General features: G+C 46.8%; 15 protein-coding genes across 15 annotated transcripts; 9 read left to right on the forward strand and 6 right to left on the reverse strand.

Moving 5' to 3' along the window:
* Positions 1–66: 66 nt before the first annotated feature.
* On the forward strand, positions 67–1506 carry F5J12DRAFT_786964 (uncharacterized protein; the record flags this gene model as incomplete). Its single annotated transcript, XM_051743564.1, has 11 exons — positions 67–118; positions 211–276; positions 323–346; positions 373–591; positions 614–661; positions 821–906; positions 967–984; positions 1124–1208; positions 1231–1278; positions 1316–1358; positions 1410–1506. Coding segments are annotated over 11 exons (786 nt in total), but the record flags the coding sequence as incomplete, so codon positions are not given.
* A 5362-nt stretch (positions 1507–6868) lies between these two features.
* F5J12DRAFT_866348 (apolipo protein O-domain-containing protein) lies at positions 6869–8269 on the forward strand. The gene is made up of 4 exons (XM_051747041.1): positions 6869–6970; positions 7034–7224; positions 7250–7422; positions 7508–8269. Exons 1-4 carry the CDS (start codon positions 6953–6955, stop codon positions 7933–7935), a joined length of 810 nt encoding a protein of 269 aa, XP_051594707.1. The 5' UTR covers positions 6869–6952; the 3' UTR covers positions 7936–8269.
* Positions 8270–9613: 1344 nt separating this feature from the next.
* F5J12DRAFT_532638 (uncharacterized protein) lies at positions 9614–10801 on the forward strand. Its single transcript, XM_051739913.1, has 3 exons — positions 9614–9729; positions 9791–9817; positions 9870–10801. Exons 1-3 carry the CDS (start codon positions 9669–9671, stop codon positions 10505–10507), a joined length of 726 nt encoding a protein of 241 aa, XP_051594708.1. The 5' UTR covers positions 9614–9668; the 3' UTR covers positions 10508–10801.
* On the reverse strand, positions 10709–11675 carry F5J12DRAFT_532635 (uncharacterized protein). Its single transcript, XM_051739912.1, has 3 exons — positions 11203–11675; positions 10926–11140; positions 10709–10868 (listed from the first exon to the last, which is right to left on the reverse strand). Exons 1-2 carry the CDS (start codon positions 11512–11514, stop codon positions 10967–10969), a joined length of 486 nt encoding a protein of 161 aa, XP_051594709.1. The 5' UTR covers positions 11515–11675; the 3' UTR covers positions 10709–10868; positions 10926–10966.
* F5J12DRAFT_532634 (uncharacterized protein) lies at positions 11676–14601 on the reverse strand. Its single transcript, XM_051739911.1, has 8 exons — positions 14293–14601; positions 14217–14234; positions 14062–14162; positions 13815–13966; positions 13589–13748; positions 13424–13537; positions 13208–13366; positions 11676–13149 (listed from the first exon to the last, which is right to left on the reverse strand). Exons 1-8 carry the CDS (start codon positions 14305–14307, stop codon positions 11838–11840), a joined length of 2031 nt encoding a protein of 676 aa, XP_051594710.1. The 5' UTR covers positions 14308–14601; the 3' UTR covers positions 11676–11837.
* A 359-nt stretch (positions 14602–14960) lies between these two features.
* F5J12DRAFT_907724 (riboflavin synthase domain-like protein) lies at positions 14961–17197 on the reverse strand (the record flags this gene model as incomplete). The annotated part of the gene is made up of 11 exons (XM_051748978.1): positions 14961–15105; positions 15155–15377; positions 15439–15582; positions 15632–15740; positions 15796–15945; positions 15998–16177; positions 16254–16350; positions 16398–16527; positions 16562–16674; positions 16721–16995; positions 17051–17197. The coding sequence occupies 11 exons, from the start codon at positions 17195–17197 to the stop codon at positions 14961–14963; spliced, it is 1713 nt and encodes a 570-aa protein (XP_051594711.1).
* A 57-nt stretch (positions 17198–17254) lies between these two features.
* Positions 17255–19909, forward strand: F5J12DRAFT_728308 (adaptin N terminal region-domain-containing protein; the record flags this gene model as incomplete). The annotated part of the gene is made up of 9 exons (XM_051741872.1): positions 17255–17378; positions 17428–17816; positions 17870–18154; positions 18208–18500; positions 18552–18717; positions 18769–18960; positions 19017–19204; positions 19266–19424; positions 19489–19909. 9 exons carry the CDS (start codon positions 17255–17257, stop codon positions 19907–19909), a joined length of 2217 nt encoding a protein of 738 aa, XP_051594712.1.
* Positions 19910–20198: 289 nt separating this feature from the next.
* F5J12DRAFT_728317 (uncharacterized protein) lies at positions 20199–20420 on the reverse strand (the record flags this gene model as incomplete). The annotated part of the gene is made up of 1 exon (XM_051741875.1): positions 20199–20420. A coding segment is annotated over one exon (222 nt), but the record flags the coding sequence as incomplete, so codon positions are not given.
* Positions 20421–21760: 1340 nt separating this feature from the next.
* F5J12DRAFT_970772 (uncharacterized protein) lies at positions 21761–23587 on the forward strand (the record flags this gene model as incomplete). Its single annotated transcript, XM_051750085.1, has 7 exons — positions 21761–22140; positions 22182–22230; positions 22308–22816; positions 22958–23018; positions 23046–23336; positions 23376–23491; positions 23564–23587. Exons 1-7 carry the CDS (start codon positions 21940–21942, stop codon positions 23585–23587), a joined length of 1251 nt encoding a protein of 416 aa, XP_051594714.1. The 5' UTR covers positions 21761–21939.
* Positions 23588–23996: 409 nt separating this feature from the next.
* On the reverse strand, positions 23997–24434 carry F5J12DRAFT_728309 (uncharacterized protein; the record flags this gene model as incomplete). The annotated part of the gene is made up of 2 exons (XM_051741873.1): positions 23997–24158; positions 24222–24434. 2 exons carry the CDS (start codon positions 24432–24434, stop codon positions 23997–23999), a joined length of 375 nt encoding a protein of 124 aa, XP_051594715.1.
* A 1166-nt stretch (positions 24435–25600) lies between these two features.
* Positions 25601–27608, reverse strand: F5J12DRAFT_786971 (uncharacterized protein; the record flags this gene model as incomplete). Its single annotated transcript, XM_051743565.1, has 7 exons — positions 25601–25759; positions 25882–26006; positions 26154–26429; positions 26490–26879; positions 26964–26993; positions 27243–27261; positions 27375–27608. 7 exons carry the CDS (start codon positions 27606–27608, stop codon positions 25601–25603), a joined length of 1233 nt encoding a protein of 410 aa, XP_051594716.1.
* Positions 27609–37539: 9931 nt separating this feature from the next.
* F5J12DRAFT_898393 (uncharacterized protein) lies at positions 37540–40690 on the forward strand (the record flags this gene model as incomplete). The annotated part of the gene is made up of 4 exons (XM_051748107.1): positions 37540–37820; positions 37980–38144; positions 38178–38755; positions 40527–40690. The coding sequence occupies 4 exons, from the start codon at positions 37540–37542 to the stop codon at positions 40688–40690; spliced, it is 1188 nt and encodes a 395-aa protein (XP_051594717.1).
* Positions 40691–49980: 9290 nt separating this feature from the next.
* On the forward strand, positions 49981–50998 carry F5J12DRAFT_532735 (uncharacterized protein). Its single transcript, XM_051739914.1, has one exon. The coding sequence runs from the start codon at positions 50141–50143 to the stop codon at positions 50870–50872; it is 732 nt and encodes a 243-aa protein (XP_051594718.1). The 5' UTR covers positions 49981–50140; the 3' UTR covers positions 50873–50998.
* A 111-nt stretch (positions 50999–51109) lies between these two features.
* Positions 51110–51355, forward strand: F5J12DRAFT_728310 (uncharacterized protein; the record flags this gene model as incomplete). Its single annotated transcript, XM_051741874.1, has 1 exon — positions 51110–51355. A coding segment is annotated over one exon (246 nt), but the record flags the coding sequence as incomplete, so codon positions are not given.
* An 84-nt stretch (positions 51356–51439) lies between these two features.
* F5J12DRAFT_703568 (uncharacterized protein) lies at positions 51440–51748 on the forward strand (the record flags this gene model as incomplete). Its single annotated transcript, XM_051740539.1, has 1 exon — positions 51440–51748. A coding segment is annotated over one exon (309 nt), but the record flags the coding sequence as incomplete, so codon positions are not given.
* Between the last annotated feature and the right edge of the window lie 16295 nt (positions 51749–68043).

The following is a 68043-nucleotide window of genomic DNA, read 5'->3' on the forward strand; positions in this document are numbered from 1 at the left end:
ACCAGACATGCAATAGACATAGGAGAGTCAGGGAAAGATAGTTAGTGCACTCTAAACAATTTGCAGGGTGTCCCAATCAATGTGGACAGGGGCTTCGGTTCTGGATCAATGTTCATTGGTGTGGGTTGCTGTTCTTTGGTGTTCGATGGGGTTCGTCCTGCTGTATGGACATGTGGATGACCCAATTAGGTCGATTGAGGTGGTCCTGAGGGGGGACGAACACCACTTCAAGTGATCCGGCATGCTCTGAGGAGGAGTGGTCAGATGGGAACATTGGTATGTTTTAAGATGTATTTTAGTTGTATTACCAGACATGCAATAGACATAGCAGAGTTGGGGAAAGATAGTTAGTGCACTCTACACAAGTTGCAGGGTGTCCAAGTCAATGTGGACAGGGGCTTCAGTTCTGGATCAATGTTCATTGGTATTTGTTTGTGTTTGTTGCTGTTCGTTGGTGTTCGATGGGGTTCGTGCTGCTGTATGGACCTGTGGATGTCCAAATTAGGTCGATTGCAGTGGTCCTAGGGGGGACGAACACCACTTCAAGGGGTCCAGTGCGCCATGATGGGGAGTGGTCAGACAGGATCATTGGTATGTTATATCATGTATGTAGGTTGTATTACCAGATATGCAATTGACATAGGAGAGTCAGGGAATAATGGTTAGTGCACTCTAAACAAGTCACAGGGTGTCCCAGTCAATGTGGACAGGGGCTTTGGTGCTTGATCAATGTTCATTGGTGTTTGTTGCTGTTTGTTGGTGTTCATTGGTGTTCGATGGGGTTCGTCCTGCTGTATGGACCTGTGGATGTCCAAATTAGGTCGATTGAGGTGGTCCGAGGGGGGACGAACACCACTTCAAGTGATCCGGCATGCTCTGAGGAGGAGTGGTCAGATGGGAACATTGGTATGTCTTAAGATGTATTTTAGTTGTATTACCAGACATGCAGACATGCAATAGACATAGGTGAGTCAGGCAAAGATGGTTAGTACACTCAGAACAGGTCTCCAGGTGTCCCTGTCAATGTGGACAGGAGCTTCGGTTCTGGATCAATGTTCATTGGTGTTCGTCAGTGTTCGTCAGTGTTCGTCCTGCTGTATGGACCTGTGGATGTCCAAATTAGGTCGACTTTGGTGGTCCTAGGGGGGACAAACACCACTTCAAGGGTCCAGCATGCCATGATGGGGAGTGGTCAGACAGGATCATTGGTATGTTATATCATGTATGTAGGTTGTATTACAAGACATGCAATTGACATAGGAGAGTCAGGCAAAGATGGTTAGCACACTCTAAACAAGTCACAGGGTGTCCCTAGTCAATGTGGACAGGGGCTTTGGTTCTGGAACAGTGTTCTTCAGGTGTGTGTTGGTGTTCGCCCTGCTGTACAGACCTAGACATGTTCAGAACAGGTCAATTGCAATTGAGCTAGGGGGGATGAACACCACGTCAAGCAGCCCAGCATGCTCCAAGGGGGAGTGGTCAGATGGGAACATCAGAATGTTATAAGATGTATTTTGGTTGTATTACCAGACATGCAATAGACCTAGGAGAGTCTGGGAAAAGTGATTAATGCATTCCACACAAGTCGCAGGGTGTCCCAGTCAATGTGGACAGGGGCATTGCTTCTGGAGTGATGTTCATTGGTGTTCATTGGTGTTCGTCTGGCTGTATGGACCTGTAAATGTCCTAGCAAGGTCAATTGCAATTGATCTAGGAGGGACAAACACCACTTCAAATGGTCCAGCATGCCATGAGGGAGAGTGGTCAGACAGGAACATTGATATGTTATCTGATGTATTTTATTTGTATTACCAGACATGCAATCGACCTAGGGGAGTCTGGAAAAGCTGATTAATGCATTCCAAACAAGTAAACAAGTGCTCCAGTATGTTTACTCAGGGCCATCCATGCTGGACTGATATTCACAAATGTTTGCACATGTTCATCAGTGTTTGTCATGGTGGACGGACCAGGACATGGTACTACAAGACCCATGCAAGTGGGCCTGTATGGATGAACACCATTCCAAGTGGGCCAGCATGCTCCAAGGCAGGGTGATCCAGTGGGCATACTGGTATACTATCTGATGTAGATTCTCTATTTCATTGTAATACATGCAGTAATATAGACATACAGGAATCTGGGAATGATGATCAATGTGCTTGAACCAGGTCCCAGGGTCTCCCAGCATTTGGACATGGTCTGGATAGGGGCTTTGGTAAGGGGTTGATGTTTGCTGGTGTTCATCTGTGTTGTCTGTCATTCCCCATATTGTATGGACCTGTACCTATCAACCTGAGAGCAGGGGAAGAGGTTTCCATGGTATGAACACCATTTCAAGTGGTGCAGCATGGTCTCAGCAGGGGTGGTCGGGTGGGCACACTGATAGAATATCCAATGTAATTTATTTGGATTACATGAAAGTCGATTGACCTACCAGAGGCTGCAAATGATGTTCCATCTGCTCCAAAATGAGTGACAGGCTGTCACAGTCAATTTGGACAGAGGCCATGGTGCTGGCTCGATGTTTGCTGGTGTTTGCAAACAATTTCCCATTAGCAGCAGACTGACATGGGCCAAATTGTCAAGGACCATCCAACTGCAGCCTTGGTTGATCATGCAGGACTGGAAGTGGTCAGCCCAACTGTCCAGTCTGGGGCCAGTGGTTGGGAAACTTTTCATTCTGTTTACCTGTCAGCTTTGGATCCAGTTGGATGCAACTTGGCTGAGAGGTTCAGAGGGAAAGCCAGAGCCAACATCTTTGGAAGATGCCATTCAGAGTTGGACTCTGAACCAGACCTTTGTTGATATAGATTGTGGTTCCCATTCCTGTGGAACTGAATCCCAGTGTTGCCTAGTGTAGTCTGATCAGGTAGCAACATGTTTGGCATCTTGGGATGATACCTGGCCCAAATGTGAACCCCCCTCTTCAGCTTTGCTCCATCAAAACAATTCCAGATCAATCCAGCTGTCCATACCATGTCTGTGCCACTCGAATGACATGGCAGGACAATTTGGATCACACCAGAAAGGACCCTATGTCTCATTCCCCTCCTCTTATCCTGGGGGTGCTAATCCTGTAAAGTTTAGCAAGCATGAAAGCTTGTCAGGAATGGTTGTCCTGGAGGGCCTGAAAGTCACAATGGATGATGACAATGGTTGCAGCATTTCTAGGTGTCAGAATATCCATGTAAGATATGTTACCCTGCCCTCCCCATGTTCACTCCATCAAAACAATTTCAGAGATTGATCTAGCTATCTGAATCATGTCTACCCCATGGGTATGACATTACAAGACCATCAGAATTGTGTTACAAAGGTCCCCATATTTGTTTCATCAACATACCTGATCCCCTCCTCATACCCCAGGGATGGCGATCCAGTAACATCAGGAGGGGGTGCCAGCTTGCTAGGGATGGATGTCCTGGGTGTTATCAATGCCACTGAAGACAATGGAAATGATTTCCAGCCTCCCAGAAGTATTTCCAAAGAGATACCACTTTGTGGTCTGACCATCCTTCTACCCCCTGTAGATTTTTTTTCCGACCGCCAATTTCATTCAAATTTCACCTGAGACATCCCAATGGACATATCTATCGACTCCCAGCATTATTTCCCCCAAATTATGGTCGGGAGTTTGTAATTATAATTCCCCCAGGGGCTGTTATAATGGAGGAGATGCTTCATCTACATTCTTTTGACCTATCAGTCTTTTCATCAATGGAAAGGGTTCCCATTCTCCAGTTGACGATGGGGTTGTTCTCCTGGAGCCAAGGGAGACCCAGGATGACATTTTCCATTCCACAGTTGATGACATGGAAGAAGGTTTGGTGGACTACCTCTTCAATCTTGAAATAAAGGGTAGTGGAGAACAGGATCCTTCCCTTAGAGTTCTGGGTTCCATCTGCATTCTTTGCAAGGATGGGTTCAGTGAGGCATTGAGTAGGGATTTGATACTTTTGTACAAATCCCCAATCAATACAAGAGATTTCTGCTCCGGAGTTGACCAGAGTGGTGGTTTTGACAACTTTTTCAGCTGTTTCTGATGCATATAGGGAAATCGAAATTTGCATAGTACATTCTGGAGTGGAAGATACTAGTACAGGTGCAACAGAAACAGAACTGTCCTTAGTTTTGGGAACTTCTGGCATCAACACAGAGTTCCCTTTTAAAAACCCTTTCCAAGTGCTCTGGCAATGTTTACCAGGGTGACAGATGGGCCAGCAACTTTTTCTTCATTGACACTTTCTTCAACTTCCACAATTTTGCAGATCTTCTTTATTTTCTTCTGAGGGGTTTTTCCTCTTTCAGGACATTCTTGAGAGACATGTCCTTTGTTTCCACAACCAAAACATCTTCCTTCTTTGATGTGACAGTCTCTTTCTTCTCTGGAGAGTCTCACTCCATCCATATCCATAGTGTTTGGATCTTTTTCTTCAATGAGGTTGTTCTTGGGGTAGAACATCCTCTTTTCTTTCTTTCCAGAAAGTTCATTCACTTTCCTCCACTTGGCATCAAACTTCTGTGCTTGGGCATACCACTCAGTGATCTTGGTGGGAGTGGTTTCCATCATATGGATCCAGTTCACAATGAAGGGTTTGAGTCCTTGTGAGAAGAACTTGATCAATGTGATGTCTTCCATGATGGTTGAGTCAGCAGCAGCAGTTCTGAAATCAGTGATGTATTGTTCCACTGATTCTTTCTGTTTCATGGTGCACAACTTGGTGATAGCCGCACCAGCAGTGTCGGAGGAGGTGAAAGAGCTTTTAAAGTCTTTTGTGAAGTTGGCAAAAGAGCCAAAACTCAGGGGGTTCTTTTCCAGAGAGGTTTTCTGGAAGGTAGCTGCCCATGAATGAGCAACTCCTTTCTTCATATATGACAAGGTGTAGACAACCTTTTTGGTGTCATTGTCATAAATTTCTTCATTTACCAGGAGATAGGTCTGTACAGAGTACAGCCAACTCATGGTGTTTTTCTGGTCACCATCAAAATTAGATGGAGCACCAATCTTCAATTCAGTGGCTTTGGTGGCAACAGTGCCAACCATTGCCTTCAACAATGAACTGGACATTGTATTCAGTGGTAAAGGTGGAGGTGTAGGAGAAGTGGTGGTGGGTACTGGTGGGATGGGAGTACCAAGTGTAGTGAGAGACTGGGTGAAGAGATTCAAGAGGATACCTGAGGTAAATCCTCTATCTGGTTGTTCAGGTTCATTGGAGGAGGTGTTGGTGACAGTGCTCTCCTGTTCTTCATCAGACAATGATTCTTCATGAGTGGGTCACAACAGCACCCAACATTGATTGTTTTGGGGGTTCATGGTGGTACACTAAACAGTGACCAATTCTGCCAAAGGCTAGCAGACTTGAGCTTTTGTTATGCTCGACCAAAGTCAAGATGTAGGGAGAGCTCAAATGCAGACAATGGGTTTCTACTGAGCAAACAGCTGCAGTAACCTCTGTAAACAACAGAGGATTTGAGGCAATGCCAGTAAGAGTGGTCCAGGTTAGGGACACTGAGGGTGAAGTTCTGAGAATGCTGCATATGATTGAGCAGCTCAAGTCTGGGTTTCCAGGACTTGAGCTGACAGGCTAAATACTGTACAAGAAATGGACCATGAGGCATCCACATGTAATGAGATAACTACACCATTGGTTGAACAATGGCGACACATGTTCTACACATGTAATGAGGGGACAACGCTAGTGGTGGAAGTAAGGAGCCATTGGATCAATGAGAAGATGGCTTGAAAAAGGAAAAGTAGTCCAATGGATCAAACACAAGGCAAATGTGAGGGAAAAGAGTAAACAAGGGTGAAACATAACATTTCTCCTCTGCAGAGATAGGTATCCAGCTCTCACTCTGGTTTGGTAGTGTCTTGGGGTTGACTGGCATTGTCTCAGTACCATCTATGTACCTGAGCAGCCCACAAGTGTCCAAAGACCACATTAACCTGTCCTTGTATGTCACCCAGTTCTCTCCATCTGCCAAGAGCTTTGGGACCTTAAGGAAATTGTCTCCAAGCTTGGATGTGAATGACATGTTGCTACAAGTTCCCAGTTAGTGAGCACCAGGGCTCATAACCTGTAGAATATATACTACAGGACTATTAGCAGAGTGTAACAACAGGATGTGGAAAGTGCTCACCTCAGTTGGGTCAAGTAGCCAACTGAGGCATGAGTATGCTACTCAAGTATGAAAATGAATGTGATTATGTAATATGGCTAAATGCATACCATAATACTAAGTGAGACACAGATGAAAGTATAATGTGAAAGACAGAATATACAACATCATCTCCCACATGTGTGTCAGATTCCTTATCTATCCATTCATGCAATTCATCTCCTTGCATGATTTGCATATCATGTATATCTCCTTAGGTTCCCATTCACACATCAGTTTTCCTCATATGAATCCCCATCTCCTCCACTACATGTTGTTATTTGATTGTGTATCAACCATCATCACCACTATTATTACTGTAATACACAGTATTTTTGTTCTTGTCCATCCATTTGCACAATTCATACCACCATATGATTTGCATGTTTGTGCTATTTTCATGACACAATGCTACTCAAGCCTACTTTGACCCTAACTCATATTAGCAAAATCCCTTAGAATTGCTCATGTGTCCTGCTGAGACCAAACTTAGCACAACTGACCAAACCACAGATACATTATCTACCATCCTAATTTGCTGCGTGCTTTTTCCAAATGCGCCCAGGAGCGTCCGGAGGGCTTTGATATAAACATTTGGGCCATCATTGGCAATACAATCTAGTTATAAGGGTTGCTAGCAAGATTCAAGTACACGTGATGGGCGTCAAGGAAATATCTAAAGGCCGTGGGAAGGCCCAAAACTGCTGCCAAGGGTGCGTTGAGCGTTCCAATTGTACACCCAATCTAAGACCATCTCTGAGCCTGCCCGCCCTTAGCTCTCGCGGTTCTCATGGTACGAATACTACCCGTAAGTTCACGCAGATTGAGTTCTGCAATGCGCCTGTCTCTTATACACCCCATCCCCGACCAGTTGCGTGCTTCCCGTGCAGCGTATCTCGCAGCATCCGGCGTAGCTGGAGCACTCACATTTGAGACGAAAACTGACTCCGAGCCTGTAGAGAGTTCTCCCGGTGGCAACGATGTACGTTCGACAGAGCACTCGACCAGGAACGTCCTCGACATAAACTTGCCGGACAAAGTAGGTCCAACCATTCACACCGCGTGATCCCTCCCCATTTTTTGATAGCTTCCCCATATACCCAAAACCAAACAGAGGACTCATTCTCCTGGACACACCTTCCCCACTCGAACTACAGATCGGACAATTAAGGAGGGAAGTATGTGGGTACTACACTGACGTGCGTGCGAACGTACAAGGCGTCGTAGATCAATGGATTCACGTGGAGAACATGGTCGAATGTGGGTCTTTGTCCCTCTCCATGGTCATTTTGTTTTTAAAAAGAATTCGTACCCTTGTCTACTCCTTGATTGTCCCGCCTGGCAGCTCGCCTCAAATCATTCCGTGACCCAACGGAACCACTCAACCCTGGGCTTCTTTACACTGGTATAGCTGCACTCACAACTTCCATATTCACGCGTTCCCGCACCCTACCAACACGGCTCCTCCTGCCGCCCCTCTCCCTCCTTGGTGCGTTCTCCTATTTCCTTCCGCGCACTGCCCACCGTGTCGGCTCCTACGCAGAGGAACTCGAGGGCCGGTACGCCCCGAGAGTAGGTGAAATGAGGCAGACGGGTGTCGCACACACACAGATCACGGTAGAACGGATACGGGAGAGTGCTAGGGAAGGGAAGGAAGCGGTTGGGAAGAGCGCGAGGAGCCTTGTGGAAGCGATTGAGAGCGCTACGGGATTGAAGCTTGGAGAGGTACTCGGGAAGGACGGGGGGAAGGAAAGTAGAGAGAAAAAGGCTTAGTTGTTACGAGCACCTTTGCATGTGAGTGGGTGGATCGTTTTAGAGGGGCTGCGTCGTAAGCACATGCAAAGCACAGTTTGACTTGCGGTTCAAACTTGAAACGGCACTAGTCCAAACTGACTGCTTACAATGAGCAACAACACACCAGTTACAGGCACACAAAGGTTATGTGCCACGAACTTGGAGCTTCCAGCTTCATATGTAGCTTGGCTAGATCACATAGAGCAGTGTGTATACTCAAAATGTGTGAATAGTAAAGGGATCACAGCGGGAAAGTCCCCTTGCTCAACCAACCCCCGACATGTCACGTGACATTACCGGCGGCATTATTTTGGTTAGTACGTGCACTCGGAATGACAAGAAGCCGGGGGACATAGCAGAAGGGAACGTGGCGAACAGGGCAGAAAAGGAATGGTGTGAATGTGCAAACTCAGTCTCGAGATATTTGCAAAATAATCCATAGGTATCACCAATTGCAACGTGGGGAATAGCTCTGGATCTGCCACAGCAAGCACAATGTATTATATACTGTTCGGACGCCCCAGAAGAGTAATACAAGACTCCAAAAAAAAATGAGATCCTCGAATGAAACAGGTGAGATGTAGCGAATGCCAGACAACGACGGGTGCTCGAAACAGTGTGAAACTAGAGGAGACAATGAAGGGGAACTTGAGGAGCACGGGGCAAAAAGAACTGGGCAAATGCATGCACCCAGCCCCAAGATATTCACAAAACTGTCCGAAGGTGCCTCTGACTACAAAACAGAGCATATCTCCAGATCCACTACAGCAAGCACACCGTCCAATATACCATTCAAAAGCCCGCAATGAGTAGTACCACACCCAACCAAAAGCGAGAGGGCTGGCGACAAAACGGACGAAATACGACACTTGCAATTTCACAAGGTACACTTGGGGGCAGAGGGGAGTCCCCTGAGCATCAATGACTTGGGCAACCAGCATGAAACATCCAGAGGGCTGTAGGGAACACCTAGATGCACACAGAAAAAAGAAATTACAATGATCAGATCACCCAATCACGAATTATGCGCCAAAACACCTCATAGCCCTTCTGAACACAAAAATGGGCATATCTCGACAACCGCTGTGCGGGATTGGACGAATGAGATGTCCCCAGAGAGGGGCCGGTGGGGGGAATGTGTGACGGCACACACAAGAGACCTGGCGCAGAGATGCACGAGATACGATGACATAGCCTCAAGGGTGGCCCTCCTTACAAAACATGGAATATCTCTTGAATCGCTGGGCACATTTAGACGAAACAGGTATTAACAGGGAGCTATTGTCAAGGAGTATCAACGTGCCGAAAAGAGAGAGACGCAGTGTGAAAACAAGCGAGACACAGTGCATGACCCGAGAGGGGGGAAGAAACACATACTGTAACTAGATCTAAAAGCACCTGGGAAAGACTAGAACGAAAGGGAAATATATCTAAAAAGCGAGACAATAAATTAGAAAACAAAAGACGAGATGAAAATCTGAGTCCTCGCACCTCACACTGCAACAGCTGTACATAGTAGTTTTTTTTTCATCCACTTCCTCGCTCAAGTCGCTCACCTTCCCATGTAGGGAAGCCGCCAGCATGTCACACTGAGTCACGTGATGTGTCGGGGGTTGGTTGAGTTGGGTTTGCTACAGCGGGAGGACTGACTGCTGGACTGCTTTCTCTGCCAAATCATTTTTGGAAGGCATCGTCTCCCGGTCCATCATAACATGAGAAGCCAAACAACTGTCCAACTTTGCGATGCGAACGAAGATGTCTATAAAGCGCTCAGTATGGAACTGCTCGTGCTCTGTCTCACACGAAATACTGATCCACTATGGTTGTGCTGCAGTTTCAGCAGCGCTGTCCCTGCGCTACAGTGTGGAATTCCCCTTGTTTTATATCGCACCACCCTGATTCTAATGGTACAGGGTACTTTCTGAGTACAACCCTTCCAATGCGCGTAGTCACCAGCTCTGAACGCCACCTAACTCGCCTACGCATCTGGCTCGGAAAACGTGTATTCGAAAACCTCGGTTCCGCTGGAGTATGTCTGGTTTGGACTTCGAACGGTCGTAAAATTCAATCCCGCCACCCGTTTCGCCGAGGCCGCAAGCATGGAATTTGTCTCACACCATACGTATATCCCCGTTCCTCGTGTGCACGATGTTTTCGTCATCGACGGTCGAACCTACATTGTGATGGACTACATGCTCCCGAATTGACATACGTCTGGCACAAGCTAACCGAAGTGCAGAAGAAAGCAATTTTCGCACAGTTGAGAGACTTCATCGGTCAGCTCCGGTCTCTCGAACCCCGCATCCTGGTCGTGTTCAAGCAGTGGACTCGACTGGTCTCTTTTATCCTCGAATATGCTTGGATGATCGTCCATTTGGGCCATTTTCCTCTGTTGCAGAATTTCATACTTACTTTGGCCACAACTGCCTGCTCAATCTCGAAGCGGTGCCGGCAATACTTCCCATCAATCGAAGCTATGGCTCAAAGACACTATCGGATCGCCTTTGCTCACTTGGATTTGCCCAAGAAATATGCTCGCCCAGAATGGTAATGTTGTGGCAATTGTTGATTGGGAATGTGCAGGATGGTATCCTGAATATTGGGAATATACACGGTGGGCAGTGAGCAGCTATCGATCACCACAGACATGGCTTGATGCACGGGACAATATTATGGATGTATATTCTGAGGAGCTGCAGGTTGAAGACCTCATTGGCGGTGTATATACCCGACTATGATAGTCTGACACATGTACGTGGTGATATGTATGTTTGTCAACAGACTACAACCTGGGATATCTCCCGGGTCCAGCCAAAGTTTACTCTCCATTTCAAGTTCTGGACACGTTATTGGGTCTCCAATTCATTTCGGTGACAGGGTCTAGAAAATTCAGCTTTGGGGTTTCCTGTCAACTTCACACCGTAAGTCGTTTCTCCTGACTAACAGTTGTCCACTGGATCAAGTCTCACCGTGTTAGGAGACAGACAAGGTTCGCAAGTCCGTGTACGATTCATATAACCTCAGAAGTGATCAGGGTGCCAGTGTTATCGCAAGTTGGTACTGGGAAATAGGCTTGTCGTTCTACGGGGCGTTCCTTGAACGAGTCAGCAAGTTTCGATGCAAACCCGTAAAGGTTGCCAAGCTCGATTGGAGGTCGGGCAATTATTCCGCGGGTTACAAGAAGCTAGGTTTCCTTTATTGAACCAGTGTGCATGCGTCAGTGCATGGGATTTGAACACTCCTTACCTCGATGGCCCCAAAGACCCATTCCTTACAAGTCCAAGATGGGTCATCTTGAACCAGTTCCACGGCAGTCAAAATATTGCTAATATCCTCTCCACTCCCCTGTGTCTTTCCGAGCAGGACTAGGGCTAGTAACCGAGTAGTGCGACCAGGAACGATGGCAGGTTTGTATTGCCACTCCTGCTGCGTGGCATAAGCTGGGTTTGGCCTGTTCATCGCATGCAGCCGCCAAGTACTGAGGTTATTTCCGGTTGGGTTCTTGGGTGACACCAAAAGTGCGAAGTGATGGATGTGTTCCTGACCCAGTATGAGCATACAATGACATGGAGATACGCTTCTTGTTTCGTGCCATGGTGGTTAAGGAAAGCGTCTTGTAACTTCAGTGGCGCACATAGTACATACCTACGTGCAAAATCCTTCAAGGCACAAGTCAAGGTTTAAACACAGAACCACCTAGTTTGGTCCGTATACACAATAGGTTAGAGAGTAAACGATTTTCCGTCTAGAAAAGGCCTCAAAAGACGATATCCCAGCGTATACTCGGTCCACAAAACTCGGTGGAACAAGAACCGATGTCAGGACATCGTTCGGTGCGTCTTAAGGCAAGTCTCGTGCATCCCCTTTGGTTCATACGACACCTAGCGAACAGTCGTGCACTCTACGGATAAATCCGTCATGCTGTCGAATGGAGATACTGTGGGACCTGTCCCTCCCTTAGTTATGGAGGATGTGGGGGTGAGATGCACTGGACCGTGCAATGGGGGTAGAGGGGGATAGGCACTCGACGCCTCGGACGATGCCAGATGCCGCCCTTTCGACAAGAAAGGACGATCAGGAATGAGAGGAGGTGGTAGGGAAGCGGTGGACCTGCGAGGGGGCGGCGGTGGCGGAATCTTCTTCGCGGTCGACGAGAAAAGAACCACCGGACTAGTTTGCCTCCGCACGAATGGCGCCGAAGACTCGGGTAGACGGGGAAGAATGTCGAAGGACATGTCCTCTTTAGATGGGCGAGGAGGCACCAGGCGTTGGGCTTCGTCGTCCTCTGTTGCACTAGTCATGCTATGCACGTCGAAGCCAAAACTGGTTGCTGAGTTGGGGGTCACCATAGAATTGTCCAGAGCGAAGTGGTTGATACTTTCATCATCTTCAATGTCGTCCGAATGTGCGAGAGAGCTGCCACTGCCAGAGTGAAAGCCATTCCCAGCTCGGTTGGTGTCTCGTGAGGAGATGGTGATGGGCGTGGTATAGTTCATAGGGAAAAGACCCTTACGTCCGTCCTTAAGTAAACCGAACCACCAGTCTTCCAGAACCTCATTAATAACAACAATCTCATCCCCCGCTCTGAATGTCAACTCATCGGAGGAGCCTGTAAAATCATGCAACGCCCTCACAAGCCTCCGATCTTGTTGCGACGGCGGCTTCAATATACGGGAAGCTACCCTAGGTGAGGACTCCTTGTTGAGGTCCACACCTTTCGCCTTGGGAGATTTTCGCGAGAGCGATTTCGAGCTCGGCTGACGAGATAGGCCGCCGTGACTGTCTTTGTCTGCGTCGTCAGACTCGTCCTTGTTAGTCAATGCGGCAAAGTTATCTCTGTCTTTTTTGCCTCGGCCGGCGAAAGAATTAACCGCGTTGGATGCCCACCCAGTTACGCTCATCCGTTTGTTGCTCTTAGGAGTCGTAATCTCTGAAGGACTTGTCGCGGTGACGCCACTGTCAGACCGCTTCCGCGAAGATCGGGATCCAGGACGAGAAATGGGTTTCCCGTCTGGAGTTGGCTTGCAACGTATAGGACTGTCGTTGAGACTTTCGCAGTCAGAATCATCCGAATGGGTCGAGGAGAAGGCGTGCGATGATGGCGTGGAGCGGGTAGTAGAGAATTTATCCTCGAATGGGTGAGATAGACGAAAGCCCGCCCTCATATACTCGAATTTTGAGTGTGTCGACGTGCTATGATCAACATGTAATTAGAGGAACGAGCGCAAAGGAATGAGAGACGATAACCTACTTATCGGACCAGTTTGCTTTGACGTCTTGTAGGACTTCAACACATTGTTTCGCAAAATTGAATTGGACGTCGAGGAACGTAGTCAACTCATGAAGCTGCTGTGTCTCATTCTCCTGAATGCCGTGCATGCGAGATCGAACGTCCTCAGACGTTTCTTCGCTGAGAGAATCATGATGAGTCCTAGTGCAAGGATGGTAGGAAGACACTGGAACGTACAATTGGAGTCTGCAACGTTGCAGCTCATCTTCTGCCTCGCGACGTTCCCTTTCTTTCTCTTTCTTGCTGTTCTTGATTTTCTCAAGCTTGCTGATAGCTGCGTCGTAGCTTGACCTTGGGACAAGTTACATAACGGGGACCCGATATCCGAGGGAATGGTAATACCTGCGGCTTTCCAATTTCTTCCGTTGATGCTCATAATCTTTGATGTCTTGCAAGAAGCGCTCGCAAGATGATAGAAATGTGTCGTTGAGCGTCAAAGCAAAGGCTTCTTGGAGCATGGCCATCTTGCACTGGGCCCTGCCCAGCTTCACGAGTGACGATCCTAGCAGCCAGGATTGATGAGTCGATGAACGTGTCGCAAGTTGAAGACCTTGGAACGACCACGCACCAAAGGTAGAATCCTCTCCAAATTCCTCGCCGTGACCAACCATCACAATTCCGAGTGCATCCACGGGCATGAGTTTATCGCTCTCTCCTGACACCGGCAAAGCCTTCTTCTTGGACAGGACATGACGGTACATTTGAGCAGCTGCCTGCAGCCTACAGGTGCCACGCACAAGTCAGTGAGATGAAATGACAAGAGCGGAGACGGACACGCAGACATGGATCGAAGCATGAATGACAAACGAACACACCTCGATATGCCTTGTTTCCGCAGTTCGATGTCATGTTCGAGTTCCTTGAATTCATCTGCGACGACGGACTTGTCACGAGACGATATCTTCTCTCCCGCCCACTAATTACCGACAATGGGTGAACTGCATCATAATACAATGACGCAGACGCTAACCTGTCTGAGTTTACCAAGCTGACAGCACAACGATAACGTCTCAGAACTTCAAGCAACAGACAAAAGGTGATCTTACCTGTTTACTAGCCATGACAATAGGAAGGAAGGAGTTGTGCAGCGCCGTCGATTCCCTCTTATATTACTCTACGCCGTCGTTTTTGTAATACATATGAATGGTCCGACTTTTGGGTACCCTACATGGCAAATTCAAATCACCACTGAAAAACAAATCGTCTCTGTGGCCACAGTCGCTATGCTCGTTCTAAGACAACCACTGGACACATCCTACCACGGTATCATTATCAAGGTTGCGAGAGGTGCCTGTAGTACTTGGTCTGCCAGGAACTCTTTACCGAAGCAAGGTGCCGTGCGCTGGATGAGCGCTACATATTATTAGGTAAAGGCTTGCAGTACCGCATTCCAGGGACGTACACTGTGGATGCGCTGGACCGCCCCGGATCATATTTACTGGTCACCACCCACTTCCTGCGAGGAAATCAGACAAAAATTCGAGTATATTTGGTTGTAGGTCATGACACGCTGTCTGTGGAAACCGCATACCAAACATCCTACCCGGCGTAGGTACTTATGTAACAGGAACATTCGAAGTTCACCGCTGTTCAAGCTGTGGCATGGATCGCGCACTCACCATTGACGATTACAAGCAATGACTTGCGATCCATGCGACATAAACGGGATTTTGTGTGGCACAAACGATGCAAACGAGCGTCGCGAAGTACTCCATTAACTCCAACATTCTTCGATCAGTCTTCCCTCCCGCTCCATCTCATTAACGAACTTGAGCGCGTCGTCTTTCGGCATCTTTCCACAATCTTCTGCGATGTTGGCGACGGCTCCGCGAACAGCAGCAGGCATCTTGTTGGATGATCTACAGTTCCCGTCAGACAAGACATGGAACGAAAACGCATGCGCCGTACCCAGAAATGATGAGAGTCCCTCTTTGGTGATTGAGGAGATTCCAAACCGTATCTTTGTCCTCAAGCATGAGGTCTTGGACATATATTCTTTTCGCTCCTTCGGGACCGTCCCGGGAGAATGCGACGCGGTACTTGATCTGTTTGTTTTTCGCGTATGTTTCCCATTCAGTGCCGTAGTGGTGGTCCTTGAACGTTGAACGGCAGCCAAAGTAAAGTGTCGTGGCTGGGTGTGTGGTGTAAGTGCTGATACGTCAAGGTGAAAACTTAGGTGGTATCTTTCCTACCGTTAGATTCTGCATCTGCGCGGTCCTCTATTACCGCCCGCATGGGGGCGACGCCAGTTCCGGGGCCAACGCAAATCACAGGTGTATGAGGATCGTCAGGTAACTTGATGAGCCCTTTCTCTACTGTTATCCGCAATTTGTCACCTGTGGAGATCGGAAACCTTGCCATCGACATGTATGGTTCCACACGTACCAGGTCTCAAGCCAGCGAGGTAAGATGAACAGACGCCTCTCCTGGGTATCTTGAGCTTCGTACGGTATTTCACGATTGCGACGCAGAGGTGGATTTCACGGGGGTGACGCTGCCAATCACGCCCTGAATTCATTCAAGAATTAATTGAGATGGAGATAACCCACTTTGACAGAACTTGCGATCGAGAATTGACGAGGACGGAGAGGAGGGAAGACATCAAAGATGTAGTCTCGTGGTATGCGCGTTGATCGGAATTCAGAGAGGATTTCGCGGATGGTGCGTTTGACGAGTTGGCAGTACTCGTACAGTTCATCCTGTAATTTCTGTCTTGAGCGTGCGTTTTCCAGTGCACACGACTAGACGTACCGCACCCTCAGTGGAAAGGAATTCGTCCAGTCTCTCGCGCTCAGTGTCGTCTGTTGTGAAATGGCGAAGTATCTGGAAAAATGATCGACGCGGAACGGCATTGAAGTCGAGGTGGTAAGTGAAAAGAATGCGAAGCGTTGCAATGCGCGGTACGCCGTCGGGTAGTGTTTGGTCTTGAAACTGGCATTTACATAATGACAGTCATATAGAAAAAAGGATACGCACCAAGCATACTGTGCGATATGGAGAAAGGCACATCAGCGACGTTCGCCCAACCCATCATTACCATAAAACTGTCGACTTCCGCGTCCATCGCAGTGGGATGGATCACGGCCACATCTCCAGGGTCATACCTTCCGCGTGTCACTTGAGAGAATGCGTTGAGTGTGACAAGGCTCACATGATATCTCGATCCGCAACCAGTTCGAAATGGCGTACATCCTGGAACCAACCTTCGGCCGTGATTCGACGGTTGCACCGCACTGCCACATCGAAGTAGCTCCGATTAGCCTCGAAAGGTTCGAGAGTGTCTGGCGCAGAAGCCACATTCGCCTGTGGTGATACGGGGCGGAGGTTTACCGAGAGTGCGATTTTTTTCGACGACTCGAGCTTCGGGGTACAAAAGAAGTAACGTTTCCAATAGCTGTTCTATCCATGGCTCTAGTGCGCCGTCCAATCTAATGCAACCTTGGTATTCGAGAAATGGATAGACGAAGGACTTACCCCAATCGGTGTTGGTCGTCGCCCTCACCTCTTGGACAGACTTCGCGGGCTCCAAGAGCCAACAGTCTTCTAGAGAGCTTCTTTGCAGGCCAACAAAATCTCTCGTATGCCGAGTCGCCCAGCCCAAAGACACAAAAATCTAAGTCCTCGAACAGGTCGCGAGGTAGATCCGACCTGAGAAGCAGGTTCCACAGAGGTGTCATTGCGCGAGGTTCAGCACCTGACCCCGTCGTAGCAACAACGAACAAAACGAAAGTCTCTGAGATCAAATCTTCCTGCACATTTCGTCCTGTAGTGAGACGTTTCATTCCTGTGAGTTGAGATGCGTACGGGCGAGTATGTCCCCACACTGCAGACACGGCATTGGAAGTACGCTCTTCGACATTCCCTTGCAATGCGATCTGCTGTTTCCTGGGCTGTCCCTGTCTCTGTAGCATACAGAATCAACAGCTGTCTGTCCCCTCCGTCGTCGGTCATGGCGGCGACCATCGAAGTCGGTCTGCGGATGTTACATAAGCCGCCTTCACTCTGATCATGAGTATCCGAGCACCAAGGAAGGGCGAGAATTATGAGCTCAGTGTCGATCTCAACAGCGAATACCGCGATAAACGAAAAGATGCCATTAAACGGGTCATAGCGTCCATGACAGTCGGGAAGGGTACGGTCCTCGTCTCAGAAGTCGCCCTGGCTAACATCGTGTCCCGTAGATGTCAGCGGTCTCTTTCCCGACGTGCTCAAGAACATGCAGACCGAAGACCTGGAACAGAAGAAACTCGTGTATTTGTACCTCATGAATTATGCAAAGACGCAACCTGAGCTCGTCATTCTGGCCGTGAACACCTTCGTCAAGGACTCGGAAGACCCTAATCCGCTCGTCCGAGCACTCGCGATACGTACAATGGGGTGTTTGCGCGCCGAGAGGATCATTGATTATCTATGTGACCCATTGAATCGCGCACTGAGGGACGAGAATCCCTATGTCCGGAAGACTGCTGCTCTATGCGTCGCCAAGCTATATGATCTGAAATCCTCGCTTGTCATCGACAACGGGTTCTTGTCTCGTCTGCACGAGATGATTGCAGACAGCAATCCCATGGTGAACATTTGTCCCTCCTTCCTGGTGGGGATTGCTGATGCAATAGCGGACAGGTCGTCGCGAATACCGTCGCAGCGCTTACAGACATCCACAAAATCGCGTCCACAGCCCACCCGCCTGTACCCTCATCCGACCCCGCCATCTTCAACATCACTCCACACATCCTGAACAAAATTCTGATTGCGCTGAACGAATGCACGGAGTGGGGTCGTGTTGCTGTCTTGAATGCTCTTTCGCGATACACAACCCAAGATGAGAAAGAGAGTGAGCACATATGTGAGCGTGTCGTTCCCCAGTTCCAGCATGCCAATGGGAGTGTGGTCTTGGCCGCCGTCAAGGTTTCGTACTTCTGATTTGTTTCCAACGGAACATGCTGGACACAACTTCACAGGTTATTATGATTCACATGCGAGGTATCCGTCGGGAAGATTTCACCAAACAGCTCGTTCGAAAGATGGCACCCCCACTCGTCACTTTACTTTCTTCTCCTCCGGAAGTGCAATGGGTCGCATTGAGGAACGTCAACCTTCTCCTTCAGAAGCGGCCCGACTTACTTTCCAACGAGATGCGTGTGTTCTTTTGTAAATATAACGATCCATTATACGTCAAGGTGGAGAAGTTGGATATTATGGTCCGCCTTGCAAATGATAACAATGTCGACGCGTTGTTGAGTGAATTGAAAGAGTGTGTGTTCTCTCTGTCTCGTGACGCCTGTATCTGACGACGGCTCAATAGGTATGCTTCAGAAGTCGATGTTGATTTCGTGCGAAAAAGTATCAAAGCAATAGGACAAACCGCGATAAGTATCGAAAGTTCCGCAGAGCGCTGTGTTAATGTACTTCTGGACCTGATCGGAACGCGGGTTAGTTACGTGGTTCAAGAAGCAGTCGTCGTGATGAAGGTCCGCAAAAGTTGTACTAACTTGGCCAATGGTTTTTGATGATGGCGACAGGATATCTTCCGGAAATATCCTTCTACATACGAAGGCGTAATACCTACTCTATGCGCCAATCTAGAAGAACTCGACGAGCCAGAAGCAAAAGCTTCGCTTATCTGGATTATAGGTGAATATGCAGAAAAGATCGACAACGCCGACGAGCTTCTAGGTACATTCGTCGACACCTTCACAGAAGAATCATACCAAGTATATCCAGTCTCCATCCGTCCTCTTGACCATCCCGTCTCATTTCTATGACAAAGGTGCAACTACAGACTTTGACGGCGGTGGTCAAACTGTTCCTCAAAAAGCCTGACTCGTCACAAGGAATTGTACAGCGCGTGCTGGACACTGCCACGAAGGACTGCGACTCGCCGGATGTACGTGATCGGGCTTACATTTACTGGAGGTTGCTCTCTACAGATCCTGGAGCCGCAAAGGCATGCAACCAGTGAATTCAATGCTCGCTCAGTACTGACCGACCCTTCGTAGGCCGTCGTTTTAGCTCATAGACCACCAATTTCTATTCCACGCACCACGGTATCCCCAGCTCTCCTTGAGGAGCTTCTTGGCGAGATATCCTCGTTGGCAAGTGTATATCACAAACCGGCGGAAACATTCATAGGTCATGGGCGAATCGGCGCAGACGCTGTTCAGCGCAAAGGGACAGAGTATGTGTTCCCTTTTCCCCCGTAGTTTATGTGAGCTCACTTTCTTTCACCGTCCTTTGCATAGATTGTCAGATGATCACGCTTTCGCTCAGAAAGCTTTCAGAACCGTCGTGGCTGGCCAACAAGCGGAGAACCTTCTCGATTTTGACGAGGCACCAGCTCAAGAAGAACCTTCTGGGCTTGCTGCGACAAGGATTCTGCCTTCTACACCTGCCACGGCGAGTTTCCTCTCAGGGACGTCTGCGAATCCGTTGGATGATCTCGTATCGATATTTGGAGGAATGAGCGCCAGCAGTGCCCATGCAGGTGCGGGTGCAAATAGACCTGGTTTTGATGGTGTTAGTATTGGGGAGGGAGTGCTGGGTGGGTTGGGTGGCACAACGTCACCTCCACCCGGCGGTGCCAGTTTTGGTCCAGGTGTTGATGCCCTCGGATCACCTAATGCAGGTCACGGGCCTCAAGAGGACTTACTAGGCCTGTTCTGAACGTGCAATCGTAGTCGAATATATCGTGTGATGTACATTCTCTAGGATACTTCATAGATTATGGATCAGATCGATGGTCAGCTTTTGGGAGACAGTTGGGGACGTGGACAGTCCCCTAGGTGGGGCAATTCGTTTTGGTGATAAGACACCGTGTCCCAAATGACAGCTTTTGACACCAACTTTCAAACCCAGTGAAAACTCGACATGTCCGGAGGTGGCCAGACGTGACCAAATATGACTCGGAGCGGACGTCGGGATTATACCACGAGAGAGCATATGCTGAAATCTTCTAGGCGAGGATCGGGCCAAGGTGGGCGTGCTGGAAGCGCTTGCTGGCGTGGAGGGTCTTCGTGATGAAGGAGATGGGGGTGACATAGGTGATGTCGGAGGTTTCGGTGACGCCACTACCGCCAATGATAATGCCTCCGAAGCGGCCAAAGGCATCGGTGACGCAGGAACCGGAGTCCCCTTTGGCGGAGAATGCACCCGAGGTCTTGTCTGTGAGGACCACGGGTCACTCCCTCGACTCCTTGTACACGCCATTGAAGTAGTTGCGGGTGAAGGAGCAAACGTTGTTCGCCTTGCTGAGGGTCATGCCCGCCTTCGCACCGTTCTTTCAGACGATCAAGCACGGGTCGCCGTTGGAGTCGAGCGTAGGCGGCTTGACGAGGTCGGTCTCGGGGACCTGGTTGTGAAGTGTCACGAAACGGCTGGTGGGGAATTTGAAGGAGGGGGCGTTGATGGCATGTAGATAGACCTTGTCCATGAATTCTTGGCGCATGTACTTGGTGCCTATGTATAGGAACGTAGTTTGTAGAAACGGTCGCTTACCTAGTATTATTCAGTCACGCCTGGAAACAAAACAGTTGTGGATGCTTTGCATCATGGCGCAGTCTGAAAAAGCAACGGCCGGAATCGACGCACCACCATTCGCAGAGTTGGGGATAACGTTCATGCTAGTGACGAAGTAGTGCACGAAGAGCAGAATCTATAGATGTAACTGAGACGGTAAATATAGGCTGACTTGGGCTAGCGCGAGATCACTCCCGGAGGTGTGAGGGCGCCGAGAGAGTTGGGGGGCCTTTTATCAATGTATTGCGTATAATGCTACTAGTGTAGGGGCCAATATTGTGCACTAGCACGAACAAGGGGCCTACGACGTACCTTAGTAGTAGTGTAACTGGTCTTCTGGCTCAGCTGCTTTCCTTTCTTCATACAACGTAGGTGGTTCGGTTTTACGGACTCAGACTCCGTAAGCACTCTGACCTTCTTCATCTTTACAGAAGACAAACCGCACGCATGGGAGTGAGATTACCGGGCATGTCGACAACGATCTTCCCGAGCCTCGGCGTTAGGATGACAACGAGAACGGTACCTTCAGGATCACCCATGGACCTAGCATTGGAAGGTGTCCACGTATTCAGATGGCAGTGTTGTTGTCGGCGACTGTCTCTAGACACGTCACGAGACAGATATCATGTCATATATTTACAGCGACCTTCATATCAATAGACCAGAATTGACCAAAACTTACAATAGCGCTTTTATTTAGTTTTAGAATGCAGCCAAACAAATACCGTTGGATCATGTGCCCGATGTGTTACTATAATGGTAGGAGGAGTGGATGCTGTGCTGGGGCCTTGCTGCAGTGCTGCGAGCCTGGTTTCAAGCGCCCAACTGCTCACTGTTCGACAGCAGTGTTCGCCATCAATCAGTGCAGGGCAGGAGTACGACGACCACTCTCGAATCCTTTGCATCATAGTGCACCAACCTTCGAGTCAATATGGCCCTTCTCCTGATGCCGGAATGCATGTGTCTCTCCATTCTGCTGTTTGATCTGCTGACAACTAAGCAGGATCAGGGAACACTTCAGACTGCCGGACACTGACCACAAGAGTCTGTGATCCATCCAGAGGGTGGTGGAATGGTATAAAGCAACATCATAGAATGAGCATTCCCTACCATCTTTGACATGTCTGACTCAAACCCCAGCTCTCAGGATACCCAGATTTCTTCTGGTGAGTGTGCTGATGTGCTATGCCATTGCTTTCCATGTGTGGGCTACTGGCTCAACCTATTACCAACACATCCATTCATCCATGGGACACAGCCTGATGCTGGTGGTGTGGGTGGAGTGCACCCTCTCCCCTGCTTGCCTCTGGACTCACCTGGCCAAATGGGCTATTCTGTACAGCCATATTGATTCCCTGCACAGATGGTGGGTTCATCGGGTAATTGTGATGAGCCAAGGGTGCATTATTCATCTCTGCAGCCAATGTCTTCAGTGGTGGCAAGTCCTTGTCAGCTAGACAATGCAGAAGGTAAGTAACTACTCCAATAATTATTGGTGTGTTGTGAATTCATTTTTTTTGCATGGCAGGAAACCTTTGAATCACAGTGTCCATCCCACTCAATACTAGTTTTGTTGGTGGAACTGTTAGCCATGTCCAGTTGCAATTTGCAGTAAACACCAGCTTTGAGGATTTTTTCTCTTGTATTTGTGCAAAGATGGATCTTGATCCCAAGGAAGCTCAACTGGGCTACAAATATCATGCTGACCATGTTCATGACCCTCCATGCCAGCTCTCCAATGCCCAACAGCTTGCAGAAGCATTTGAACATAGTTGTCACCTTTTGAAATGCACTTGGGTGTGGGAGGTTGTTCTTGAGATACATAATCTTGTAAATATATCTGTCTGGGGCTGTCACTTGCCTGGAACTGACACATTCATTTGCCAGTGCAAACCAAGTAAAGCAGGATTAGCTACTTGCCATCATCAAGATGAAGGAGCCCAGGCATCTGCAGTGGTGGGCTCTGAGAATGACAACAACCAGGAGCTGGCAACATCAATGAGCTTTGCTGCTGAGTTCCACAAGCTGAAGGAGCACCTCAAGTGTGCAAAACATGTGGGCAAGTACTGCCACATCTGACCCACTGATGGTGATCACATGAAACAAGATGTCTACAAATTGACATCTTGGGCAAAGGGCATTGTATGTAACCCTATTCCAAATGGTAATGATGTGCTGATGTTTCTTGTCTTCAAGTTTACTGGAAATGCAACTTATGACCACCCACCTGAATCTAACTTGTTCAACCATACCCCTAGTAAGTGATGCCAGTTGTCATCTACAGCTGCACAAAGTGCTCCTGTCATCCATGTCCACCTCCCAAACACAGGTCAACTTAGTGGCAGCTGTTCAGGGCAAGAACCAAGCCTCACAATGCAATACTTAACTGGGCCAGCTCCTGATGAAGATGATGTCTTTGCTGTCTATCCATCAATCTCTGATGCCCTTCATCAGATGCACAAGTCAATGCCTCTTTTGAACATGCCTCAGTATGAGGAGAACCTCATCTCCCATGGCATTGCCTATGTGAACACAGTTAGTGGAATTTTGGAGGATTTTTTTGTTGATGTTGTTGGTATGCCTCTTGGTGCAGTTAGATCTTTCATTGCTGTAGCTTGCCAACTTGCTTGGAGGGCAAGGAAAGGTAAAGAAAGGGCAGCTGATCCTAGTGACAGTGACAAAGAGAATGAGGACTCAAATGCTTCAGTGTGGTGTGGACACACACCTGAAGTGTGTTAATTTTGACATGACATCCCCAAGATGTGGACACCTGTAACACTACATCATTGACTTGTTATGCAGGCTTTGGAATGCAACATAGAATAGATACTAGTAGTAGTACATCAGTACATTCATTGTATGGGGAGGCAGACTTCAGTGACTTTCAAGAACAAGTATGATAGCTATGATTAGTAGTACATATGGAATCAAAGGTAGTATATTTGTAATTCAGATGTGAAGACCATCAGTATCCACAGTCAGCATACCACCCATGAAGTTTGTCTGGTGTGATTGCACTGAATGCAGCATCTATCAGTAGTTGATGGGGGTTGCAGATTGATGTTTTGTTGTTATTCAGTTACATGCAGACTCATCAACAAAGACAAGCTGTGATGGATGGTAGTTTTCAGCAACATAGACTTGGTATTCATCTCATGCACACTCATTTCTTTCCAATGCAACCTGTGAGACCTAGAATAGCCCCATGAACATCAGGACTCCCACCAGCATGCAGTCACTGCTTGCTCATACACACACACTTGTGAGAAAACCCATGCCTATGTAGAGTGCATTCAATTGTAGACTCAGATAATTTGATACCTCTGGATTCCTGGAGGAGATGTTGCAGCTCACAAGTATAGATATTAGGTGTGCACTCAACACATGCAACAAGGTACTATATGAATGCAATGCATTATCAATCAGTTGCATCTAGTAGGTAATGGTTGGAATGACCTACATGAGCATCATGTGCTGTCAGCAAACAAGGACATCCACATTTGAGGGGTTTCTTTGTCACAGAACCTGTGAGATGTGACAGATGAAGAACTTGGTTGACTGTGTGCTGGCTGGCACCAGTGACCTGAGCAATCTCTCCTGAGCCTATGCAAGTAGACATCCTCACCCACTCCTCCTTCACTGCATCAGGAATATGGTGTTGGTTTCCAGGCATGCTAGGTACCACCAATCAGTGAGGGGGATTGAATCATGCATGCTACTACCATAGTCTGTCAATATAGTATGTGAACCACAGCAGAACACCCCAGTATACAAAGAAGGGATAGCATGCACCCAGTAATGCAAATAAGGGATGGCATACACCATTATTTGGTTACATTCCAACACTAAATAAAAGTGCTATTGTAAGTTTTGGTCAATTCTGGTCTATCAATATGAAGGTTGCTGTAAGGGAGAACATGAAAAAATCACTGATTCTTGACAACTATTTTGTGTATTTTGTGTATTTTGAGTATTTCATGTATTTCACTAATTTTGCTAAGTAATATAAAACTTCTGCTTTTGTATGATGAAAACCATGTGTGACTTTTCCCATGGTTGTCCAATACTGAGTTCTGGGGATGTGGCAATGATTTCAAACTCCTGCAGAGCCATTCAAACTCCGCTAAAAATTGCGAATTGGCCTTTTCTGAACCACAGGCTGTCAGTACTATAGAATGCTGGTAATAAGTGTAGTATTATGTCCGCTTTTTTGACTACTAGACTATCAAGTGACTGCCCTAAGTGTAGCAATTGTGTTGTGTGGTTGACTGCCTAATAGGTGTAATGTAGTGTCTGCTTTTTTGACTATCAAGTGACTACCAAAAGTGTAGCATTCTGTTGTGTGGTTGACTGCCTAATAGGTGTAGTGTAGTGTCCACTTTTTTGACTATCAAGTGACTACCAAAAGTGTAGCATTGTGTTGTGTGGTTACCTGCCTAATAGGTGTAGTGTAGTGTTCACGTTTTTGACTATCAAGTCCCTACCAAAAGTGTAGTGGGGCACAGCCACTAAGGCTTGAAAATTTTTACAAGTCCACAAAATGCCCAAAAATGCACAATTGTGGACAGTAAAACCTTATACTGGAGTGAGTGATACATGAGAGAGAGCTGCAATTTATGTTGGGCTGATTGGGATGCATGTGCACATTGTCCAAAGGTTGCATCATACAATTGCTATTCCTATCATATTTTTTATAAAAAGCTGCCCAAATGGACAATATGGCAAGAGAGTGAGTGTGTACAATACACTCTCAGCTATGTAGCTAATTAAAGGCTTTGGTTAGGAATGATCCCCATACTCCAGAAAGGGAGCATGCTGCAGAGTGTGAGCAAGACTGACTCAATTGGCTTCAGATGACATCCCCAAGTAGATGCAATTGTTGCTGTCCTCTGCATGTTGTACCAGATCCACCCATACCTCAACCAAATTTTGCAGAAACAGATCTGCCTGCTGGATTTTTGGTGTGTACATGTGTACATCTCTAGTTTCATACCAAAGCTAACCAATGAAAAATTAAATATGAAATCAGAATCATGCACCTGTCCCAGTTGCCCAATATTATCCTGGTATACCATGACACCTTATTGGGTACCATGAAGCTCAATGCATGTGACACCTACACCATACATCCCCCCCTCCCCCACAACCAAGGATGGATGTACAATACTTTGGACATCATCCACAACCCCATCCCCAGCAATTTCCTGTTGCTGATGCACTGCCCTGCATTGACTATGCAGCTGCACTACAGGCAAACTTTGAGCATGATCATGAGAATTGCCATCAGCAGCATAGGAGAGGACAACAGAGAGGGACCCTGCATAACCCTCCTATACTTGACAATGCTCAAGCTGGTCCTGCACCTATTCAGTTCCACCAGCATGTCTTTGACCTTCAGCAAGATGACTTTCAAGCAGAGGAACAGAGGAGGTTTCAGTTGCAACAACAATGAGAGCAGCAAAGGAGATTGGAGGAGCAAAGAAGGTTGGAGGAACAAAGGAGGTTGGAGGAGCAAAGGAGGTTGGAGGAGCAAAGGAGGTTGGAGGAGCAAAGGAGGTTAGAGCAGCAACAATTGAAGCAGCAACAACTGGAGCAACAGAGATTCGTGTGGCATCTAGAGCACCACAGATGGTTAGAGGAGCAATGGCAAGCTCATCATAGACATCAACTCTTTATACAACAACAACAACAACAACAACAAGAAAGGCAGAGACTACAGCAGTTACACCTGCAGGAGGAGGAGCAACAAGCTCAGCAACAGAGAGAACTGGAGCAGCAGTGACATCTATCCCAAGCACTGGTTGAGTTTGGGAGACTGTCAGGTGAACATTATGCTGAAGATCAGGCAAGACATCATCAAAGAGTTGCTGAGCAGAATCCTGGTGCCCATGATCTGGACTTCCCCAGTCAACCTGGTGTACCAAACCCTCCTCCTCCTGGATCCCCTGGTGGAGACCCCAATGCCAACCCTCTTCCTCCTCCCTCACCTCCTGGACCTCCCAACCCTCCCATTCAACTTCCACCACACTGCTTTCCACCTGGTGGAAGGCCATACACTGAGCCTCCTGAACCCCATTATCTTGGGCCAATGAATGTTCAATGTCCAAACTGCCATGCTCTGCATTTCATGACTGAAAGGCTCAGCAATTCCAGTAATGCAAGACCAGACTTTGGCATGTGCTGCCTTCAGGGTCAGGTTAACCTCCCTCAAATACAGAGATGGCCCTCAGGTCTGCAGGCACACTTCAAGAATTGACAGTTCAGGGAGAAGATTCAACAATACAATGCTGCCCTGGCATTTACTTCCTTGGGTGTCAATGCTGACCCCCAGACTGTTCAGGGATCTGGACCATCCTCTTTCCACATCCATGGTGCCCTTCATCACCTCAGTGGTGCTCTCCTACTACATGATGGGGCAGAACCCTCATACACTCAGCTCTATATCTATGGCCCTCAAGAAGCTACAGACACATGTACTCACCACAATTCACAACTAAATCCTGCCATCATGCTAAGTCTGCATGACATCCTCAGTGAAAACCATCCATATACTGCTTTGTACAGGCAGGCACATGATGTCATGAGGGCAAAACCACCAGAGGAACACACTGACTTGAGAGTGTGTTTGCAACTCCAGCCAGGGACTGATGGCCAAAGGTACAACCTTCCCACTGCTGAGGAGATTGCTGCCATTGTGCCTGGGGATGGATCTGGGGAAATTAGAGCCCAGAGGGATATCATCCTCCAACTTCAAGGTGGGGGTCTGGAATGTATCAGCCAACTTCATCTTGCCTATCTTTGCCTGCACTATGTCCTTCTGTTTCCTCTTGGTGAGGATGGCTGGCATCTTGACATTCCACTACAAAATCCAGGGGGTAGAAATTTGCATGCCAAGAAAGTCACTCAGATTCTTTGGTATGCATATTGCTTTCATGTCTGCTGAAGGGAACAAGTTTGAATTCCCTACAAGAAGTCATCTTGGTTGGAAGAAAATAGGGCTTGGGGGGACTTGTGTTTTGTTTCTTGCTTTTGTTTTCATGTTTGTACCACTGGACTTAGTGGTGAGCAGCTGCATTGCTGACTAAGCATGTGTGCTGTGTTCACACTGTAGGGAATGCAAACCTTTTCCCTATGAGAAGTCACACCTCTGTTGTGTTGAAGGGAAGGTTTGAGGGTGGAGAGTGTGGGTGAGGGTCAAAGAGGATTTGGACTTTGGGGTTGTGGCCAAAAGAAATTTGGTGTTGAAAGATGGAGAGCTGACATCACTTGGAGAGGACAGTACAGCATGGACAAGAATACTGTACAAGGCATCACTGTCTTCTCTGTGTCTTGCTTTGGAGAGGAAAAATCACCACTTCAGCTCCTTTTTCATCAAGTTCTTCTTTACAGTCTAGAAAATTTCCTCTCAGGCAAGTTCCCTTTTGTTCATCTAAAGTACTTATCCTGTATCCAGACTGAAGCCCCTTCAGGGTTGACCTGACTCAAACAGAACCTACCTCTTCTGGAGTTGGAGTTCTTGGCCATCAGAAAACAGTTACTTACAGTGTGAGTTCAGTTTACCATAGAAGCAATTCATGTCAGAGGCCCTCAGTAGTAGGGTGATTTCATCTCACATTTTGGTGAGTTTTTGAAGTTAGAATTATTACTTTGGGGAGTACCCAAAGGGCCAGGAGGACTGGAAAGAGGTATTGGACAAACAGAGCTAAGTATTCTTTTTGGTTCACATTTTTCACCTTTTTACTACACTTCTTTTCTCCAGTGAGAACTGTCAAGTATGGGTTTACCCTCAGGTGACCAGGCTTCAAGACTGGGTGACAGGGGCTAAGTCCAGTTGATCAGAGTCAAGGCCAGAGGCCAGGGGCCAAGTCCAAAGGTCCAGAGTCAAGGCCAAAGGTTAGGGGTGAAGTCTGAAGGTCCAGAGTCAAGGCCAGGAGCACAGGAACAAGTCTGGTAGTGTGGGAAACCAACTGGTCTTGGAGTGCACACAGGGGGAAGCTGGTCTGGGGTTGGATCTACCTCCCTTGGTCTCAGCTTATATGCTGTACCCTTATGCAAGCCAGGGAGAGGTTCAGGACAGGGGTCAGGGATAGCTTAAGGCTTGGCCTTAGCTATAGAGTAGACTTGGAGAGTAGTACAGGGTTGAGGGTAATACTTAGTTGATATTCTGACTGGAGTGCTATGAAGTATGTACAGGGGTTAAATACATGAGGCCAGTCCAGAGTAATGAACATGAAGCTGGATATGTTAGTAAGCTATTAGGAAGATGATTACCAAGGGGTGGATAGCCACAGAGGCTGTGCCAAGACTAATAGCCAAAGTCCAGGTGACCAGCATAACCAGAGTCAGACACAGGGTTTGTACAGTAAGCAGAGATCAGGCAAGAGGACCAAACTAAATATAGCACAAACATCAGAGAACAGACTGGAGTTATGTCCGAGTGACCTAGACATGGATCTGGGAGGACCAGGGTGGAGCAGCATGAGGCCGAGAGGCCAAAGGGGACTGGAGATAGGGGTAAAACACTGGACTTGGGTTATCTAGGCCAGAGTTAGGTTATTTAGGGCCAGAGTTGGGTTTCTTAGGTCAGACTGGGTTCAGACTTGACTGGACATAGGGGATAGGGGTCCAGGCTGGACTGGGATTGAGTCCAAGAGTCATGGATATGACAAGAACCTCCCTTTTTGGTTGAGCACAAATCTCACCCATCACTGACAATTACTAATTCTAGGTAACATCTATTACCTATTCCTACGTCTGGAGCCCACTGTGAGGGGGGTTCTGTTTGTTTAGAGAAAGAAGTCACCACCTTATCACTGCAAGTGCTCAGAACAATTAGCTAAGTCTTTCAGAATTTTTAGTTTTGCTGCAATCTGCACTCAGAATTTAGGAAATTTTCAGGTCTTCTACTTGAGCAGAAAATGACAGGTGAGTGACATTCATGAAAGTCACATGAGTCAAGAGTGAATTCCAAAGGCAAATTGATTGTGGAAATTTTATAAAGAAGCCATGAGAATGCACCAAAGTGGATCAAGAGAATGCCACCAAGACATTTGAGTGATGCACCACAATTCTTGGGATGTGCAACTGACCTTTTTAGGTATCTTGAAAATGTCTGAAAACTTTGTGAACATGTGGATGTTGTAAAACTGACAGGACATGCTCAGCATCATAGACACAAGCACTACCATTGACAATACCTGACAGGACATGCTACAGGAGGTAAGTACACATGCATTGTCACACACCAAAGGTGTTTGGTGAGGTGGACATGGATACAGCTGATGAATGGAGATGAAGACCATAGCCCTCATGTGAAGAAGGACAGCCAGGAATGTTGGCAGTCATCCCTCACACAAGAACAAGTCATCAGTGCCAGAGAAAAAGAAAGGGAGTGAGTTAAGCACTGGCTAAAATTCTTAAGTGCCTGTGTATGGCATTCCAGTTTTTGACATATCTCCACCATTTCTGCAGATACAAAGACCATTCCCACACTCACTTGTGGTGCTCAGCCACGCAATCTTACCTTCCAAAATTGGAAAGGATTTGTGCACTCCACATGTTTCTACAGCACTCCCCCCAAAAGACACTCATTTCGCTAAATTCTTCTGATATGGCCACCTCTACATCAATCATTTCACTTGTCCCCTTTGCTAGGGACCATGGCTACATATATCTACCAGGAGTTCCTACCAGCTTCCATCCTGAAGCATCCTGGTACATCCCACCCTCATCTGTGCCCTCTCAGCCCATCCAGCTTGGACAGCATGTTCTTTTTGTCAGTATGACCTCTAGGAGGACATTCTTTGGTCACCTCAGGTCTGTCATTCACTTGGAAAGTTCTTATGTGGTCATTTCAGTCTCTCCAGTCCAAGAAGCATATGGATCCTTCCTCCCTGCTCCCTGCAATGTCTCCATACTGGTCTCGTCCATCATTCTTCCAAGATTGTGACAGCTACAGTATAATCTACTGTTCTCCACTCTCCCTGATTGCATCCATGATGAGTATGATGCACATCTTGCCTCCTTGTTGCAAGATACAGCAGAAGACACTCCCCCTTCATCCTCTCTTCCAACAGAGCCTCATTCATGAAGTTTTTATTTGCTTCCCTGAGAGGATGGTTTGGGGGGGAAAGTTGCAATCCCCTATGCTCCTGTCACCCCACAGACCCCCAAAGCTTGACCCCTGTTGACATCTGACTCACCCTGTCCACTTTTGGATGTACTATATTGGCATCAGATCAGTGCTGCCTCTCTGTCATCCCACCTTGGCCTAGAAGTGATCTCTTTGAGATGTGACATGCACAGCCTCCCCCTAATGTGATTCCAGTGCGCTTTCCCAGTTCCTGACATTACTTGACTCATACTTTGACATTCTGACTGTCTTTGACTCACCTGTTGCTAATACTTACCAATCTTTTGACTTTGCTTACTGATTCTTCGCTTTTTGGCTTGCTAATCCTTACCAATGCTTACCAATGCTTTCCAAGATGATTACCCATCACTTACATTCCTTACTCATCAGTTACCAATCACTTACCAAGTGTTTGCACCTTGTTTTCCAAGGGCAACACCCCTGTACTGTATATAAATCACTGTACCTTAGATAGCAAAGAAGAAGATGTCAGAGAGCCCCTCTTGCTCACGTTTTATCATCACTCAGTAATTCATTCAGCAGCTTCAATAGTTGAGACTTTATTAAGGGTCTAACTATCATCTACTTTGCTTATCCTTGTCTATCATCAATATACTTCAATCCAAGCCCTCCCTGAGCTCAGTGCAGCTTAGGACATCGAATTAAGTCATCATCCATCCTTCTGTAGGCTGACAGCAGCCTACCCTATTGCATTCTCTTGCATTCCTGCTTCTTCTTCATCAGGAGCACCCCCAACCCTCAGCACTTGTCTTTGAGTGTTGTGGCTTGCAAAAACCCTCCCAAATAACAGGTTCTACCATCTAGGTACCACATAGGCACACCACCACTTGCTCTGTTTGTCTTTTGTGTTGGTTTTGGTTGGTTTTCACCACTGAACCACACTTTGACTCACAGTGTGTCCTCAGGGGTTACTGTACCCACCTCAGCATCATAGACACAAGCACTGAGGTGTAAACTAATGTAAACAGTCCTATAAGTACAAGCACACCCAACATGTGACCATTGACACCAACATGCCCCCACAGCAGAACACATGCAAAGGGACAAAAGGAAAGTCCAAACTAATGTAAGTTCCATGTGTAGAGAAAAGAAAAGAGAACAGAAACAAGAAATGAGCAAAGTGACTGTTGAAAATGACCCCCAAGTTGAAAATGACCTCCAAGTTGAAAATGACCTCTGATGCCCCCTCAACAGGACATGAGTGAGAGACCAGTGACATGACAGGAGAAGGATGGACAAGGCAGGGCCTTGGTGAGGACATCAGCAGTGTTATGGGAGGATGCAACCCACTCAAGCAGGAAAGTTCCAGCCTCAATGTGAGAACAGCAAAAATGATACCATACATTGATATGTTTGGTGCGATGGTTGTTTGCAGCCTCTTGTGAGAGTGCAATCGCCCCTGCATTGTCAGCATAAAGATGGGTGGGGGGCAGCACTGGGAAACCCACAGACAGGAGGAAGGACCAAATCCACAGACCCTCCTGGATGGCTGCAGTGACTGCCATATACTTGGCTTTGGTGGAGGACAGGGCCTGTGTAGTCTGTTTTTTAGAAGAGTGGGTGATGATGCCCCCATGATAGAACCAACAATATCCTGTCACCGAAACATGATCCTTGGGGTTTGTTCGCCCAGTCAGCATCACTGAACCCATGCAGAAGAGGACTGCATGTGCATTCCCCATAGTGAAGGCAATGATTAACTGTGCCTGCAAGGTAACAAAGGACACATTTTGTGGCTCCAAGTAGACATGCACTGGGATGGGAGAGATACTGTGAAAGATGCTGAACAGCAAGGGAAATATCAGGACAGGTGCAAACAGAGAGGTATAACAGTTTGCCTATGAGTTTTGGGTAAAGAGAGCCTTAGGTCAGTGGGTTCAACCAGTTTTGCTGCCTCAGCATCAGTGAGAAAAGGATGGGTGGGGTCCATGGGAAGGTGTACCAGGTGGCAGTCAATGAGATCATACTCTTGGAGGAGGTGGATGATGTACTTGCTCTGGTGAAGCCACAGTTCATGAGTGTGATGATTGTGTTTGAACTGGATGCCGAGGTACTTCGTGACAGGTCCCATGTCTGAGATACCAAAATGGAGGTGTAGATGATGCTTGACCTCAGCGAGGAAATGCTCATTGTTGCTACCACCAAGGCCATCATCGATGTGCCAGGCAGCCATGCAGACAACCTCTAACTGATGAAAGACAAACACCACATGATCCACCTCGCTGCACCAGAATCCCTGACCCTCGAGTTCGGAGTGAAGTGTTTTGTAGAAGTGGTAGGCAGCCTGTTTAATCCTGTAGAGAGCAGAATGAAGTAACCCAACTAACTCCTCACCATCTGGGCCATATTCCTCATACCCAGGTGGTTGTTTGACATACACCTTCTCCTTTTCCATGAAGGAATGCTCTCTTGATATCCAGCGAGTGCAGCTCCCAGTCCTCTCTGGTGGCAATGGCAGCAAGGAGTTGAATGGAACTCTGCCTTGCAACTGGTGCAAATGTCTGCCCAAAGTCCCTGCCCAGTACCTGAGTGAACCCTTTTGCAACAAAATGTGCCTTCTTGACTGACCCCCCCTTACCATCTCCTTCTTTATACTCCAACACCCAACAACTTCCTATCATGTGAGCCCTGGGAGGAAGAGGAACAAGGCTATAAACATTCATCAACCTTAACTGATCTATTTCCTTATCCATGGCCACCCTCCACCTGGATGCATCACTGCAATGGACTGCCTCATCATAAGTAGCAGGGGGAATGGAGAGATCATAGGTGGGATTGGCTGGGTCATGGTGAGTGTTGCTTCATAGGGCCAGGCAAGTGTGTTCAGAGATGACCAAATCAATGACCACAGAAGAGAGCAGGCCCACAGAGGTGTCAGAGGATGAGAGATCAGAATATGACAGCTTGGTTAATGGGGAAAGAGGGCCACTTAAGTGGGTGTTATGACCAGAAGCAGTTGTGATGAAGGGGGCAGTTGTGATGGGAGAAACAGAGTGGGCACAATGTGTGGCCAGGCATTCCCATGCTGCCTGAAGAGATTCAGTGAATGCCTTACCCACCTCAGTTTGTACCCTGGTCCTGCCAGAACAATGCAAAGTAGTAGGGGGAGCAGCAACAGAAGGTTGAACCACAGTCAAGGGCATCGAGGGCGACTGAGATGATGAGGGCAATGGGGATGGGGGTCATGAGTCATCAGAGTCCTCATCCAAACCTGAGTCTTTGTCAACCGTGGATGATGGTCCACCAGTCGATGTGTTCTTGAAGGGTAACACATGAACATCTTCATCAAAAATGACATCCCTAGGATTAAAGAACTGCCCAGTGCTAACATCCCACACCCTATATGCCTTGACCCCCAGTGGATAACCCATAAAGCATACCAGTCTGGACCTGGGTCCTAACTTCTGCTGGAGTTCTAAAGGGATATGCACATAAGCTTGACAGCCCCAAACCTACAAGTGACTGAGATCAGGTCATTTGTGATGCAAAATTTTGTAGGTGTGATCCCATTTGGTAAGACACATGACCCTGTGCGATTATGTAGATAGGAAGCTGTGAGCATTGCCTCACCCCAGTAAGCAAGTGGGAGCTGAGCAAGATGTAACATGGCCAAGACATGTCCCTCTAATGTGCAGATAACCCATTCAGCAACCCCGTTTTGCTGGTGCATATATGGTGTGGACAAATGATGAGCAATACCCTGTGAGTTCAAGGACTGGATGAATGTATTACTGAGAAACTCTCCCCCATTGTCTGACTGCAGAGCCTTGACCATCATACCATGCTGCTAGTTCCCAGCAGGCTCAAGTAATCTCCCAGGCTTCAAGAGCCTGGTCCTTGTGGGCAAGCAAATGTATGTCCAGGACATGGGTATAGTCATTGAGGATAACCATGAAGTACAACTTGCCATGGAAGGTCTGCACCAGCATAGGTCCCCCAAGATCAGTGTGTACAAGCTCAAGAAAGGTGGTGGTATGGCTCTTGGAGGGTTTGAATGGTGAGTGAGCATGCTTCCCTGACCACACAGGACTTGCAGATTGACTGTGGACAGGAGGAGCTGACAGTGACACTGGACACAATCGAGGACAGTTGACTTGCCACCCTGCTGCCAGCATGGCCAATCCTGGCATGCCACAAATTGTAGGTGACTGGGATGCGAGCAAAGGTGGTGAGGACCAGGCTGGTGGTGAGAGGTAGGGGTGCATCAAAGTGAACAAACTCAAGGTCCAGGAAGCAGAGGTTGTTTGACTGTAGCTGTATACCACCCAACAGACATCCATGGTAAGAGAGCTCACAGCATGCAGGTTGTCCCTGGAAATTGCAACCCCAGCCCTGGCAGAGCATCCACCCAACCAAGATGAGGTGCAGCGCAGCCTGTGGTGCATGCAAACAGTTGGTGAGTCACACCCGATACCTATCACTGCCAATGGACAGGAAGGCCAGACATTCACCATGTCCAGTAGTAGGTAAGTGTCTGTGATTGGCCATTTGAACATTCACAGACATGTCTGGCACATAGGTTCGAAAGAAGGTGTGACTGCAGACCAGTGTGCAGGAAGTGCCAGAGTCCAAAAGACTAGAAGCTGAGAGAGTGCCAAGGCATGCCTGTAAGGCTGGTGATGGCATAGGTGCATCCCCACCTTTGTCAAGCTCAGTAATAACCGCACAAGTAAGATCCACAGAGTGTGTGGTCCAAGGAGAGGCTGCAGAAGAGTCAAGTGCTGCTGCAGCCACTGGAGTTGATGTAGGAGCAGGAGGAGCAGGTGCAGTGGGTGTGGATGCAGTGGTCGCTGTGGCTGAAGTGAGTTTGTCCTTTTCCTTGTCACCCTTACCCTTCTTCCAGGAGGGTCATTGACCAGCCATACCACCCCCAGGCTTGAAGCAGTGTGCCTTATCATGATTGCTAGCACCACAAACAAGGCCCTTGCCAATGGGAGTATCACAGTAGGTGCCTGATGGATTGTTGCATGTCTTCCAGAGGCCTGTCACCAGGTTTACATTGGGCAGGCCAACAGGCAAGGTTATGGCATTAGTGTACTCAGACCCCACGGATGAAAAGGAGAGTTGTTGGACCAAATGGTGAGCCTCAGCCACAATCTTGACTGAGACACTCTCAAAAGTCACTGAGCTCATGGACAGTGCCATAGAGATGGAGGAATGGGTTGTAGAGGCAGAAGTCTTGGACACAGAGGAAACAGAGGTACTGGTAGAGGCAGCAGCTGCAACAGTACAGGAGCTTTGTAGGAAGAGGTGGAAAGATGGCCAGGTGCCAGTCTCTGGAAGACCTTCAATGAGATGGAAGATAGCTTCCTCATCCAAGTAGGGTGCCCCCATGTGAATGAGGTCATGCTGAGCAGCAGAATGCTCTGACAAGTAATGAGCCACATCACCAGCATCCTTCATATGCATGCACAAGATCCTTGCCTGTACAAGGTGCCATGAACCAACATCAACATGGTTGAAATTATCATGGAGAGCAACCCAAACATCCCAAGCAGTGGTAGACCTCTCTTGGGGAATGAGACGAAGAACAGCCAGTGATAAACATCAACATAAAACATCTTTTGCCACAGCATCTGCCTTAGACCAATCAACTATCACCTTCCGCTCATCATCTGTGAGCTTAGCAGGATTTGCAGGTTTCAGCTTTACTGATGCAAACTTGATAGGGTCCAGCAGGTCTGTACCATCACTGACATGACTGTATGTGCCCTCATGATCCAAGGCCAGAAGCACCTGTGTCTTCCAGGCAAAGAAGGTGGAGGTGTCAGTTAACCCAGGGATATGATCAAATTTGCCCATGATGAACAACAATGTCTGGAGCAGCTGGGGGTAGTGAAGACATGCATTAAAAGTATATATATGCACCTGTATGCAGATGGATGGGTTGTGTCAGAATCAGTGATGAAGAGGGCTCATAACCTGTTGTAAAACTGACAGGACATGCTCAGTGTTGTAGACACAAGTGCTACCATTGACAATACCTGACAGGACACACTACAGGAGGTAAGTACACATGCATGTCCTCAGGGGTTACCATACCCACCTCAGCATTGTAGACACAAGTGCTGAGGTGTAAACTAATGTAAACAGTCCCATAAGTACAAGCATGCCTAACACATGACCATTGACACCAACAGTGGAGTGTTTTGATGATCAAGAATGGGCCAAATGGGCATGTTGGTTTGCAGGCAGCACAAGCTCTGGTGCCTGGTACAAGTTTGTTGAGGAGCATTTGAGCTGGCCTGAGTTTGCAGTGGCCATTGCATGCTTATATCCTGGGTCTAGGGAATGGGATCAATGGTATTTGAGGGATGATATTTACAATCTTGTTGACAATCTTGCAAGGAGAAAAGTTTGTTCACAGGAGGAGCTAACAATTTACAGGTTACATTTCCTCGACTTGGCAACATATTTACAGGTCTCGAGACAGCTTGAGGCTGACAAAGTTGAAGACCTATACTTACACAGCTTTGACAAGGAATTCCAGCACGAAATCATTCAGAAAATGCAATGTGACAATCAATGGCAACATTTGGATGATCCATGGCCCATGCAGCAAGTAATGTATGCAGCTATGCAACTACTACACCAAGGATTTCACTCAGAGCGAGCGCAAACGAGCATGGAAGACTACTACAAGCCTCAAAATGACCAGGGATCTAGTTTGGACGAGCAGCAACTACCTACGAAGCCTTTTCCAAGTTCCTCCCACGAGCAAATGCCAATGACAGTGTTGGCGAGTCACACACAGCCACCAACTTCACCCGAAAAGATGGCAAGCAAAGGCCCAAGTACTGACTACATTGAGAAGGCTGCAGATGCACCATGTTTCGAGATGAAAGAGTCTACTTTGGGTACAAGTGAACTACTGACTATGGAATCACAGGAAGCAGCCAAGCTCGAGTGAGTCGAACCAGTGGCAGTGGAAGAACCACTCACGACAAAGGAGCCATTCAAATTCAAGGCGAGCGACAGCGCTCAATGGGTTTTTTTCATTTTGTTCTCGCCAAGTTTCTGGACTAGCTACTGACACTTTCAGCTTAAGATGTCGAAGTCTCGAAGAGAAAACCGTCGAAGTTCCAAAGAGGTGCAACAGCTGGCAGACAAGTCACTTGTATTGAAGGTACCACTTGAATTCAAAACAGAAAGACTCGAAGGACATGCGAAATCTACAAGAGTTGAAGGCGAAGCACTTGAAGTGCTTGCGAACGGTCTCAAGGCAGATAAGTCAGTATATGAAGGGAATACTGACTCATACAGGATGCTACGAAATATGGAATATGCGAAGACGAAGGTTATTGCGAAGAAGATCAAGATCGAGAAGCCATCGAGGCTTGTCGCACGAAGGAAGCAGCCAGAAGAATTTTTGCCAGTCGAAATGTTGAAGCACACAGCGAGGATAGACGACCTCGTGCTCGAAATATTCCACAACCGCGCGGTGCCAGCAATACATGTTTTATTCAGGAATCCGTCGAGAGTATCGACGCGTGCGCCCAGCATCAGTGGGACTTCTGCAGAAGTCGCGACAATGCTTAGTAAGCAGTGGTGCGCGCCCGCTCAACGTGTCAAGGCTGCGTGCGCACAAGTACTACGTACTGACGAGATTCGCATTACAGGTCAGCTACGCAGGATCGCCATAATCGAGCGGCACGACGAATGGGGTGGACAGGGTAGCATACAGAAGCTACAGCCGTTATGGGTGGCAACAACAGCCACAGGAGCGACAACGACAAGACTTGACGCAGATCGACAGCTGCGCAAGGCCATAATGGCCATTCGATGGAGGCGAAGCGCAACGGACGCAGATGCAGAGCTCGATAGCTCGAGGTTTCAGTTTGGTTTTAGGATGCTTTACTTAAATCTTTGTTATTCTAGGGCAGACAGATATCTATGACAAAGTGCGATCGCAGTGTGGGAATCCACGACAGACTACAAACAAAAGACGCGCAAACATACTGTGGAACGAGTACCAAGACTCCCATTGGAACCATGATCGTGACCGTCGAGGATACGAGAGCACATGCAACATGCGAGAGACATCGGGATCACGTGGAGCAAGCTCAATAGCTCGACATTTCATATTTACTTCAGGATGCTTTACTTACACCTAGGTTTATATAGGGAGAACAGTTATTTACGACAAGATGCGACCGGTGTTCCAGCGATCGCTATACGAGAGACCACAGTAACCTACGAGAAGAGACAATGGAGAGTCGGTGCGAAGATATGTGACGCGATATGATGGTGCTAATACGAATGGGGCAAGCGAGCTGGACAAAGCGAAAAGGCGCCCGACGATGAGTTACAAGCAGTCATGCAGTGTACACAACGACACCCGAGCAATCTAAGTACGACGGCCCTGGGTTCTGACATTGACAGACGGTGTTTCGAGGCGAGAAAAGTCCCTCAACAGGGAGATAGCCAAAGGATCTTGATTGCTGCACTTGACGGCTCAAGATTTTGCCTTTATTTCGTATTATTTTGCTCACAGCTACGTTATTCTAGAGTACGCGATAACTACGGACAAGGAGGGTCGCATTTCGAAGTACGAAGGAAGAACGAACGTCTACAGGTGGCGACGGGAGCTCTGAACGAAGGCAAGAGTAGCATGGTGCAAGTACTATGTGTCGACAGGACTGGGGATACAGAATGGATATGTGAGATTGGTACAGTCGAAGGTTACAACGAGTGGGGAGAACAGGTACAGTACCTGAGGAAAGGAGCACTAATGTCACAGTGCGAGATTGAAGAAGAGAAGGAGCCATTCGAGGGTGAAGGCGAAGAGGTGGAGCGACACCTGCTGGCAATGATGGCAGTGTTGGAAATACTATAGTATGTCTGATGTCTAGATGTGACTAGACTTACATGTTTTGATACACATGTAACATCACATGACTTACCTTAGCAATCAGCTCCACAGTGATGTCAGAATGACATCATATACTGTGTCATTCCATAGCATTCCCTGCTATTCTTTACTATATGTAGTAACAGTTTCCATTTAGGTTACTGGTCTGTGTGTATGGAAACATGTATATAAACTCAGGGATTTTGACCCTAATTACTTATCAAATTCTATATTTGTTCTACTGTTCCCTCAAGAACAAGAGCCCCTACAAACTCTTTATCAAACCTACTCACTAACTCAAGTATAAGGCAAGTACTCTTGTCTATTGCTCTTCTACTGTAGCCCATCCTCTGCACAATAGGTTATGAGCCCCACCTTCTAGGCATGTGCTATTTATGTGATTTGCATAGATTAGATCACTGCTGACAGGCAAATCACTATGGATTGTGTAGGCCTAGATGCACTAGAGTTAGCAGTAGTCACCATTGTTTTGTTGCTTCTCACTGGCTGTCAACAGTCAGTTCTTTTACTTTATTATGGAGCTTATGGTCCTGGTGATTTGTGTCAGCTCTTTGTGAGCTCGACAGCATTCTGGATGACATTTTTAGGTCTCTCCACATGGTGGCACCAATGCCAATGAATGCTTGAACAAGCAGTTGTGCACCAAGCTCTTCTACAAGCTCTTGTTATGCACCCACCTACTCCTCCACCTCATTATCTCCATTTTCATCTCCCGGATGTCGATTTTGACGTTGATTTAGACCCCATACTGCCCTATACTGAGGAAGGAGCAGTCAATCCCATTCTCCCTCATCACACTCCAATGCCTTTGGTTGAGGAAGTCACTGTGGTCAATGAGATGCTCAATCCTGAGCTCATTCTTGCAGTTGTTCCTGATGACTTCGTGGAGTTTGATCTCATTTAAATCTCGTTCATGTTCTATTTATTTGTTATGGGTTCTAATCTACTTGAAGCATGTCTTTGGTCATCACTAAGCATCTTGAAACTCAAATTGCTGAACACCAGGATGAGATGTATGAGGGTCCAAAGTGGAGGAAGTATGCAGTTAAAGAGATCATAGAATTTATGGAAATGCTGTATGTATGTGAGTGTGGCTCCTGGTGCAAGGCTGTGCCATCTTCCATGGCCTTCTTCAAAAGGCCAAACCCAGCAACCTACCTTGTACCACTCTCAGTTGTGGAAACAGCATGGCAACTCATGCCCCACTTTCCTGGCTTTGATTCACCTTACTTTTGTCCTGGCATCCATGTTACTTATCATGGCTACTTCACTGATTTCGTACCCAAGCTAATGCATTCCTCATCTCCTCATGCCATAGCCAATTTCAATGGCTGTGGCCTTCCCTCATTTACCTATGAAGATCCTTTGCTCTTCACCATCCCTGCCTTCTCCATTACTCATGATACCTTCGTCTATATTACATACAATGCCCATGTCCACTATGGTCCCAAGTTCTGTGGGATCATCCTGCCTCTTTGGGTTTGGAACGAGCATCTTGAATGCTCTTTCCAAGGAGTTTGGGCTGACAGAACTACCAACATCTGCTCTGTCCCACAATGGTTCCATGAAAGAAGAGTTGGCAGAGATAGATTTGATGAAAGGCTTTATGCCTTTACCCAAGAACTTAAATGAGAAGGAGATATGGATACCTGTGTCTGATACTCATCAGCTAACTGACATCTTGGATGGGTTACCCCAAGTGGAAGACGAGAATATGCTTATTGGCCATCCTTGGAGGATATTCTTCGAGATCTTGAACATGCTGTGGAGAAAGGTGATGTCGACTATTATGAGCAACCCTGAGGCTTCCCAACACCTTGCACTGCTCTTGCCAGAGCTTGCCAGTCTCAAGCCACTCGCCAAGCATTATCCTCTTCCCAGTACAATGGATGTACCATATGCATCCAGAGGCTGGTACTACAAGGTGTCTGATAGTTGTATAATTGGGGATCCTTATACTTCTTTTGAAATAATTGTACAATCTGGACTTGTAGGATCCTGCCATCATCAAATATATTTTCCTTTTCCATATACTTGTGCCAAACCTTTTTTAGGGTTCACATGGAACGGTCTTCCACTACATGACATAGTGTGGAGTTTCTTTGGGTACCATTATTTCGGTCCCTTAGAATTTGACCTCCTTGAACATAATAATTCTTGCATCTCTGCAAAGAGATTTGCTGGGAAAGGCACTATGGAAACAAAGGAATGGCATAATCCTTGTCCATATATCCCCAAGCCTCATTGTAACCAGAAATTGCAATCTGCTAGAGCCTCTGCTTGCAGAATCAGAATCAAATACAAGGATCATTTGTTGAATCCTCCATCTGCTTTGACTCATCCTACCAAGTCGTTCCTTTATGAACACTTGCTAATGGACTTCTAAAGATGTCCAAAGGATTGTCAAAACAGATGCCAAAACTCAATGGAGTCAATTATGCCTCTTGGTTGGTTCTCATGAAAGCCTATATGCAAAACACTCAGCATTATGGATATCATCAGTGGTGCTACTCCTTTACCTGCTGATGTGGCACAAGCAGCAGTGTGGCATACCTCCAACACATGTGCTCAAGGAATAATTACCCTATATTGTGATCCAATGATCACAATGGCTATTGACACACAAGATACTTCCAAAAAGAAGTGGGATGAACTCAAGTCCAAATATGGTGAACCTTCTGCCATGACGACTTTTATGGAATTCCAGCAGTTGATCTGCATTCAAATCAAACCTAAAGATGATGTCATGGTTAAAATCTCCAAGATTACCATGATTATGGCCACTATCCAAGGCCAGGGCATTGGTCTAAATGACAAAATGAAAGCCCTCATCCTGGTTCATTCCATGTCCCAAGCCTGGGAACAGGCTCCCATCAATATCCTCTCTTCTATTCCTGCCAATCAATTATCCACCAATACTGTCATACCTTGAATGAAAGAAGTCTGGAGTCATAAATCCAGAAAGTCTCTCCTGCCTCAGCAGGATTCATCTACATCTGCTGGCACCAAGGTTAAGCAGGAGTCCAACTCACTCCTTGCTTGAATGAATAAGCCACTGCTTTGTCAAATATGCTGTGGCAGGCACAATACTCAAGATCATTGTGGAGGAAATCCTGGTGGATCTGGATCTGGCTTCTGCAGAAATCATGGAGGTAGAGGTCATGGAGGTTCACACAGAGGTGGTGGATGTGGTGGTTATACACCTTACCTGCAAAACCAGCAACAGCAACAGTCTGGTTCTGGTGGCTGAGGCCATAGCCAGAATCGCTGATGTGGTAAGGGCAAGGCCCGATGTCACACACCAAAGGTGTTTGGTGAGGTGGACATGGATGTAGCTGATGAATGGAGGTGAAGACCATAGCCCTCATGCGAAGAAGGACAGCCAGCAATGTCGGCAGTCATCCCTTGCACAAGAACAGGTTGTCAGTGCCAAAGAAAAAGGAGGAGGCAGGTTAAGTGCCAATAAAATTCTCAAGTGCCTGTGTACAGCATTCCGGTTTTTGACATATCTCCACCAGTTCTGCAGACACTGAAACCATTCCCACACTCACTTGTAGTGCTCAGCCATGCGATCCTACCTTCCAGGATTGGAAAGGATTTGCGCACTCCACACGTTTCTACAGCACTCCCTCCAAAAGACGCTCATTTCACTAATTCTTCTGATATGGCTGCCTCCACATCAGTCATTTCGCTTGTCCCCTTTGCTAGGGACCATGGCTACATATATCTACCAGGAGTTCCTACCAGCTTCCATCCTGAAGCATCCTGGTACATCCCACCCTCGTCTGCCCCCTCTCAGCCCATCCAGCTTGGACAGCATGTTCTTTTTGTCAGTATGACCTCCAGGAGGACATTCTTTGGTCGCCTCAGGTCTGTCATTCGCTTGGAAAGGTCTTATGTGGTTGTTTCAGTCTCTCCAGTCCAAGAAGCATATGGATCCTTCCTCCCTGCCCCCTGCAACGTCTTCATACCAGTCTTGTCCATCATTCTTCCAAAATTGCGACAGCTACAGTATAATCTACTGTTCTCCACTCTCCCTGATCACATCCATGACGAGTATGATGCACATCTTGCCTCCTTGTTGCAAGATACAGCAGAAGACGCTCCCCCTTCATCCTCTCTTCCAACAGATCCTTGTTCATGAAGTTTTTATTTGCTTCACTGAGGGGATGGTTTGGGGGGGAAAGTTGCAATCCCCTATGCTCCTGTCACCCCACAGACCCCCAAAGCTTGACCCCTGTTGACATCTGACTCACCCTGTCTGCTTTTGGATGTACTATATTGGCATCAGATCAGTGCTGCCTCTCTGTCATCCCACCTTGGCCTAGAAGTGATCTCTTCAAGATGTGACATGCACAGCCTCCCCCTAATGTGATTCCAGTGCACTTTCCCAGTTCCTGACATTGCTTGACTCATACTGTGACATTCTGACTGTCTTTGACTCACCTATTGCCAATACTTACCAATCTTTTGACTTTGCTTACTGATTCTTCACTTTTTGGCTTACTTATCCTTACCAATGCTTACCAATGCTTTCCAAGATGATTACCCATCGCTTACATTCCTTACTCATCAGTTACCAATCACTTACCAAGTGTTTGCACCTTGTTTTCCATAGGCAACGCCCCTGTACTGTATATAAGTCACTGCACTTAGGTAGCAAAAAAAGAAGACATCAGAGAGCCCCTCTTGCTCGCAATTTATCATCACTCAGTAAATCATTCATCAGCTTCAATAGTTGAGACTTTATTAAGGGTCTAGCTATCATCTACTTCGCTTATCATCATCTATCATCCATATACTTCGCCCCAAGCCCTCCCTGAGCTCAGTGCAGCTTAGGACATCAAATTAAGTCACCATCCATCCTGCTGTAGGCTGACAGCAGTCTACCCTATCGCTTTCTATCACATTCTTGCTCCCTCTTCATCAGGAGCACCCCCAACCCTCAGCACTCATCTTTGAGTGTTGTAGCTCGCAAAAACCCTCCCAAAGAACAGGTTCTACCATCTAGGTACCACATAGGCACACCACCACTCGCTTTCATTGTCTTTTGTGTTGGTTTTGGTTGGTTTTCACCACTGAACCTCACTTTGACTCACACCGAGCCAATAATGTCAAAGTCGAGGGTGCAGAAAATGTTGAATCCACATACCTGGAAGAAATTCCCAACTACCAACAGTATGAATATGCTGCTGATGAATTCAACATCACTGCTGTGGACACACCTTGTGAACAAACTCCAGAACTTTCTCCCAAGCAACCTGCTCTGGTTGAGAATGTTTATTCAAATGACCTCTTGCAATATATTGGTTCCCATGTAATTGGTGAAACCATGGCATATGATCCAGACCTCACACATCAGGATATTACAACAGCAATGGAATTGGTAGAGTTAACTCCCAATAATCCTGTTGATCCTTCCACAGGCCAACTAGCTTCCTGGTATCTGGAGGAAATTCAGAACCATCAATTAGATCTAGTTGAGTCAGTCAAGATTCATGTACAAATCCCTCATTCTAATTTGCCTTGCACTTGTTCTATATGTCAATGAGCAGCCCTCACTTTACACTGAGTGGTCTCACCCCTATAAGAACCCTGGGAATGGGAGACTTTGAACTCTCATCAGAGGCAGATTCCCCTTCCCACTCATGGGAAGGACAGGATATGTCCTTGTAGTCCCAGCTTGCCCTCAAATTGAGTGGCAGATCCCATTTTGGCTCACAAGGACATGGTGGCAATTAGGGATGTTGAGGGAAATGGTGGGATGTCTTTGGAGGCAGACAGGAATGCTTGTCACCCTACCAGAAATGTTCGAGGACATGATCATTGCAACCAAAGATCTGTCTGTGTATTAAAGAAAAACTGCCCTATGTCTTTAAAAGACTTTCACGAATCTGTGCCTATACCTGTGCCATGTAAACCTTTTCGTATTAAACATAATCCAGATACCGAGTATGATCCTAACAACTCAGCTGCAGGATATTTCCCTGGTGAGTTCGATGGGAATGCATACAATGCTTTTGACTGCTACCCTTTGGGTGTGCATGCATCATTTAAGAGTCTACCAAAAGGTCAGTCAATTTGGATGTTGGATTCTGGAGCTTCATACCATGTGACTCCATTTAAAACTGATTTCCTTACCTTCTGAGAGTTTTCTACTCCTTCCCTCGCCTCTACTGCTGGGTTAAGTCGAGTTCAACTTCTTGGAGAAGGAACAGTTGTTATTCACCTGGAATCTGGGCATAACCTTGCTCTCCATAATGTTGTATACAGTCCTTTGTTCTTGAAGAGACTATGTTTGAGAAATGCACTGTTGAAAAATGGGTATCACAGCACAGCAACACTTACACACAAGGTGATCCGAGCACCAGATGGCCAGAGTGTCCTTGAGGTGCACTTAGCCTCTCTGACTTCACTGCTACATTGGTTTGTGGGCATACCACTTCCACCTACCAACACATATGCGGTCCTTTGCCCTCTGATTAGGATTTTGCCAGAGTTGCTTTGGCATAATCAACTTTGCCATCCTGCTCAAACTATTCTCCATCATCTCCAATGATTGGATCTTCCCAACTTACAAATACAGGGGGAGCAATCTACCTGTAAAGGTTGTGCACAATGCAAATTGTCTTCTGAAACCTTTAAACCCTCCTGGAAACATGCAACTAAACCTCTTGAATTGGTCCATGCTGACTTACTGGAGTTACCAGTGGAATCTTATTTCTGCTCGAAATATATCCTTACCCTTCTTGATGATTATTCATCTTATGGTTTCTGTCTCTACCTTCACAACAAATCCAACACCTATACTGCCTTTGCCAATTGGTTGGTGTCTGTCCAGAACACCACTGGTCACCATCTTCTTGCACTCCATTCAGACCAAGGGGGAGAATTTATGGGTTCTACCTTCAAGACACTCCTTTCTACACATGGTATTACTCATCAATTATCAATTGCCAATCAACCACAGCAAAATGGTCATGCAGAACAATGTAACAGAACCATTTCCAAGAAAGCTGGCACCATTTGTCATCATGCATGTGTTCCAAAACACTTTTGGAATTTTGCCTTTGATTGTGCACTGCATGTGTACAATAGAACTCTGTTAAAACAGATTCTATTCAAAACTCCAGTTGAACTATTCTTAGGAAAAGTCCCAGATGTATCCTATTTTCACACCTTTGGTTGCAAAGCCTTTGTATGGGTTCCTAAAGACCAACACAAAGACAAATTGGAACCTCATGCTATCAAGATGGTATTTTTTTGGCTACAAGCCTAATACTAAAGGATATAGATTCCTAAATGGTCAAAAGATCATCCTTTCTCATACAGCAAAATTTGTAGAAGACTCCTTTCCTTTCTGCTCAGATTCTAAAAAGTCTGAAACCTTTGACCCTGGTTCTGAAAGTGATTCATCATCCAAATCACCTGATTCTTCCAACTCTGAAAGCCTTCATTCATTACCAGATCCTGATCAGATCCAACCACCACCTCATCACCAGCAACCACCTCATCCATTATCACAACCACCAAACCCACAGCAGGGAAAAGCTGCGGACCAGCCTAGAGCTTCTGGTTCAAATCAACCAATTAGAAGAGCACCTGCTGCTACACCATCAGTCGACCCTCAATTTCTTTGTCATCCTCATACTCCTTATTCTGTTCCTGGCAACTCCTGAAATGTTCAGAGAGCACAGTCAACAAAATGAAGATCAAGAACCACATCCTAAATGTTGATTTATCCCTGTTTCCCATCCAGGAAACATTTATGGAGATAGACCTCCAGTTCAAATAGAAAGGGATATTCAACAAAATTGGCATCAAGCACAACAGTGGATTTGTAATGCAGAGCATAATATTTGAGAATGTGAAGAAGCTTGGAGATGTTATGATGAGGAGCATAGACCACCTTCTCTGGTCTTACCACCAGCTTTGGTACCTCCTCAAGTTCCTCATCAGTGGACTGAACATTCACATGGAACTACTCCATCTTCTCCATTATCTCCCTTACCTCTGCTTCCTGAATCTCCAAAAGGAATGCTGGATCAAGAAGCAGAGATGCATCCTTTTGAATTTGCTCTCACTGCTCACATAAAAGAATCACCAGAACACTATAAAGATGTTCTGAAATTGTCTCCCAATTTACAAAAGAAATGGTTTAACACCATGAAAGATGAATTAAAATCTATTGAAGAAAGACAAGTTTGGACTTTGGTGGATCCTCCTAGAGATTGGAAACCAGTCAAGTGTCAATGGGTTTTTGCTATCAAAAGTGATGGTCGCTATAAAGCTTGTCTTGTGGCAAAAGGCTTTACACAAGAATTTGGCATCAACTTTGAAGATACCATCTCTCCAGTGGCAAGATTTGAAACTGTGTGGATCTTACTAGCATTTGCTGCCCAGAAAAATTGGGAAATGGAATCCCTGTATGTAAAAACTGCCTTCTTATATGGCAACCTCAATGAAGAAATTTATATGGAGCAACCAGAAGGTTTCAAAGTTCCAGGTCAAGAGTACAAGGTCTATTGGCTGCTTCGAGCCCTTTATGGCTTAAAGCAAGCAGCACTTGCATGGAATAAAGCCTTACATGCTTCACTCCTTCACATGGGCTATATACACTCGAAAGTGGATGCTGGCATATACATCTACTCTTCAAAAGCTGGTATAGTCATTTTCCTCATCTATGTTGACAATGGATTATTCCTTGGATCAGACAAACATCTTCTTAAAGCCAAGAAAGAAGAATTTATGAAGAAATGGGAATCTCGTGACCTTGGAGAAGTTAAAGAATATCTTGGTATTCAAATACACTGAGATCGATCGAAGAAAGAAATTTATCTCAATCAAACTCCATATGTTAAAAAGGTCATCAAAAGATTTGGAATGGAGACTGCTCGAAATGTTCACACTCCATTACCTTTGGGATATCAACTGGAAAAAGGTCCTACATCATATCAAGCAACTTCCCAAATTCACTCCCAGTACCAGTTGATTATAGGGTCTTTACTCTATATGGCACTTGGAACTCATCCAGATATTGCCTTTGTGGTTATTCACATGTCACAATATATGGCTAATCCCACTGAGGATCACCGAAATAAAGCCTTGCACATAGTTTGCTATGTTGCTTTGACACCAAAACTTGGGCTTTAATATTCTGGACTTGAGTCGTGAATCTTTGGATTTGCTGATTCTGACTGGGCATCAAATAAAGACACTTGTCATTCTACCACTGGTTATGCCATGTTCCTTGGCAATTCCCTCATTTCTTGGCACTCTCATAAACAGAAGACAGTCACACTCTCTTCCACTGAGGCCAAATATATGGCTCTCTGTGATGCTGCATGTCAAATCACATGGCTTAATATGCTATTTGAAGAACTTAAACTCAAAGTTGACAAGACCATATTATACTGTGACAATATGGGTGCTCACTTCATAGCTGAGAATCCTGTCTCAGATGGATGCTCCAAACATATTGATGTCCAGTGGCACTATGTATGTGAATGTGTACAAGATGGTTTGTTCAGTATTGAATATGTTCCAAACTGATAAACAAAAAGCCAATGGTCTCACAAAATCTTTGACATGGCAGAAATTCAAAACAAATCGCTCGTCAATCAGTCTAGTCAATATACCATTTTAGAGTGAGGGGGAGTGTTGGAAATACTATAGTATGTCTGACGTCTAGATGTGACTAGACTTACACATTTTGATACACATGTAACATCACATGACTTACCTTAGCAATCAGCTCCACAGTGATGTCAGAATGACATCATATATTGCGTCATATTCCATAGCATTCCCTGCTATTCTTTACTATACATAGTAACAGTTTCCATTTACATTACTGGTCCATGTGTATGGAAACATGCATATAAACTCAGGGATTTTGACCCTAATTACTTATTGAATTCTATATTTGTTCTACTGTTCCCTCAAGAACAAGAGCCCCTACAAACTCTTTATCAAACCTACTCACTAACTCAAGTATAAGGCAAGTACTCTTGTCTATTGCTCTTCTACCATAGCCCGTCCTCTGCACAATAGGCAGTAGTACGAACAGCAACGATAAAACCCGATGTGGATCGAAGGCCACACAACACTGGATCGGTTGTTCGATGGAGACAAGGCATGATGAATGCAGATACTGAGCACTATGACTCAAGGTTTTGCTTTGATTTCATAGCGCTTTACTTACAGCTATCCTACTCTAGGGAAAACGGATATACAAGACGAAAGTACGACCTACATCCCCACAATCGCTGTTCAAGAATCCACAACAAACTACAAACAAGGGTTGTGCGGAGAGTCACAACGAGACACATGATGTGCGAGAGGGATCAAAGCCATGGAATACGAAGTGCTGCCTAGTATCATACAGAAGCTACAGCAAGTATGGATAACAACGACTACAGCAACCATGGTACAAAGAACAATGACGACGCTCGGTACAGATCGAAGGCTGTGCGAGGCTAGAACAGCCATTCGATGGCAGAAAGGCATGACGAGTGCAGATATTGAGCTCTACAGCTCAAGATTTTATGTCGGTATTGAGACGTTTTACTTACAACTACGATATTCTAGGAAAAATGGATGTACACAGCGAAGTATGAGTGACATCCAGGCGAGCGCAACACGAGCGCCTACTACAACTACGTACAGGGAGAAGACTTTCCCACCACCAGTCGAGGTCAAGGCTATCAACGCCATTATCAAGCAAGCTACACTCGAATTCGACCTGTGGTCTACCCACCATGTATCGCGACCACTTACCACACTCAGGAAACACACCAACGATGGTGACTTCGAGGAAGAAAGGCAAGCGCGAAGATCACGGCTCGATCTGCAACAGCCATCATTGAAGATACAAGATCCGACAGACATGGGCACCGAGCGCGACGGCCCAAGTTTTTATTTTAGTCACGCAACTTTTTACTCACAGAAAGGTTATTCTAGGGTAGACAACAACTTCGAAGAGAGTATGCATCGACTTACAGTGATACAAGTACGACGACTACGATATGCCTCCAGGAACAGGTTCAAAGTGACTCAGTGGACTTGCACACAAGACTTAGCATGAATAGCAACACGAGGGCGAGATTTGAAGTTGCGACGGGATACACAACATGTGAGGAGTATCGAGACCACACCGAGTGGGCTCTACAGCCCAAGTTTTAGTTATTTTCTTAGACCGTTTTCCTTACAGCCACCGCATGTTAGGGAATGCGAATTTTTACAGAGTATCAACGAACCTTCGAGTGTCGACGCACCTACAGTACCAAGGTCCGGATCAGGACGACCTGCGACCACATCCCTTCAAGAAGAAGACACTTACCTTACTGCCAATCGAAGCGAGTTTATAGGTCGACGAATCATCGAGTGGTTGGCGAAGGGAGACACCGTCTCCATGTTGGATATCATGCAGAGACACAGCGGTGTCTCGTTTGGATTGGGAGATATATTGAACGAGTCAGACGCTATACATATAGTACACATAGCCTCGTTGCCACAAGGCACGAGAGACCCCTCCGTCTACTACAAGGCCAGCATCAAAGGCACTTGAACCGTCGTATTTAATGGCACCGACATCGTGAAGGTCGACGGACGAACATCCTATTCACACAAGCCGTTCGACGCGTATAATGTGCTGCCTTACCACTCTACCAAGTCGAGTGAACCTAAACTAGACCCCAAGGGCACGACAGCAACGCTCAACAAATTTCTATGCCATGCTTTCTCTCCTGTATGCGCCACAACCGAATATCACTGCGGGTTACGCAGCTCCGCGCAGCCACTCAGTCCCTATGTCGCACCCCCACCCAATGCTAAATCCATCCTATCTGCGTTCAATACCCCATTCGACCCACATGAACTGGAGCACCCAGTCGTCCATCCTAGAAAGGATGGACAAGCATTCTTCGTCACAAATGGAGAAGCGTTCGGTATCTTAGACTTTACAGGGATATACGACAAGTACAAGCGAAGACCATCGCACTTAAAGGTACAGGGTACATATGAATGGCTACGTGATGAGACAAGGGTATGGCTCGTCATTGAACGATGGTCGTTTGAAGCAACAACAAACTTTCGATGGAAGAGATGCACAGAAGATTCATGTGCTGAGCTCGACAGCTCATCCCTTCCTTTTTGTTTTGTGTCGTCCCACTCACAGCTGCGTTACTATAGGAAAACCCGGTATCTACAACGGAGTACAGTGACAGACGAGGAGATACAGCAGACCGAAGAGTCGAAGTTGCACGAGGCAACTCAACAGTACTACTATGAATGGGGCGAGCGAGCAGGATACAGTGAAAGGGTACCCAACGATGGGTTTCAGGTAGACAAGCAGTGTAGCCATGCATCGAAGTTTGCGACGAGGGAATGCCTGACAGATCGACGACGACATGCATGGAGCGCACCAAGCGACATGAGTTCATGCACCAAGCCCGAGCGCTCGTTTTCATCTTTTGTTTTCATGACATTTTACTTACGAGTCTACAGTGCTAAGATATGTGACGAAGTGTGGAACCACTTCCAACTCGTTACTTCAGTCAGTTTCATGGCAACTACTGCAGCTTGGCCCAGTGCGCGACTGCAGAAGTCTGAAGGAGAAGAAGACAATGCAAGTTCGAGTAGATGAGAGGGTGTGTGGCACGCACGAAGCATCCGAGTCACACAGAGCGAGCACAGCAGCTTGACGTTCAGTTTTTACTTTGAGCCGCTTTACTTACGACTGCCTTATTCTAGAATATACGAAGGACTACGAAGTACAGGCGAAGTTTTAAGTCACCTCGATGCGGATCAACTGCCAGATAAACAAAGTAGCACTCGACAAGTTCGAAGCGACATGAATTCACACCCAGAGCCCGAGTGCTCTTCGTTTCCTTTCATTTTTGTGACAAGTTACTTGCGAATGTTTAGTGTTAGGGTATTCGACGAGTGCGAACACGACTGGTCAGCTATGATCGAGGGAGACTACCGAGTTGTGAAGACAAGCATCAACTATGAAAGCTTCTTGGGGCCGGTGTCAAATGAAGCAGAAGCAGAGTCCCTCGAAGATGGAGGGGAGAACCTCGCATGCCATGAAAGGTCGCTATGGGAGCGATATGTAGAGTTGGGACGAGCGCAACGGGGTGCGGACCCGAGGATGGCTGCACTGGAAGAGAAGCTCAGCAAAGGAGCCCGTGGGTTCAAGGTGACCAGTTCCATTCCGTTTTGAACATGCTCTACCGCGAAGTACAGTGCCCCTAGCACGAAGGTGAAGGCGATCGACAGGGGTGGACGGCTTGAAGCCATTCATTGGCACTTAGTGTCAAGACTCCGTCTGCCCAACTGCGAGGTCAAAGGCCAGCAACTAAGATCGAGTGAACTTAGTGCCCGCACCTGTCGGGGTCGAAGACCTATCATCGAAGAGGGTTTGAGGATCTACAGACTTAAGGTGACAGCTTTTATTATAGTTCGAACATGTGCTACTTCGAGATGTTTTGTTTCTAGCAGTGAACAAGTAGTAAATGAAGATGGGTGACTTGAGGTCGCTTGGCAACTCTTAGCGCAAGGGCTTCGGCCACCTGACGGAGTACCAGACGAAGTATGAGAAGTCAAGCATGCATGTGTGCCGAGAGTCGGTGGTACAAGAATGAGAAGGGTGGTATAGCAAAAGTCCTGGTGAGCGTGTTGATATATAGTTTTCTTGAAAAGAGTTTTGCTTCAAGCGATGTTGCTCAACCAAGTCGCACTAGTCCTTGGGTGATCCGGCTCACCCCGATGTATATTTCGAGGTTCGTTGTTTTTCCTTGTACTAGATCGTCTTAAGGACGAAAAGGAGTCAAGGCCGCATGTGTACAAGGATAGTAAATACACAACTGATTGAGAGTCATTTTATTTAGGGTTACCTCTGGTCGTTCAGTTCGAGGAATTTGGGGGCTGTGGAGTGATTGAGGGTTGAAGGGGTCATCTGCGAGGAGGGCGAGGAGTTCGAGAAGCAGGGTGTGTGTTCGAGAGGCCAGGTGGTGGTTCTGGGTAGAAGGGAGTCGTGTTCGAGTAGCACGAAGGTTCGAGGGTAAGGGTATGCAGCGAGGTCGAGGGAAGCAGATGCGAGGACAAGGGCGTCTGTGCGAGGAGGAGAGCAACCGGGGATGGTAGAGTTCTAAACCACCCCTCGGATGTAGGGAACAAGTTTGAGTTCCCTACAAGAAGTCGTCTTGGTTGGAAGAGAATAGGGGTTGGGGGACTTGTGTTTTGTTTCTTGCTTTTGTTTTCATGTTTGTACCACTGGACTTAGTGGTGAGCAGCTGCATTGCTGACTAAGCATGTGTGCTGTGTTCATGTGAGTTCAGTTTACCATTGAAGCAATTTATGTCAGAGGCCCTCAGTAGTAGGCTGATTTCATTTCACATTTTGGCAAGTTAGAATTATTACTTTGGGGAGTACCCAAAGGGCCAGGAGGACTGGCAAGAGGTATTGGACAAACAAAGCTAAGTATTCTTTTTGGTTTGCATTTTTCACCTTTTTACTACCCTTCTTTTCTCCAGTGAGAACCTCCCTTTTGGGCCAAGCACAAATCTCACTCATCACTGACAATTACTAATTCTAGGTAACATCTATTACCTATTCCTACACCGCCCTCTCAATATAGAGCCTGCCAATCTTTTCCATGGTGGGAGACTTTTTCAGCAGCTGGTCTGTAATGCCTGGGCCTCTATTGACCAGTCCAACATCACTTGGGCTGCCAACAACCAGAAAAAACTCAGAGTTGAATTGTATGGAGGGCTTCAGGATAGATTGGCAAATGATCATCATGCAGACATGGCAGATGTTGGTCACATGGTCATCCTTCCCTCCTCCCACAAGGGCAGTGCATGATACATGCAGCAACTCCTACAGGATTCTTTGGCCATCTGCAAGGAGTACAGAAAACCTGATCTCTTCCTGACCATGACTGCAAATGGGAGCTGGCCTGAAATTGCAGATAATCTATTTCCAGGTATATTTATAATTTTATTTTTCTTGCCACTCCCTCATTTTCTCACTTTGTCTACTATTGTGACAATATATAGGGCAGAAAGCTGTGGATCAACCTGACCTGGTGGCATGAGTCTTCCATGCCAAGTCACAGGCCTTGCTGAAGAAAATCTGTGATGGATACTTTGGAGCTGTGGCAGGCTTTGTCTACACCATTGAGTATCAGAAGTGTGGCCTCCCTCACATGCATCTCCTCATCTTCCTTGAGGACCATGACAAGATTCATATTGTGGAGCAGATTGGTGCTATCATCTCAGCTCAAATCCCAGACCCTGTCCTCTATCCCAAGCTCTATGATGCTGTTACCAAGTGCATGCTCCATGGTCCCTGTAGTCCACAGAGGTGCATGGAGAACAATCTCTGCAAGAAGTGGTTCCCAAAGGCATTCCATGAGGAGACTCTTATAAAGGAGGATAGATATCCAGAGTATGCTTGCCCTGATAATCAAAGGACTGTGGCAAAGAATGGTGTCACCTTTGACAACACCTATGTGGTCCCTCATCCTTGAGAACTGCTGGTGCTCTTTGACTGTCACATCAACCTGGAAGTCTGTGGATCCATCAAGGCTGTCAAGTACATCCACAAGTATATCTACAAGGGTCCAGACCATGCCACCTTGCAGACTCAGGGCCATAATGAGATTCACTCCTATCTAGATGCCAGGTACATTTCTTCAAATGAAGCTTGCCACAACATCTTTGAATTTCCCATGCATCAGGAATGGCCAGCTGTCTACCATCTGCCAGTCCATCTCCCTGATCATCAGGTTGTGGCATTCAACCCTGAGGACCAGCTCAAAGATGTCATTGAGAATGCAAAGGACTCCCAGCTTCTTGGATGGTTCAAGGCCAATGCAGATCCTGAGCTCATTGCAGCTGGAGCAAAAGACCACCTCTACCAGGACTTCCCCAAGAACTTTGTGTGGGTGAAGGGTAAAAGGAAGTGGAAGTGCCATCAGAGGTACAAAGCCATTGGAAGGATGTATTCCATTCCCCCAACTGCTGGAGAATGCTTCTGTTTGTGTCTACTGCTCACTGCTGTCAAAGGTATGCTCTTGATGTTCCAAATTATGTGATTTTCCAACCACCTTTTTCATTAGGTGCCACATCCTATGAAGATCTTTGCACTGTGAATGGTCACATCCATGGAAATTTCAAGGAGACTTGCCATGCTCTGGCTCTTCTGGATGATGACAAGGAGTGGTTGCAATGTTTGCAGGAGGCTGCTCATTTTGTACTGGCTTTCAACTGTGCCATCTCTTTGTCACAATTCTGGTTCACTGTCATCCAGTGGACCCTCATGTCTTGTGGGAAGAGTCCAGAGTCAACCTCTGTGATGATTTGCACCACTGCCTCATCCACAATCTCCACATTGAAAATCCATCTGAAGAGCAAATATTTGATTATGGCCTTCATCTTATCACAGAAGATCTCAGGAGGAATGGACAATCTATTGACAACTTCCCCACTATGCCCAGGCCACAGAGGCAGTGGCAGATTGATGAAGGGAACCACCTCATTGCTGAGCAGAGAGCATATATGACCTGCAAGATCTCTATCACTTGGTGGAGGCTGGTCTTCCCACCCTCAATGGAGAACAGAGGGCACTCTATGATGGAGTCATTGCTTCTGTGGAACAGCCAGTTGGGTCCTCATTCTTTGTGCACAGTGGAGGAGGATGGGGAAAGACATACCTTGCCAAGCTCATTGCTGCTTCTGTTTGTGCCAGAAACAAGATTGTCCTCTGTGTTGCATCCACAGGCCTGGCCTCTCTCGTTCTCCCTGGTGGTCACACTGCATGCTCCTGTTTCAAGATACCTATTTTCCCTGTCATGAGGGGAGCTCTTGCAGCATCAAGAAGGATGATCTTAACCATCAGTTGCTCCAACAGACTTCACTCATCATTTGGGATGAGGTCCCCACTCAACATCAGCATGTGGTGGAGTGTGTGGATTGTACCCTTTATGATCTCTTGCAGGACCATCCATTTGGAGGTGTCACCACTCTCTTTGGGGGAGACTTTAGACAAACCCTCCCTGTCATCCCTCATGGATCCAGAGAGCAGATAGTGGGTGCTGCTCTATGCTGTTCCTACCTCTGGTCCAGACTTCAGATCCATCACCTCCATCAAAATATGTGACTTGGAAGGGATCCTGAATGTGACCAATGGGCAGGGCAGCTGCTGCACATAGGTGTGACAGATGGAGATATAGAACTCTTAAGAGGAGGCCAAAATTAAGACTATAAAGAAGGTCTCAGGCTTCTGTAGTAAGAAGACTGAGGTGCACAAGGAAAAACTAACTGCCTAAGTGCAAAGAATTATTATGTAAGCTTGTATGCTGTAAGCAAATAAACATAGGGGACACATGTTCCAACATGCCCCCTCAGTGTAGCAAGTCTTTAGAAAATAATTCCCATACCAAGAGAAAAGTGTTCATGCTTCGTGCATGACAGTCCCTTGGTGAGAACATCAGCAATCTGCTCATTTGTAGAAATGTACTTGACATCCACTTCTCCATCTTCAACCTTCTTGTGGATAAAATGATGACAAATAGCTATGTGCTTCATGCAGTCATGGAACATTGCATTGCTCATCAGGTCTATTGTGGACTGATTGTTGACTAGGAGGGAAGTGGGCTTTGTGGTCATATCCATATCTAGTTCACATAGTAGCATTTGTAGCCAAAGTATCTCTTTTGCAGCTGCCAAGACCACCATGTACTCAGCTTCTGTGCTAGACAAAGCAACAGAGGTCTGTTTCTTGGATGACCAGCTAACTGCTCCACTGGACAGAGTGAAGATGTAGCCAGTTACAAAACAGCAGTCATTTACATCTACAGCCCAGTCAGCATCAGCATAGCCTACAAGAGAGCTTGTGGAGTCTCTCGTGTACTGTAAATACACATCAACAGTTTTTCAGAGGTATCTGCTAAGCATGCCCACAGCAAATGCGAGATCTGGCTGGGTAGCCAGCATAGCATACATCAATGCTCCAAGAGCACTTTGATATGCATGTAGGTCATAGGCAGGAGCATTGAGTTTCTCTAATATTAAGTTCTGCTTGATGGGTGTGGACACTGTGTGGCCATCCTGCATGCCCATATGCTCAAGAATGAGCTCTATATAGCATTGCTGAGACAATTCTATGGTTCCCTTGTCATGATCTTGTATAATCTCCATACCGAGGATCCACCAAGCCTTGCCTAAGTCAGAGAGGTCATACTCAGCTGATAATTGGACTTTGAGGTGGTCAATGGCCTCACAGCTCTTTGAGAGGATCAGTTTGTCATTGACATAGACAGCAACTATAATTAAAATGCCATTTTCATCTTTGTAGAAAGACTGTGGTCAGCATCACTGCACATGAATCCAAGAGATTCAAAGACTTCTCATAGTCAATTGTACCAAGCTTTCAGAACCTGTTTCAGTCCATAGAGCACATGATAGAGGCACCAAACAACACTGCTTGAGTCTCAGAAGCCAGGGGGAGGATGGAGGTATATTTCCTCGTTGAGTTTGCCATTTAGAAAGGCAGACTTTACATCCATCTGGTGGATCTCCAGATCATACTTAGCAGTGAGGGTGAGTAGGGTTCTGATGGTAGAAAACTTAGCTACAGGCATGAACATCTCTGTATAATCAATTCTGTGGACCTGTGTGAATCCCTTTGCAACCAGTCAGGCTTTGTACTTATCAATGTCACCTGTAGGGCCTTGCTTTATCTTGTAGACCCACTTCAAATCTATAATCTTCCTGTCAGGTGGGCATGGTACCTCCTTGTACAATCCTATAGTGTGAAATGTTGCTAATTCATTGGCCATCACTGCATACCAGCAGTCAGTGTCAGTGTGATGCATCACCTCTGCAAACATTGTAGGCTTGTTGTTGCAGATTGTGCTTGTTTGGTATGTGGTAACTTCTTCCCTTTCTGGGTCATCACCACTCTGCCTCACCATTGCCACACCTTCTTGTGCACTCACCTCTGTCTCAGCACCCTCACCCTCTGCCCCTGCATCCTTCACAGGGAGTAAGCTATGTTTTTGATATGCATTGACAAAATAGCATTGATTATCATCTCAAATAGGCATTTTTCTGGCTTGGGATGACCTTTGAAGTCCCAGAGGGGGGATAGGGATTGGATAAGGACCAGGAGGCCCAGGCATTGAGCCAGAGCGATGGATGGCCACAGATGGTGCTTGGTGTCAACATTCTGAGGTCCATACTTCATCATTCTGCTCATGGTTTGACCCACTAACACTTTTTTCTGTTTTAATATCAGTTTTAGGCTTGAACATCAAGCAGCTGTGATCATCAGGGATCTGCGAGCCATCATCAGCTGCTGTCTCATCATTTTGTCTGCCCCAGGTGTGTCCTTCACTATCACCACCATCTGACTCATTTCCAGGTTCATCTGAGGTCATTTTGCTCTCTGGTAGGTCAATCTCCCCTTGCATCCCTTGTGCTTGAGCTGCAGGCATTATACACCTTGTTTCCCTAGTTACCATGTCTATCTGGACTTGAGACATGTCTGTGCTGTCCCCTTCATCAAAGACAGCATCACATGTTTCAACAATTTGCCCAGTTGACTGATGTATGCACAGGTACACCTTTTTATTCTCCAAGTATCTCAAGAGTACACACTCAAGGGACTTAACATCTAGCTTTTGATGCTTCTCTTCCAGAATGTGATCATGCACTGTGCATCCAAAAATTTGAAGATGGGTGACTGATGGCTTGTTTCCAGTGTATGCCTCATAGGGGGTAATGCTTTGCTTGAGCACTTTAGTCAGTAGTCTATTTATTATGTGCACTGTGTGCAGTATGGCATCCCCCTAATATTTGTTGGGTAGACTGGCATTGCTGAGCATAGCTTGTGTGGACTCAATGAGTGTTTGGTTCATCCATTCTGCTATGCCATTTTCCTGTGGTGTGTAGGCATTCATCTTCTCATGATGTATGCCTTTTGACTTCAGATAGGCTTCAAATTCATTTGAGCTATATTCCCCACCACCATCACTTCAAAGATAGTTAGGGTGATGTCTGGTCTCCACTTCAGCTCTAGCAAAATATTCCTTGGTTAGTCCAAAGACTTCATCCTTTGTCTTGATTAATTTAACCACCAGGTGGTGTGAGTGTCTGTCAATGAATGTTATGAAGTACTGATGGCCAGATCATCCTGCAGTCTCCATAGGTCCACACACATCTGTGTAAGTTCTGTGCAGTACACTCAGGCTTTCTACAACTGACTTCAATGGAATAGGTTCCTGATGTTGTTTGCCATCATGGCAGGCTTTGCACAAAGTCATGTTGTGCTCCTTCAGTCCTGTCAGCTCCATCCCAGACACCATGCCACTCTCAGATAGTCTTATGATGTTTCTGATGTTCACATGTCCAAGTTGATAATGCCAGGTGGTTAGTGTAACCTTAGACATCATTGTGCATGAGGTGAGAGTGGTGAAAGGTTCATTTGGGTTCAGTACATCAGGCATACTGACAATGTATGCAGAATGACTGCCAGATATGATGCTTTCTTTGAGTATGTAGAGGGACTTTCATTTAGTAGCCAGAGCTACAACCTTGCTATTGATGTGCACCCTACACTCCTGCTCTTCAAAGGTGACTAGAAGCCCCTTTGAGGCTAGTGCAGGCACTGACACAAGGTTTGTGTCCAGGTCTGGAACATAGTAGACATCCCAGAGGATTGTCCCACTTGTGTGGCCATCCTTGAGATGCATGGAGAGTTTGATTCTCCCTTTCCTGATAGCTTGTATGGTTCTGCCATCACTGACAATCACTGGCTGTGAGGGTGACAGTTTGCTGAATGTTGCAAACCATGAGCATTGGCAGCACATGTGTGCTGAGGCACCAGAGTCAACTACCTGTTAGATTTGGCAAGTCACTCGTAGCCTTCGTTCACTAATTGATGCTACTTTTCCTTACCATGGGAAACACTTCCTGTTTATGGGTCTACAAGACCACTGTACCTAGTTGTTTCGAGCGCTGACAATACAGCACAATAATTTTTGGTTTATTGTCTCCAAATGTTTCATATGTATAATTAATGGTACAAGCACTCGCGCTATGACCATGCTTGTAGTTTCAATACCGGGTTCAACACCCGTGTCTCACCCTTTTGTTTCGTATAGTGTATTTAACTTGTTACTGTAGTAACACCACCTCAGACATTTGCCACTCGTGCACTCGACTGAGATCTTGCTATAGATTTCTGTGAGGTTATGAGCCCCAAGCTCTAATAGCCTATACGACGTCTCACCATTGTTTTCGATATTCTTGCTGCCAACTGACCCTCGTCCCCCCCCCACAAATGACTACTGCCATCCCTGTCACCACCGACACACTCCCAGGCAATGTCCCGAAACTTGACATCAAAGGCACAAACTGGGTGATCTTCTCCCTTCGCTTCCAGACCGCCGTCGAAGCTAAGGAATTGTGGTCCCATTTCGATGGCACCTCTCCTTGCCCTGTTGGCATGACCTCCACCGATCAGGATGGATTCGTAACTGTAGTCCCTCCCGATGCTGACGAACTCACTAAGTGGCAAAAAAGCGAAAATATGGTGAAACACTTACTTACCCAATGGATCCCTGATTCCACTGCACTCTGGGTGCATAGCCTTAACAGCATCACAGCTATGTGGAATGAAATCGTTCGTGAATACATGGAGAAGGGTGCTTATGCACAGACTGACCTTCACATGAAGTTTCTAAACTTGCAGTGCCCTGTTGACGGTGACATCTGCCAGTTCTTGGATGATCTGCGTACGAAGAGAGACGAGTTAGCTGCCATCGGCATACAGATCGAAGAAAAGGATTACCGCTCGACCATCATCCAATCGCTGCCTAAGTACCTTGCCAGCTTTGCATCTGGACAGCTAGCAACTGCACGCCTGTACAGCCTGACACAAACTATTGACCCCGACGTTCTCATCTCCTTGATCATCGAAGAGTCTGAGCACAGAAGTCACAAAGAGACTCAGCATGCGCAATCCAAAGCCAAGAATTGCAATGGCAACGAAGCCATGTCATTGACCCCTGGAAATTCTTTTGGAAGGGGGAGAGGAAATGGAAGAAATGGTAGTCGAGGGGGTAGCTCCAGAGGGCATGCTCGCCAGCGAGGCCCCTGCTGGAACTGTGGGTTGAGGGAACACTACAAATCTCAATGTCCTGATCTTGACAAAACAAAGAAAGAAAGCTTACCTGCTGCCACCAAGGGATCTGTGCATGCTGTAACACTTGATTCTGATGAAGAGGGTGCCTTCTCGGTGCATGCCCTGGATGAACTCGACAATGAGGGTTTGCTCCCTGACTTGCTGAGTGTATTGTCAGACGACGATGATGTTGATCGACGCTGCTTCATCACCACCAACAAAGACTGGTTCAGCAAGATGGGGGATGTGGATGACGAGCACTCACCCCATGGCGATGCTTCAAATCATGTCGAGCCCACTAACACCTCCCCAGAGTTCGCGAACCTCATAAATGACAGCCCCATTGGTACACCTGTCATTGAACTCTATGATTCCAGATCCACTTGACACATCTCCCCTTACAAGGAGAAGTTCGAGACGTTGGTGATGATACCACCCAAGTCATTCTTGGCTGCCAACAAACAACTCTTCGACTGCTATGGCTATGGGGGAGTTAGTCATAGAGGTGCCGAATGGGTACGATGTAACTAAACTGTGACTCACCAAAGTACTATACTCACCTGAGGTCGGATACACCCTCGTGTCTGTCAGCTGCCTTGACCAGCTAGGCTACTCTGTCACCTTCGCTGAAGGTACCTGTACCATCAGGAACCCTGCCAATGATGTTGTTGGTCGCATCCCTAAGTCTAAAGCCAGGCTCTATCATGTCAGTCCACAACGACGATCGCAACAGTGCAAACACAGCAGCTGAATCAATAACTGTGATGGAACTTCACTGTAGGATGGGACACATTTCTCCTGTCTGTCGCTCATCGCCTAGCTGAAAAGGGACTTGTATCAGGTTTGAAGTTCAACTTGTCAAAAGATGAGCTGACCTTCTGTGAAGCCTGTGTATATGCGAAGGCAACCAGGAAGCCTGTCACGAAGGAACGCATCAGAGAACGAGCTTGCAAGTTTGCTGAAGAAGTACATAGTGACATCTGGGGACCCGCACCCATAGAAACTCTCAGTGGTCGGTGGTACTACATTTCCTTCACTGACGATAAGACGCAACTCACCTATATTCATCTCCTTTGCCAGAAGAGTGAAGCCTTCACAGCCTACAAAGATTTCGAGGCCTGGTGTCACACCCAGCATAACACTCGCATGAAGACCCTCCATTCCGATCAAGGCGGCGAGTACCTCGGAAAAGAATTTGTGATGTACCTCAAGGCAGCTGGAACGAAACAGAAGCTCACCGTACATGATACCCCACAACACAATGGAGTTGCTGAGCATCTCAATCACACCTTGCTTGAAAAAGTTCATGCCATGCTGCATGAGAGCAGCTTGCCTTGCACTCTATGGGGTGAAGTGGTGTGCCACGCTGTCTGGCTAAAGAACAGGACTCCCACCAGAGCGCTTGACTGGTGGGATGCCCCTTGAAGCTGTGACCGGGAAGAAACCAGACCTCAGTCGAGCCCACATGTGGGGCTCAAGTGTCTGGGTATGAATCGAGGGTGGAACCAAACTTGGAGGGCATGTTGTGGAGGGCTGATGGGTTGGGATCGATGATAACAGCCCCAATGGCTGTTGCGTGTACTGGCCTGAAAAGAAGTCAGTTACCGTCAAAAGGAATGTATATTGGAATCCCTCCTCAGCTGAGTCATTACCTCACGAGGGGGAGGAAGAAGACAGCTACTTACTGAATGTGATGCTAACACCTCCAGCTCCCGTCCCAAAGACAAAAGAAATTCCAACGCCTCCACACATCGCCCCAGCTCATCCCGTGCCCCCATCACCTCCAGCTGAACCACCCGTCACGAAATGAATTTGAAAGCCTAGCCAACGACTTGCTGATATCCTCGCCAGTAAAGGCAGTACAAACAGTCGCGGTATACCTAATATACCAAAAGGAGTCCAGCTCCCCACTACAGTCAAAGATGAAGCCGACCCCACCAGACTTGAGGGGGAGGACAGAGCCACAGCTTTGCTCACATCCATTGTAGACGATCCCAATGATGCCCTTTGCAATATCGACCTCACTATGGCCATGAACAAAGTCACCGCTGAGTCTGAAGCCCTTGAGCCTACCTCACTGGCTGAGGCTTGTTGTCGGCCAGATTGGCTGCAGTGGGAGGCTGGGATAAGAGAAGAGTTAGCAACGTTACACGTGGCAGGTACTTGGGAACTCATTGACGCACCTCGTGGTGCCAACATAGTTGGATCCAAATGGGTGTTCTGTGCACAAGAAAGACACTGCTGGAAATGTGGTATGGTACAAAGCCCAACTCATCGCTCAAGGCTTCTCTCAAGTCGAAGGCATCAATTATTTCGATACCTTCGCCCCAGTCACAACACTTGCATCCATTCGAACCGTCCTTGCCATGGCAGCATGATCAAACCTGGAACTCCATCAGATTGATATCAAAGGCACATACCTGAATGGTACACTTACCAATGATGAAGTAATCCACATGCGACAGCCCCCAGGCTTCAAATCCACCGATCACCCCAATAAAGTCTGTCACCTCTGAAAAGACATTGTATGGTTTGAAGCAGAGCGGCCGTCGCTGGTACCAAAGATTAGTGGAGATCCTCGTCGATGAGCTGGGCCTTACCCAGTGCTCAGTCGACCAGGCCATCTATTTCAGACGATGCACCACCAGTGAGCTTGTCATTGTTGTCATCCATGTCAATGATTGCACCATCGCCACAACGTCCCTAAACGAAGATAGAGGAGCTTAAGTGCAACGTCAGAAAATACTGTTGAGATTACCGACCTTGGGGAACTTCACTGGCTGCTTGGCATTGAAGTAACCAGAAATAGAGATGAACGTACCATCTCCCTGTGCCAACACCCCTACATTGAGTCCATCATACGACTGCTTTGGCTTTGATAAGCTCAAGCCTGTGTCGAACCCAATGGAACCCAGTACCAAACTGCATTCTGGGCAGTCGCCATCAACTGGTGCTGAATTCGCTATGATGTGCCACGTACCCTATTGTGAAGCCATAGGATCACTCATGTACTGCCTCCCTTGCCACTTCGTCCCTGACATCTCATATGCCATAACGACCATCTCACATTTCTCGGGCAACCCTGGAGTTGCTCATTGGGAAGCTGTAAAGAGAATTTATCAGTACCTTCTCAGGACAAAAGGCTTACGACTCATGTATGGGGGATCACCAAGTGCATTGACCAGGTATGCAGATGCAGACAGCAGCATGGCAGAAGACTGCAGAGTGGTCTCAGGGTATGCTTTTCTAATAGATGGCAGAGCAGTGTTGTGGTCTTCTAAAAGACAGGAAATCATCTTGCTCTCAATGACTGAGAGTGAGTACATGGCAGCCACACACGCAGCCAAGGAGGCCTTGTGGCTTCAGTCGCTCATTGGAGAGCTTTTTCAGCCATTCAGTCGAGCCAACCACGTTGTTTTCCGATAATCAATCAGCCATCGCGCTCACTAAAGACTATCAGTATCACACATGCACCAAACACATCGATATCTGTTTTCACTTCATTTGCCTGGGTCATAGAAAATGGCAAAATTCACCTCATATATTGCCCTGACTGCAGACATGATCACCGATATCACTAACGAAGGTGCTACTGTCTCCGAAGGTGAAACATTTCGTGGTTGAACTCGGCCTACACCCGACTTGAGGGGGAGTGTTAGATTTGGCAAGTCGCTCGTAGCCTTCGTTCACTAATTGACACTACTTTTCCTTACCATGGGAAACACTTCCCATTTACAGGGTCTACAAGACCACTGTACTTAGTTGTTTCGAGCACTGACAATACAGTGTGATAATTTTTGGTTTATTGTCTCCAAATGTTTCATATGTATAATTAACAGTACAAGCACTTGTGCTATGACCGTGCTTGTAGTTTCAATACCAGGTTCAACACCTGTGTCTCACCCTTTTGTTTCATATAGCGTATTTAACTCATTACTGTAGTAACACCACCTCAGACGTCTGCCGCTTGCACACTTGACTGAGGTGGGTATAGTGTCTTGTTCCCATGTTCGTGTACTTCACACTCACATCGTTACCTTAGATCTTGCTATAGGTAATGCGAATACAGACATTTGCTGCTTGTGCACTTGACTGAGATCTTGCTATAGATTTCTGTGACTACCCACTCCGATGCACTGGTCTCAGGGTGTGCACATGCCACAAATAGGCAAAGAGGTCTGTTATCCTCTTCTGCAATGGTTGTGACCTTGGCTGTTAACTCTGTTTTCTCCTTGGATTTATCCTTGCTCCCTTGTGCAGATCCCTGCAGTGCAGCTTTGGCCACTTCATCTGCCTTCTTTTTGTAGCATTCATCCTCTGTATGTCTGGTTTTGCCACAGGGGGCATAGTTACACTTCTTCTTCTTTTTCTTCCTGTCTGTTGCCTTTGACTTTTTACCTGGGTTAGTCTTAGCAGTGAGAGCAGAATGCACTGTTGAAGTTTGTCATGTTCTTTCTTCTACCAGGACTTGGGATATGACAGTCTTGATGGTAAGCTTGTCATTTGAGGACATAAGGATTGTCTGGAGTGTGGAGTACAACTGCAGGAGAGATATCACCATCACAATCACTACCAGTGAGTCATCAAGGGGTTGACCAAGTGACAAGAGGATGTGGGCTTTTTGCTGCATGGCATTCAGCTGTGTTTCCATAGGCTGATCATCAGTGAGTGTGCTGCAAAACAGTTCTCCTATAAGGTAGGCTATGGATTGCTTTCCCTTTCCTTCATACCATTCACTGAGCTTGGTCCAGGTCTCTGCTGCAGTACTTGCATACAGAACACCACTAAGAGGCTCATCCTTGAGCATTAAGGTAATCTGTGTGCATGCTTCCTTGTCTTTGATTTACCATTCCTCATATTGGTCTGGGTTTGTGTTCACATCTGGAGCTTTCTTCTCCATGCCAGCAACTACATTCCAGAGGCCTTGTATACCTAGGACTTTCTGCATTTGAAACTTCCACATTTGATAATTTGCTCCATCATCTGTGAGGGGCATTATATCATAGAGTTGGCTTGAGCCTTGGGTAACCCTAGCACTAGTAGATGCAGAAACTGTTGTGTTCATGCTTGTCAATGGGCCCAGTTGCTGGGACATTGATGCTGACACTCCAGATGACATGTCTGTAAGTTGTTTGGTGGTACCACTTTTGAGTTCATTGATACTGTAAGGTTAGAGCTGCACAGGGCTCATAACCTCTTAAGAGGAGGCCAAAATTAAGACTATAAAGAAGGTCTCAGGCTTCTGTGGTAAGAAGACTGAGGTGCATGAGGAAAAACTAACTGCCTAAGTGCAAAGAATTATTACATAAGCTCATACACCCTAAGCAAATAAACATAGGGGACACATGTTCCAACAAGAACTTCCACAACACCTGTCATGTGGTGGTGATTTGGACTCTCTCATCAATGCCATGTATGGAGACTTGCTGGCCCCTCATCACAATTGGCCTCTGCAGGATCAGTACTTCCTGGACCACACCATTTTATCTTCCAGGAACACTGAAGTCAGGGAGATCAACTCCACCATCCTGGGTAAAGTTCATGGGGACAAGGTTGTGTACAAAAGTGCAGACTCTGTTACTGACAACCAGTATGATTACATTCCAAAGGAGGTGTTGAACATACTAGATCCATCAGGGTTCCCCCTTCATGAGTTGGAGTTGAAGCCTGGTGCTCCCCTCATGCTTCTTTTCAATCTGGATCCTATCCATGGCCTTTATAATGGTACTAGGCTGGTCTTGATCAGAGCTACCCATCATATATTGGAGTGCCATGTGTTGCAGGAAAGGGATGGAGATGCCAACAATGATGTGGTGCTGATTCCTTGCATGGCTTTGGATACCAATCCAGATGACTTCCCAATACCCTTGCATCACCTGCAGTTCCCTGTTCACCTGGCCTATTCAATGACCATTAACAAATCACAAGGCCAGACAGTCCAACATGTGGGCCTTGACCTCAGGACACCTGTGTTCTCTCATGGGCAACTATATGTTGCTCTGTCTAGATGTACCCATCCAAGGAACATCAAGGTGCTGCACAGTGGCCAAGGACACCAAACAA

Source organism: Pisolithus orientalis (genome assembly GCF_024613125.1).
Source record: "Pisolithus orientalis strain OTSU chromosome Unknown F5J12scaffold_79, whole genome shotgun sequence".
Classification (NCBI taxonomy): Eukaryota; Fungi; Basidiomycota; class Agaricomycetes; order Boletales; family Pisolithaceae; genus Pisolithus; species Pisolithus orientalis.

Coding starts and splice junctions, on each gene's coding strand:
- F5J12DRAFT_866348 (XM_051747041.1), top strand. Junction 7,225..7,249: donor GGTCCAACCATTCACACCGC/GTGATCCCTCCC, acceptor ATTTTTTGATAG/CTTCCCCATATACCCAAAAC. Junction 7,423..7,507: donor CGTGGAGAACATGGTCGAAT/GTGGGTCTTTGT, acceptor CCCGCCTGGCAG/CTCGCCTCAAATCATTCCGT.
- F5J12DRAFT_532638 (XM_051739913.1), top strand. CDS start 9,669: ATGAGAAGCCAAACAACTGTCCAACTTTGCGATGCGAACGAAGATGTC. Junction 9,730..9,790: donor AGATGTCTATAAAGCGCTCA/GTATGGAACTGC, acceptor GTTGTGCTGCAG/TTTCAGCAGCGCTGTCCCTG. Junction 9,818..9,869: donor AGCGCTGTCCCTGCGCTACA/GTGTGGAATTCC, acceptor CTAATGGTACAG/GGTACTTTCTGAGTACAACC.
- F5J12DRAFT_532635 (XM_051739912.1), bottom strand. CDS start 11,514: ATGCTCATACTGGGTCAGGAACACATCCATCACTTCGCACTTTTGGTG. Junction 11,141..11,202: donor GGGTCTTTGGGGCCATCGAG/GTAAGGAGTGTT, acceptor AAGGAAACCTAG/CTTCTTGTAACCCGCGGAAT.
- F5J12DRAFT_532634 (XM_051739911.1), bottom strand. Junction 13,367..13,423: donor CAACGTTGCAGACTCCAATT/GTACGTTCCAGT, acceptor TGATTCTCTCAG/CGAAGAAACGTCTGAGGACG. Junction 13,150..13,207: donor AAAGCAAACTGGTCCGATAA/GTAGGTTATCGT, acceptor TGTTGATCATAG/CACGTCGACACACTCAAAAT.
- F5J12DRAFT_532735 (XM_051739914.1), top strand. CDS start 50,141: ATGGAATACGAAGTGCTGCCTAGTATCATACAGAAGCTACAGCAAGTA.